Source organism: Coregonus clupeaformis, chromosome 9, assembly GCF_020615455.1.
Source record: "Coregonus clupeaformis isolate EN_2021a chromosome 9, ASM2061545v1, whole genome shotgun sequence".
NCBI lineage: Eukaryota > Metazoa > Chordata > Actinopteri > Salmoniformes > Salmonidae > Coregonus > Coregonus clupeaformis.
Window position 1 is genome coordinate 20257550 of NC_059200.1, and position 62074 is coordinate 20319623.

Sequence of the window (62074 nt, forward strand, 5' to 3'; positions counted from 1 at the left end):
GTAGGTGACCAAATACTTATTTTCCACCATAATTTGCAAATAAATTCATAAAAAATCCTACAATGTGATTTTCAGGATTTTTTTTTCTCATTTTGTCTGTCATAGTTGACGTGTACTTATGATGAAAATTACAGGCCTCTCTCATCTTTTTAAGTGGGATAACTTGCACAATTGGTGGCTGACTAAATACTTTTTTTCCCCACTGTATACAGGCCCGTCTGAAATTTGCCAATGAACATATGAATGATTCAGAGGAGAACTGGGTGAAAGTGTTGTGGTCAGATGAGACCAAAATGGAGCAATAGGTAAGCATACCCATTGAGACTGTGTCTGTGCCTCGACCTAGGTTGGGCAAAACTAAACATGGCGGTGTTCGCCTTAGCAATCTTATTAGGATAAAGACCTCCTCCATTCCTGCCATTATTGAAAGAGATCGTGATACCTCACATCTCAAAATAGGGTTACTTAATGTTAGATCCCTTACTTCAAAGGCAGTCATAGTCAATGAACTAATCACTGATCATAATCTTGATGTGATTGGCCTGACTGAAACATGGCTTAAGCCTGATGAATTTACTGTGTTAAATGAGGCCTCACCTCCTGGTTACACTAGTGACCATATTCCCCGTGCATCCCGCAAAGGCGGAGGTGTTGCTAACATTTACGATAGCAAATTTCAATTTACAAAAAAAAAATGGCGTTTTCGTCTTTTGAGCTTCTAGTCATGAAATCTATGCAGCCTACTCAATCACTTTTTATAGCTACTGTTTACAGGCCTCCTGGGCCATATACAGCGTTCCTCTCTGAGTTTCCTGAATTCCTATCAGACCTTGTAGTCATAGCAGATCATATTCTAATTTTTGGTGATTTTAATATTCACATGGAGAAGTCCACAGACCCACTCCAAAAGTATTTCGGAGCCATCATCGACTCAGTGGGTTTTGTCCAACATGTCTCTGGACCTACTCACTGCCACAGTCATACTCTGGACCTAGTTTTGTCCCATGGAATAAATGTTGTAGATCTTAATGTTTTTCCACAAAATCCTGGACTATCGGACCACCATTTTATTACGTTTGCAATCGCAACAAATAATCTGCTCAGACCCCAACCAAGGAGCATCAAAAGTCGTGCTATAAATTCTCAGACAACACAAAAATTCCTTGATGCCCTTCCAGACTCCTTCTGCCTACCCAAGGACGTCAGAGGACAAAAATCAGTTAACCACTTAACTGAGGAACTCAATTTAACCTTGCGCAATACCCTAGATGCAGTTGCACCCCTAAAAACGAAAAACATTTGTCATAAGAAACTAGCTCCCTGGTATACAGAAAATACCCGAGCTTTGAAGCAAGCTTCCAGGAAATTGGAACGGAAATGGCGCCACACCAAACTGGAAGTCTTCCGACTAGCTTGGAAAGACAGTACCGTGCAGTACCGAAGAGCCCTCACTGCTGCTCGATCATCCTACTTTTCCAACTTAATCGAGGAAAATAAGAACAATCCAAAATTTCTTTTTGATACTGTTGCAAAGCTAACTAAAAAGCAGCATTCCCCAAGAGAGGATGGCTTTCACTTCAGCAGTAATAAATTCATGAACTTCTTTGAGGAAAAGATCATGACCATTAGAAAGCAAATTACGGACTCCTCTTTGAATCTGCGTATTCCTCCAGGGCTTAGCTGTCCTGGATCTGCACAGCTCTGCGAGGGCCTGGGATCGGGAGAGACACTTAAGTGTTTTAGTACTATATCTCTTGACACAATGATGAAAATAATCATGGCCTCTAAACCTTCAAGCTGCATACTGGATCCTATTCCTACTAAACTGCTGAAGGAGCTGCTTCCTGTGCTTGGCCCTCCTATGTTGAACATAATAAACAGCTCTCTATCCACCGGATGTGTACCAAACTCACTAAAAGTGGCAGTGATAAAGCCTCTCTTGAAAAAGCCAAACCTTGACCCGGAAAATATAAAAACTATCGGCCTATATCGAATCTTCCATTCCTCTCAAAAATTTTAGAAAAAGCTGTTGCGCAGCAACTCACTGCCTTTCTGAAGACAAACAATGTATACGAAATGCTTCAGTCTGGTTTTAGACCCCATCATAGCACTGAGACTGCACTTGTGAAGGTGGTAAATGACCTTTTAATGGCGTCAGACCGAGGCTCTGCATCTGTCCTCGTGCTACTAGACCTTAGTGCTGCCTTTGACACCATCGATCACCACATTCTTTTGGAGAGACTGGAAACCCAAATTGGTCTACACGGACAAGTTCTGGCCTGGTTTAGATCTTACCTGTCGGAAAGATATCAGTTTGTCTCTGTGAATGGTCTGTCCTCCGACAAATCAACTGTACATTTCGGTGTTCCTCAAGGTTCCGTTTTAGGACCACTATTGTTTTCACTATATATTTTACCTCTTGGGGATGTTATTCGAAAACATAATGTTAACTTTCACTGCTATGCGGATGACACACAGCTGTACATTTCAATGAAACATGGTGAAGCCTCAAAATTGCCCTCGCTAGAAGCCTGTGTTTCAGACATAAGGAAGTGGATGGCTGAAAACTTTCTACTTTTAAACTCGGACAAAACAGAGATGCTTGTTCTAGGTCCCAAGAAACAAAGAGATCTTCTGTTAAATCTGACAATTCATCTTGATGGTTGTAAAGTCGTCTCAAATAAAACTGTGAAGGACCTCGGCGTTACTCTTGACCCTGATCTCTCTTTTGACGAACATATCAAGACTGTTTCAAGGACAGCTTTTTTCCATCTACGTAACATTGCAAAAATCAGAAATTTTCTGTCCAAAAATGATGCAGAAAAATTAATCCATGCATTTGTTACTTCTAGGTTAGACTACTGCAATGCTCTACTTTCCGGCTACCCGGATAAAGCACTAAATAAACTTCAGTTAGTGCTAAATACGGCTGCTAGAATCCTGACTAGAACCAAGAAATTTGATCATATTACTCCAGTGCTAGCTTCCCTACACTGGCTTCCTGTTAAGGCAAGGGCTGATTTCAAGGTTTTACTGTTAACCTATAAAGCGTTACATGGGCTTGCTCCTACCTATCTTTCCGAGTTGGTCCTGCCGTACATACCAATACGTACGCTACGGTCACAAGACGCAGGCCTCCTAATTGTCCCTAGAATTTCTAAGCAAACAGCGGGAGGCAGGGCTTTCTCCTATAGATCTCCATTTTTATGGAACAGTCTGCCTACCCATGTGAGAGACGCAGACTCGGTCTCAACCTTTAAGTCTTTACTGAAGACTTATCTCTTCAGTAGGTCATATGATTGAGTGTAGTCTGGCCCAGGAGTGTGAAGGTGAACGGAAAGGCTCTGGAGCAACGAACAGCCCTTGCTGTCTCTGCCAGGCCGGTTCCCCTCTCTCCACTGGGGTTCTCTGCCTCTAACCCTGTTACAGGGGCTGAGTCACTGGCTTGCTGGTGCTCTTTCATGCCGTCCCTAGGAGGGGTGCGTCACTTGAGTGGGTTGAGTTACTGACGTGATCTTCCTGTCTGGGTTGGCGCCCCCCTTGGTTTGTGCTGTGGTGGAGACCTCTGTGGGCTATACTCGGCCTTGTCTCAGGATTGTAAGTTGGTGGTTGAGGATATCCCTCTAGTGGTGCGGGGGCTGTGCTTTGGCAGAGTGGGTGGGGTTATATCCTTCCTGTTTGGCCCTGTCCGGGGTTTCTTCGGATGGGGCCACAGTGTCTCCGGACCGCTCCTGTCTCAGCCTCCAGTATTTATGCTGCAGTAGTTTATGTGTCGGGGGGCTGGGGTTAGTTGGTTATACCTGGAGTACTTCTCCTGTCTTATCCAGTGTCCTGTGTGAATTTAAGTATGCTCTCTCTAATTCTCTCGTTCTCTCTTTCTCTCTGAGAACCTGAGCCCTAGGACCATACGTCAGGACTACCGGGCATGCTGACACCTTGCTGTCCCCAGTCCGCCTGGCCTTGCTGCTATTCCAGTTTCAACTGTTCTGCCTGCGGTTACGAAACCCCTACCTGTCCCAGACCTGCTGTTTTCAACTCTTAATGATCGGCTATGAAAAGCCAACTGAGAGACCTGAGCCCTAGGACCATACGTCGGGACTACCGGCCGTGGTGACTCCTTGCTGTCCCCAGTCCGCCTGGCCTTGCTGCTATTCCAGTTTCAACTGTTCTGCCTGCGGTTATGGAACCCCTACCTGTCCCAGACCTGCTGTTTTCAACTCTTAATGATCGGCTATGAAAAGCCAACTGAGATTTATTCCTGATTATTATTTGACCATGCTTGTCACTTATGAACATTTTTGAACATCTTGGCATGGTTCTGTTATAATCTCCACCCGGCACAGCCAGAAGAGGACTGGCCACCCCTCATAGCCTGGTTCCTCTCTAGGTTTCTTCCTAGGTTTTGGCCTTTCTAGGGAGTTTTTCCTAGCCACCGTGCTTCTACACCTGCATTACTAGCTGTTTGGGGTTTTAGGCTGGGTTTCTGTACAGCACTTCGAGATATTAGCTGATGTACGAAGGGCTATATAAAATAAAATTGATTGAAAAAATTGATTTGGCATCAACTCAACTCGCCGTGTTTGGAGGAGGAGGAATGCTGCCTATGACTCCAAGAACACCATCCCCCACCGTCAAACATGGAGGTGGAAACATTATGCTTTGGGGGTGTTTTTCTGCTAAGGGGACAGGACAACTTCATCGCATCAAAGGGACGATGGATGGGGCCATGTACCATCAAATCTTAGGTGAGAACCTCCTTCCCTCAGCCAGGGCATTGAAAATGGGTCGTGGATGGGTATTCCAACATGACAATGACCCAAAACACACAGCCAAGGCAACAAAGGAGTGGCTCAAGAAGAAGCACATTAAGGTCCTGGAGTGGTCTAGCCAGTCTCTAGACCTTAATCCCATAGAAAATCTGTGGAGAGAGCTGAAGGTTCGAGTTGCCAAATGTCAGCCTCGAAACCTTAACGACTTGGAGAAGATCTGCAAAGAGGAGTGGGACAAAATCCCTCCTGAGATGTGTGCAAACCTGGTGGCCAACTACAAGAAACATCTGACCTCTGTGATTGCCAACAAGGGTTTTGCCACCAAGTACTAAGTCATGTTTTGCAGAGGGGTCAAATACTTATTTCCCTAATTAAAATGCAAATCAATTTATAACATTTTTGACATGCGTTTTTCTGGATTGTTTTGTTGTTATTCTGTCTCTCACTGTTCAAATAAACCTACAATTAAAATTATAGACTGATCATGTCTTTGTCAGTGGGCAAATGTACAAAATCAACAGGGGATCAAATACTTTTTTCCTTCACTGTAGATAGATAGATAGATAGATAGATAGATAGATAGATAGATAGATAGATAGATAGATAGATAGATAGATAGATAGATAGATAGATAGATAGATAGATAGATAGATAGATAGATAGATAGATAGATAGATAGATAGATAGATAGATAGATAGATAGATAGATAGATAGATAGATAGATAGATAGATAGATAGATAGATAGATAGATAGATAGATAGATGAGATAGATAGATAGATAGATAGAGATAGATAGATAGATAGATAGATAGATAGATAGATAGATAGATAGATAGATAGATAGATAGATAGATAGATAGATAGATAGATAGATAGATAGATAGATAGATAGATAGATAGATAGATAGATAGATAGATAGATAGATAGATAGATAGATAGATAGATAGATAGATTAGACCCAACCAAATCATGAGAAAACAAAAAGAGAATTACTTGACATATTGGAAATAATTCACAAAAAAACAGCGCCATACCTGACCACTGTGACTGACCCAAAATTAAGGAAAGCTTTGACTATGTACAGACTCACTGAGCATAGCCTTGCTATTGAGAAAGGCCGCCGTAGGCAGACCTGGCTCTCAAGAGAAGACAGGCTATGTGCACACTGCCCAAAAAATGAGGTGGAAACTGAACTGCACTTCCTAACCTCCTGCCAAATGTATGACCCTATTAGAGACACATATTTCCCTCAGATTACACAGACCCACAAAGAATTAAAAAACAAATCCAATTTGGATAAATTCCCATATGTATTGGGTGAAATATCACAGTGTGCCATCACAGCAGCAAGATTTGTGACCTGTTGCCACAAGAAAAGGGCAACCAGTGAAGAACAAACACCATTGTAAATACATCCCATATTTATGTTTATTTATTTTTCCTTTGGTACTTTAACTATTTGCACATAATATGACATTTGAAATGTCTTTATTCTTTTGGAACTTTTGTGAGTGTAATGTGTACTGTAAAACATTTTTATTGTTTATTTCACTTTTGTTGATGATCTATTTCACTTGCTTTGGCAATGTAAACATACACTGCTCAAAAAAATAAAGGGAACACTTAAACAACACAATGTAACTCCAAGTCAATCACACTTCTGTGAAATCAAACTGTCCACTTAGGAAGCAACACTGATTGACAATACATTTCACATGCTGTTGTGCAAATGGAATAGACAACAGGTGGAAATTATAGGCAATTAGCAAGACACCCCCAATAAAGGACTGGTTTTGCAGGTGGTGACCACAGAACACTTCTCAGTTCCTATGCTTCCTGGCTGATGTTTTGGTCATTTTTGAATGCTGGTGGTGCTTTCACTCTAGTGGTAGCATGAGACGGAGTCTACAACCCACACAAGTGGCTCAGGTAGTGCAGCTCATCCAGGATGGCACATCAATGCGAGCTGTGGCAAGAAGGTTTGCTGTGTCTGTCAGCGTAGTGTCCAGTGCATGGAGGCGCTACCAGGAGACAGGCCAGTACATCAGGAGACGTGGAGGAGGCCGTAGGAGGGCAACAACCCAGCAGCAGGACTGCTACCTCCGCCTTTGTGCAAGGAGGAGCAGGAGGAGCACTGCCAGAGCCCTGCAAAATGACCTCCAGCAGGCCACAAATGTGCATGTGTCTGCTCAAACGGTCAGAAACAGACTCCATGAGGGTGGTATGAGGGCCCGACGTCCACAGGTGGGGGTTGTGCTTACAGCCCAACACCGTGCAGGACGTTTGGCATTTGCCAGAGAACACCAAGATTGGCAAATTCGCCACTGGCGCACTGTGCTCTTCACAGATGAAAGCAGGTTCACACTGAGCACATGTGACAGACGTGACAGAGTCTGGAGACGCCGTGGAGAACGTTCTGCTGCCTGCAACATCCTCCAGCATGACCGGTTTGGCGGTGGGTCAGTCATGGTGTGGGGTGGCATTTATTTGGGGGGCCGCACAGCCCTCCATGTGCTCGCCAGAGGTACCCTGACTGCCATTAGGTACCGAGATGAGATTCTCAGACCCCTTGTGAGACCATATGCTGGTGCGGTTGGCCCTGGGTTCCTCCTAATGCAAGACAATGCTAGACCTCATGTGGCTGGAGTGTGTCAGCAGTTCCTGCAAGACGAAGGCATTGATGCTATGGACTGGCCCGCCCGTTCCCCAGACCTGAATCCAATTGAGCACATCTGGGACATCATGTCTCGCTCCATCCACCAACGCCACGTTGCACCACAGACTGTCCAGGAGTTGGCGGATGCTTTAGTCCAGGTCTGGGAGGAGATCCCTCAGGAGACCATCCGCCACCTCATCAGCAGCATGCCCAGGCGTTGTAGGGAGGTCATACAGGCACGTGGAGGCCACACACACTACTGAGCCTCATTTTGACTTGTTTTAAGGACATTACATCAAAGTTGGATCAGCCTGTAGTGTGGTTTTCCACTTTAATTTTGAGGGTGCAGACCTCCATGGGTTGATAAATTTGATTTCCATTGATAATTTTTGTGTGATTTTGTTGTCAGCACATTCAACTATGTAAAGAAAAAAGTATTTAATAAGATTATTTCATTCATTCAGATCTAGGGTGTGTTCTTTTAGTGTTCCCTTAATTTTTTTGAGCAGTGTATGTTTTCCATGCCAATAAAGCCCTTAAATTGAATTGAAATTGAATTGAATTGAGCGAGCGAGAGTGAGAGACGGAGTGAGAGACGGAGAGATAGAGAGAGAGAGAAAGAGAGAGAAAGAGAGAGAAACACAGAGGCACATAATCCCTGCCTGTAAATGTTACTTTAAACTTCCCAAGGCTCAGAGTTCACCCTGAGAATCATTACACACACACACACACACACACACACACAAGAGGTAGATGGCACTCTAATTGACATGCGGAGGTGGTGGCACCTCTGTGGACTTTGATCATTACAGACAGACAGATATCTGCTGCTACAACACTCATTTACTCCTAGTCTTTGAACGCCACCTCTGTTCTTAATTTGTATTCCTGTGGGACTCTTTTCCAAACTCAAAAGGTAATCTTGTGAATTTGAAGGATTTCTGGATTTCTGGATTTTATTTTCCTACGCTGGTGAAAGTGGATGAAGTATCAATCACGTTCTGATGCTACAATGATGCAATGTTTCACTCTCTTTTCATCTTAAAGGATGAAAGGTTACGTCTGTCAGCTCCCATTGGTTTCTATTCCAAATCAATGATTTAAGACATCATTAGGGCAATTACAAGCCATAGACAGAGACATAATTAAAATAATTACACCTCTTTTCCATTTAAAGGCTCCCGAGTGGCGCAGCGGTCTAAGGCACTGCATCTCAGTGCTTGAGGTGTCACTACAGACCCCCTGGTTCAATTCCAGGCTGTATCACAACCGACCGTGATTGGGAGTCCCATAGGGCGGCGCACAATTGGCCCAGCGTCGTCCGGGTTTGGCTGGTGTAGGCCGTCATTGTAAATAAGAATTTGTTCTTAACTGACTTGCCTAGTTAAATAAAGGTAAAATAAATAAAAAAGGTAAAGCAGACTGAGATATTGATACAGCTAAATCTGACCTTTCCTTTGCCTTGTTAAATGTGTCTTGCCCTGGACATGAGAGAGAGAGAGAGAGAGACACTTGCCCTGGACATGACCACAGCTAACAATAATAACAGATATAGAAGAATATGTCGAATATAATTCATAACAACTGACTCCACAGAACATGGAGGCCGTGTATCTAAAAATATGATTAATATCTGATCATACAGTATTTGTATGAATTAAAAGGTTCATCATACAAATGTCCAAGTTTTTGTATTTCGGTTGCTATAAGAACGACAACAACTCAGATTAAAGTGCATGTGAACATTTAATTTTCAATACAATTAAAAGCATTCACAAAAGAGGCAGCGTTTGCAGCAAAGTGCAGCAAAAAGCATTCGATTTAGAAATGCGTACATTCAAGGGCATTTCCTTGAATATAAATATAATAGAAGATCGGAGTAATAATTATATAAATTCTCATGTAAAATCTTAAAACATTTCATAGTAGGAAATGTACAGGTACATAAAACTGAATATATTATTATTTATATACAGATACAAAGTGGCTGACAGATAGAGATTCGTGGATGAGCACCAAGGACCGTATTTTTCACCAAAACTCTTTAGAAAACAGGATGTATTATCGCAGAATTAGAAAAGGATTATAAAGCTTCAGTATAAATAGTCAAATAGAGCTACATTACTGTATAATATATTAAAATCAGAACAGATTCTATTTGCTTTCATTCTAAAGAGAGACAGCCAGACCCAATTTTCTCCCTACTCCTCCCGCTTGGCTATAACCCTTCGATGTTTGAAGATCTGAAGGGTCTGGACAGGTATATAAGGAACATAAGCAGTGTAATGGTGAAGCTTCCATCATATTGCTTTCACCTTACAGATCTACAAACATCAAAGGGTAAAATAAGGTGTGGTAGCAAATTGAGATATATCACAGGACGACAGGACAACAGGACGACACAGGACGACAGGACGACACAGGACGACAGGATGACACAGGACGACAGGACAACAGGATGACATGACGACAGGATGACACAGGACGACAGGACGACAGGACGACAGGATGACAGGATGACAGGATGACACAGGACAACAGGACGACACAGGACGACAGGACAACACAGGACAACAGGACGACAGGATGACACAGGACGACACAGGACCACAGGACCACAGGACGACAGGATGACAGGACGATAGGACGACAGGAAGACAGGATGATACAGGACGACAGGACGACAGGATGACACAGGATGACACAGGACGACACAGAACGACAGGATGACACAGGATGACACAGGACGACAGGACGACAGGACGACACAGGATGACAGAGGACGACAGGACGACACAGGACGACAGGATGACACAGGACGACACAGGACGACAGGACGACAGGACGACACAGGACGACACAGGACGACAGAGGATGACAGGACGACAGGACGACAGGATGACACAGGACGACAGAGGACGACACAGGACGACAGGATGACACAGGACGACAGGACGACACAGGACGACAGGACGACACAGGACGACACAGGACGACACAGGACGACAGGACGACAGGACGACACAGGACGACACAGGATGACAGGACGACACAGGACGACAGGACGACACAGGACGACAGGATGACAGGACGACACAGGACGACACAGGACGACAGGATGACAGGACGACACAGGACGACAGGACGACACAGGACGACAGGATGACAGGACGACACAGGACGACACAGGACGACAGGACGACACAGGACGACACAGGACGACAGGACGACACAGGACCACAGGACCACAGGACCACAGGACGACAGGACCACAGGACGACACAGGACGACAGGATGACACAGGACGACAGGACGACACAGGACGACAGGATGACACAGGACGACAGGACAACAGGACGACAGGACGACAGGACGACAGGATGACACAGGACGACAGGACGACAGGACACAGAGAATAGATTGTCCTAGCCAGGATAAGGAGGGCAGTACAGCATATACATATAATTTATAGAATGGACAGCCCCATTAAGTGTACCCATGGCTTTACCAGTCAAATTGCAGTGTGCTAAACAACTGTCCGTTCTATAGATTATATTCATATTCAGTACAATGCAGTATAAGGGCTCTAGTCACTCTTCTTGCAGCTCTCCGTCTCAGTGTTCTCTGGCTGCTCTTTGGCCTTCTTCTGTGAGGCCTTCCCCCTGTTGTGTGCTGCAGTCTTGGACGGGGACCATGGGGTCTTGGAGGTCTCGGGGACCGCTGCGCCGCTCAAGCTCTCACCGGTGCCCTTCTTAGTGGTCAAGGAGCTATCTGTGGACGGTTTCTTCACTACAGGGGTCTTGGTCTCAGAGGTGAAAATGGTACATGTGGATGGTGATGGCCAGGCAAAGAACGTGCGGTGCACCACAGACTCGATGGGAGCGAAGGGTGAAGAGGAGGAGCCGGTCAGCATCATATTTGTCTGGGGAAAAAAGAAATAGATGGAAGGGTTTTAAGAGAAGGAGAGATAGGGTGGAGTGATGAGAATACACTGATTACAGAATGACTCATAAGGAAGTAGACAGAAGACTTATCAGATGACTTATCAAATGACTTATCAAATGACTTATCAGATTAAATGTAACTTTATTGAGGTGATGGGTGAACTCTAATCTAACAGTTGGGAGCGTTCTGAAAACCTGTGGTTAGATTTATAAGATGTCAAGAGCAGAAGACCTCTCTCAGAGTGAGAGGATTGAGGAGGAATGATGAGATGAATTATGCAAAATTCTACTGCTAGGGGCAATACTAAGTCTAAAGTTGAGTCATATCTAAATATAAGTAAGGTAGGTCATTCAAATAACATGGACTGGATGCTGTGAGACAGTCAACATGGAGAAAGAATGTTGTTTGATTGCCATAAACATTATGTATCGGGAGGTTTCCCAGATCGAGATTGAAGCCATTTCTGGACTAAAAAGTATTTTCAGAGATTCTCCATTGAGCATGCTTTTTGGTCCAGGTGTAGGCCCTATCTATCTTGATCTGGGTCCAGGAAACTGGCCCTATGTCTTTGTAGACGCCCTGCCCTGTGAGTGTTAGGGTTAGGGTTCAGGCTAGGGATAGGGTCAGGGTCAGGGGTTAGGATCAGGGTCAGGTTAGTGACTAACTTTGTTGACAACGGTGAAGACGGTGTACAGCAGCATGAGGTGGTGCTTCTGGATGGGCAGGTACTGGGTCTGCTGCAGGGCAAACAGCACCGCTCCTATCAGGGTGACCTTAGTAGGGCTGCACACAGAGTCAGAGGTTAGAGGTAAGAGGTCAACTCAGAGGTCAGCCAGGACAGTAACCTCATCTTTATGGCTATGAACAGATCACAGCAGGTAGGCACTCAGGATCTCCTCTCTCTCTCTCTCTCTCTCTCTCTCTCTCTCTCTCTCTCTCTCTCTCTCTCTCTCTCTCTCTCTCTCTCTCTCTCTCTCTCTCTCTCTCTCTCTCTCTCTCTCTCTCTCTCTCTCTCTCTCTCTCTCTCTCTCTATAGAGAATAAGGAGACACTACCAGACATGCATCATCACTCATCACAGGGGTTTTAGAGATCAAAGTCAAAAGTCTACATACTCAGCCAGCCAGTAACCGACGTGTCACTCAGTGAATCTCCAATTCCATCATTGGGTTTCTGTGTACAACATCACACAGACCTAGCCTGGTCTCAGATCTGTTTGTGCTGTAAAGCCTACTGCAGGGGTGTAAACTCATTCCAAGGGGGGCCGAGTGTCTGCAGGTTTTTGGTTTTTCCTTTCAATTACGACCTAGACAACCAGGTGAGGGGAGTTCCTTACTAATTAGTGACCTTAATTCATCAATCAAGTACAAGGGTGGATCGAAAACCTGCAGACACTCAGCCCTCCATGGAATGAGTTTGACACGTCATTGTAGCAACAGTCATTGTAGCAACGGTCATCAAAATTGTCAATTTGTTTTTGAAAAAATTCTAATAAACGCAACAGTTGGACAATGGATGAAGATGAAGATGAAGATCCTCCAAACCTTATAACAATTAATGAGTCCAGGGATTTTGGTGGGAATTCAGATATTCAATTTATTGTCAAATGTTTATTTTATAATTTTTTTTATCTTAGATTGCACTCATATCTACATTTTCTAATGGTATCAGGTATTTTGTGTTAAAATAAAGAAAATTATAATGTGCCTAATTTGCATAAATACACTGGGTGTATTTGCATATATTAATACATTAACGTAAAGGGGTGGAATGGGGCTGCAACCACCAAAACCTTGCTCTATCTAGGGGCCTAGGTCTACATGGACTCACCTGTGCTGTCTAGACTGCCTCATTAATTACTGTTGTTGTCACGTTCTGTTGCATAATTACACACGTGTGTCAAATGCGGATTAAAAATCAACATGCTTGGCTCTAGATTTCACCCATTTACATGTAAACATACTTTACATTGTTTGCGAGATCAGACATAATATCACTATAATCCGAGTGTTCATTTTCGGAAGTTGCTTTCATTTCAGGGAATTTCATTTGTAATCATTTCAACTGTATTAAACTATTACTTTTTTCAATTCCACAAAAATTAACACCCATAAAAATAAAGTTATCTTTCTTCTCTTTCTTGTGACGTGTTGAGACCGCATCAAAGGGACGATGGACGGGGCCATGTACCGTCAAATCTTGGGTGAGTTCCCTCATTAAAATTCAAATTAATTTATAACATTTTTGATATGCGTTTCTCTGGATGATTTTGTTGTTATTCTGTCTCTCACTGTTCAAATAAACCTACCATTAAAATTATAGACTGATCATGTCTTTGTCAGTGGGCAAACGTACAAAATCAGCAGGGGATCAAATACTTTTTTCCCTCACTGTATGTACTGTACATACATATGAACAACAACGCTTTGGCCTCTACTTCCAGCTCATACATAGTATATACATTTTATGGACACAGTCAATTTTACAATAATTATATTTTGTTTGTTTTTAATCCTGAACTTCCTCTACCCTCAACCTCTCCGATCATTTTCATGATTTCCATCCGGTTTGCTTCTATATGCCATATCTTTCTAACTGTGCTCTTTCCCAAAAGCTCTCAACCTATAACCTATATACTTATTATGGACACAGTATGCTTTACATTAGTTATCTTGTTGTTATTAGTTGTTGTTAGTTGTTATTTGTCCCATCCTTCAGCTCCATTCAACACCTCCCATCTATCTCTTAACACCATCCATATTGGATTTCTATTTGCCATATATTTTTCAACTGTACTCTGATGTTTCACAAAAGTTCTGAACCCTTCTATTCTCATTGTTTCTACAGATTGTTATTTGAAAATAAACATTTTTGCTATTATATTATTGATTGATTGACTATGACTTTTCAGATCACCCAGTAGTGCTATCTGCAGGGTTAGCTCCAGGTAAACATAGGAGTTAGCTATATACAGCACAAACAGATGTGTGACCAGGTTAACACAGACACTCAACACACTGTTGTATCCTCCTTCTAACTGATCCTACAGTACGAGGCCTCTGAGAGGAGGGGACTTACTAACTGATCCTACAGTACAAGCCCTGGGAGAGCAGGGGACTTACAAACTGATAGATTAATTATTAATGACTAATTATTACACCCTGAAACTGTGTAAAATGTGTTAGAATGTGTGAGTGTAGGACCAGTAAAGACTATGACATTGAGCTACTATTTAGCAATGTGAGTAAGAGTTAGACCAGACAACAAAGGACAAGGAGAACTGTCTACAGACAACTGAGAAACCAAGATAAAGAGGCCTCCCAATTTAGGAAGGAGAGAGACTGTTAGGCTTTTTAAGGAGTATGCAGGATATTGTGAGGACGGCGATAACTAAGGAATGCATGTGTGTGTGTATGTATGTGTGTGTGTATGTATGTGTGTATGCATGTGTGTGTGTGTGTGTGTATTTGTGTGTGTGTGTGTGTGTGTATGTATGTGTGTGTGTGTGTGTATGTGTGTGTGTGTGTGTGAACTGATGGTCAGGAGAGCAGTTTTAAAGTGGAAAACTACAGCCCGCCTAAAGAGGGGAGGGATTTTTGTATGACGTGTGAGTATAAAAGATGGACTCTGAAATTGTGATGGCAGAATTCTCAATGAATAAATCTCTGACTATGCAGACCGGGACTCTGTCCGTTTCTTGATTTTGGGAGACGCACAGAGACACTGAAATAGTTTGTTAAATAATTCACATAACAGCTTGGTCCTTCTGAGCCGGAATCCAATACCTGCCTCTGTCATTCCAGGTAACTCTGAAAACCGTTGACGAGCGAATGATACATTCGTAAATAGAAAGTCCTGCCCTTTGACATTAAGGGTTAAGACAGGCCAGAGGACACCTGATTAATGACAGAGACGTTGACGGAATCCAAACCTACATTGAATCTCAGCTGTAAGGATAAGGTCAGTAGTCTTTATTCATTAATTGGGGCAGTCTGGGATTGCTCAGGGTGGGTCCGTAACGATTCACGATAATAGGCCATTACCAAAATAAACTACCCTGTATTCAGAGAACCTGTAGTAGATTATAGAACAGTAATGTTCAACAAATAATCCGGGATAACTAAATACAGGGAGGGGTGTACACCAGAAGGAATTAAAATAGCATGTGTGAGAAATAGAATATTAGTAAAGTCAAAAGTCACAAACAACTGTAGATTTTGCCGTAACTCTATCCGTTTCATGAAACTGGAGCCTTACAAACTCCGGGTTACCGATGGTGTTAACCAATAATCATGTAAGGTTGTATACATGTGAGACCTAATATTTGTTCAAAAGTCACATCTATGAATAATTCCAGGTGGTTGTATAGAGAACCCATTCCTGTTGTATGGGACTGTCAGGAATTATCAAGATTACATTGTGGGGATAGATTCCTCCGTAGAGTAGGAGATAATTCTGGGGGACTAGTCAACCTGTTGTACCTATACAGGAAGGGGTGATTCCAGGTGTGGTGTGAAACTGTTTTGAATAACTTGTTATATAGAAGAGGTGGCTAAGGGATTTTTAACAGTACCAACCATGGGAGGCAAATCCTCACAAGAGGTCCCAGAATTTACTGGGGACGAGAAACACATGGAAATTAGAGACAAACGAAATGTGTATTATTTACCTAATAAAAAAATAAAAAATAAAAATAAAAAATGGCTTTACTGGGCGACTTGATGTAAATAAACTGGAATCCATGATTAAACAAATGCATGTAAATTGTGGTAATGATCTAAAGAAACAGAAAAGAGAGGAACAGGAGGATTCAGAGCTAAGCTCATGAGGGAGTCAGTATGAGTCAGGAGATGAGAGAGTAGGAGGGGGCCAGTACCCACTGATAGCCTTACCTAATCTATTGGCGGGGAATGAAAGTGGCCCCAGCAACCTTAGATGTATACAGCAATAATAATAATAATATGCCATTTAGCAGACAGGCCATGAACACAGAGGACGTGGCCAGAGCGGTAGAAAGAATGACCCACCCCAAAACAGGAATAGTAAGGATTGGGCTGCCGTTAGAGGGCAGTGGGTTTCAGGGGATGCCCAGAGGGCACTTTTGCCATGGGCCGATCACGGAGAGTATGTTGGGAAAATAACTGAATTGTGTAATAGCCTCAGAGAACATTACCATCGTCATGCAGACTTCTCTAAAGTACATAAGTGTAAACAAGAGAATAGTGAGACTGTCAGCCAGTACTTAGAGAGGGTTAAAGGTGTGTTTAAACGCAAACAGTGGCATACCCGAGCCAGACCAGAGACAGGGGAATGATACGCCCTACCATCAGCAATTACAAATATAGCGTTCCTCAGTGGAATGAGACCAGAGATAAGCAGGACCATTAAAAATACTTTGATAGGGTGGAGAAAAGCACAGCAACACATATTGAGGTTAAAAGGTTTGCAGTTTACCAAGAGCAGATTGGGAGAGACCTTAAGGGAGTGCCAACTCTCGGAGAGATAGTGAGGCCAGAACAAAGGAGCAGTGTCCTGGAAATCACAGTCTGTTTTTTTTTTTTCAGTTCTGCTGGGAGTATATTTGATGATGGGGATTTGTGTTGAATGAGAGGCTAGAGACTTCATAAAATAATAATTGGAATAATAATTATATATTAACTTGCTCACCCAAACGTAGACATATGTCATGGGTGAGACATAATTAATATAATATTGTACAAAGCCAATTTAGGGTTTCCATTAAGGAACGTCAATCACTACATTGGATATTAATACTATGGAGATAAATTCAATATATGCTGGTCAACTACGGAATGTGTTTGGTGTTATTTGTAGCCTACTTAGAAAGGACAGTTACCTATATCTGCTGTATTCTAAACAATGACAGATTGGGGGTTTCATAAGAGGTGGCTATAATTTTAGTCGATAACAGAGGTAATTAGATTTGAGAAATGTTGAAAAGTAATGTTAGATGGAAAGTCAGCAATAGAGGATAGAGATTGTACAGGGTTTCCTGTGTGAAAAAAAAAGTAATAGAAATTGGGTGATGAGAAATGTTGAATTGCATTGTTTAAGCAAGAATGGCATTAAATTCATGCTTTCTAGTTATGTGTATGCAAATATGTTATTCGTTTTTGGTGGTGTGTGGATAGAATTGACTAATGCCAGGATTTAGTAAACGAAGCAGAGAGATGTAGTGAGAGCAGTGGAAGGGATACCCCACCCTAAAACGGGGGTACACCAGTTCAGAAGAGATATGGAAGGGCTGACCGCCAGCTTTAAGCTGAATACAGGGGAACTAGAGAGGGCAGTCAGACAGATAGTGCTAAAGGACTGGGCGGCAGTGAGAGGAAACTGGGTTCCCGGAGATGGGAATGCGCCGGTTCTAGAGTGGGCAGCAGGAGGGGCTTATGGAGATAAATTGGCACAACTCTGTGATAATCTGAGAGAATATTATCACAGACATGCCGACTTCTCCAAAGTCCACGAGTGTAAGCAGGGAGACAGTGAGACTATTAGTCAATACCTAGAGAGACTGAGAGATGTGTTCAATGCAGTGGATTTATTAAACAATAGGTTTATATTTTAAAAACATCAATGCAACAGGTTGCGATGATTAAAATAATAGAAAGGGGTTATAGGTTTATATTAGAAGGTGTAGTGAACTTAATGAAACGTGGTATTATATAGTGTCTTCCAGGATTGATGGAAGTCTCCTATAGCATTATGTTAAGGGGATGCCTGGGATAAAATATAATGTCTTACTTACACGGAGTATGTGATTGTATTGGCTAATGAATGAAATATTACATTTACAGGGGCGACAGGAACAATAGAAGGGGAGACAGATTTTCCTATAGTGTTGATCAAATAATTGATAATGGATAATTTGAGATGAGATAACATGGAGCAGATTTAGGGGTTCAATAATCATTGTGAGATTTAAAGAGGATATGATCTGAAGGGTAATCAATTAAACATAATCATTGTATACTCGAGGAATTTTGAGTGGTTTTATGGATTAGTTATGAGGAATTAGATTGATACAAACGATTATTGATGAGTTAGGACTGGGTATATCTGTATCATGTTTTGTGTGTACTTACCATCTTTAGATTACTGATGATAATTGAAGGTTAACAAAATGAATAATTTATCTTCCAGGAGAAAGAGATTCGCTTATCTAATTGGAATGTTGCCCAGGGATAGGGGGAGCAGTTTAGTGGAGTTAGGCAGTATTTAGGTCGTAAAAGTGAGCTACCAAATTAAGTGGGGCCTGGCTATTTTTGGTTGTTGTTTTTTAATTGGGGTTTTCAAATAAAAAAACAACACACCTAGTATGATGTTTATAAAGCCTTGTTATTTTGATTTTAGGGGGTTTTAAACAGGTCAAAGGTGATAAGTCTTAAAGGAGCACACACAGTGAATTTTATGGAGTTTTTCTGTTTTGACTGAGTTTAGGATATACATGATTTCTTATGAGAATAAATGTCATGAGGACTTAATGAACACTTGGGATAAGTAAAATGTATGAAATATTTAGAATGATGGTAATGTTTAGTATACGATGGGATGGAACAGTTCGTTGAATGATTTCAATTGCCTCTGAACTCTGTTTTGACTTTCTGGTGTTAATTGATCATCCACACTGGTAAATTCTAAAGGCATGAGAGGAAGACTTTAAGATAGTTTATTTTACCAAGTTGATGGTAATTTATAGTACTGTGAAAAGTGTGAAGAAATTTATAATTTGGCAAATAATATATATGATTCTAACCATAAAATAACAGAAAAGAGAGAGAGCTTTCCCTGAATGAGGGATACCTGTTGCTAGTAAATTGTACTAATCTTGGATTACTTTTACGGGATAGAAGTAAGTTGAGGTATTATCAAATGTTGTCAGCAGGGTTAAAACACTTCTCTGGTCCCAGTCAGTTGTCAAAAGAGGAAGTTTCGATAGATAGAGATCTACTGTCACGTACGTTAAGGAACGGGACGGACCAAGGTGCAGCGTGAACGGCGAACATGTTTATTAACTAATAAACACACGAAACAGTAACCAAAACAACAAACTTAACCGTGACGGTCCAAAGGCTAACACACAAGCCTAAACATGAACATAACAAAATCCCACAATGCAGGCAGGAAAACTGGCTGCCTAAGTATGATCCCCAATGAGAGACAACGAGCGACAGCTGCCTCTGATTGGGAACCACACCCGGCCAAACATAGAAATACAAAACCTAGAATATATTCACACCCTGACCAAACTAGCTAGAGTTCTATAGGCCAGGGCGTGACATCTATTTATAGAGAGCTACAGTAGGGCCCCAATTAAGGAAGTTCACAGATGGGTGAAGCAAGGCGCAGTAAATAAGGAAGGAATATGGGTCAAAGACAGCTTACCAATTGTCCCGAAATTACTGTTTAGATATGCTGCAATATTGACACACGGGCAGAGCCATGTGTCAACGGGAGGGATGGATGGTAGAGCAGATTAGACAACACTTTGTTGCATATGGGATTACTAATTATTTTTTTATTTTTTTACTTTTGTTCAAGATGTGTTATCTGTGCTCAAAATAATCACCAGGGCAGACAAAGGGCACCTCGGGGTGAGTATCCTCCGGCTAAGTAACCCTTCCAGCAATTGGAAATTGATTTTATAGAGTTATCACGGAGTGAAGGGAAGAAATTTAGAGTAACCCCAGATAAAGATGGGTTATCTCCCTTTGAGAAAGTGTTTGGAAGACCTTACAGAATGCCACAGTTGGCAGGACCAGAACAGGCAGACATAGAACTAGAGAATACACTAGCAGAACACATGAGAAAATTGTTCATTAACCGTATGTCTAAGAATTTGTGTCCTACAGGAGAATTAAAGGAGAAGGTGATTCATAGTATATAACCTGGAGACTGGGTGTGGATCCAATCGTTGAGGAAAAAGGATTGAAAGCAGTCACGCTGGGAGGGACCATAGCAAGTCCTATTGGTAACTGCCTTCGCTATAAGAATAGCTGAGAGAGCCACTTGGGTCCACGTTACCCACTGCAAAAAGGTAGGCCCACATACTAACACCGTTGAACACACACAGAGTTAAAGAGAAGAACTGAACCACTAGGGTTACCCACTGTAAAAAGGTAGGCCCACATACCAACACTGTTCAACACACACAGAGTTAAAGAGAAGAACTGAACCACTAGGGTTCAGGGGTAAACTCTGTTAACGAAGAAACCCTACCCCGACCTTTCATCACTGTGGGGTGTTTATAGAGGTGTGGGTATGGGGAAGTACCAGGCAGGTGGGTCAGGGACAGGAATGGGATGGCGGTTTTGGGGATTTTGGGGGACTCGGAGCTGCATCATCATGTTAACCATATTATGGATTAATCCAGGTCAACCTAAACAGGGAAATTATGAACAAAATAATACCAAGGCACTGATTCGATCTCGTAGAAATACTGAAACCAAGAAAGACTATTGGGGGAATGATTATTTTAATAGTTAAAGTCAGTTTAGGACAAGATGGGGGATTCAAGATACCATTCGACTTCTCCCATGAAGAGATAGGAGGTTTTGGGGGTTTTGGTAAGAAGGGGGCGTGTACAAGAAAGTTAGGTCCTAGAAGGTATGGTAAATACATTTGCACTGGGGAACGCTCATGTCCTTGGGCAAGGGTGTTTAAACATACCTGGGGAACATACTATGAGAATGGGATGGACGCAGTACACCGATGGGGAATTAAACAAACCCATGATAAATGTAAAACGGAACTGGTGATAACGGTAAAGTCAATTATGCAAGATGACATAGCAAGGAACTATTGGGCCTGTGTTGATGATTTCGGGGCAGATATATGTTTGAGGTTCATTTTTCAGGAGAAATGAATCTTCCACCCCCGAGACAGAACAGCAGGTCGATCTAATGTTATCACCAGAGGTACCAAAAAACTAGTCTAATACCCCTTGGAAGGCCCTCAGAAGGAATCCTAAATAGCACTAAACCACCAAGGGTAGAATATTTCCTCTTGCAGGAAATGAACCAAGGAGAAGTAGAAGGAATTTCAAATGAGAACTTCTGGGTAAGGTGGATGAACTACACAGCTAGGGCGTTGGGTCAAACTAATTGTTATGCCTGTTCAACAGGTAGGTCAACCCTTGTAACTGCACCTATGCCTCAGACCATGTTCTCTTGTGTGATAGATTTGGGATCAAACCAAACCTCACCTAATTGTTCTGATATTAAAATAACCACTCTTAAAAAGGATAATACTAAGGCACCCCAATTCACCATGAACCCCGGAGATTATCGATGTTATAGACACCAAAGTAATGTGAATCACTGATCAAATTGGAGAAGGGTTTACAACAACGTTTTTCTGGTGGGTTACAATTGATAAAAATGTTGACTGGATTAATTACATCTACAAAGGTTTGTTAATTAGACAAGGGATGCAGTGAAGAGAATCTCAGGCCAACTATCCGCCACCTCACTCATGACCTGCAGAATAGTTTGGTTCTCGAAATGCTTTTAGCAGAGAAGGGCGGATTTACAAGATGGTGGGAGGTCATTGTTGTATGTTTATCCCCAACAATACAGCCCCATATGGTACAGTAACTAGAGCACTGGCAGGTCTCACTGCATAAGGTAAAGAATGGGCTGAGAACTGGGGGGTGAATACATCAATGACTGGTTGGTTTGATCAAATGTTTGGTAAATGGAAAACTATTGTTGTAACTATTTTAGGCGCGGCAATCGCGTCTATGGGTATGCTTGTTCTTTGTGGATGTTGTCTTATTCCCTGTGTCCAAGGGTTGGTGAGCAAGGCGTTGGAGCATGCAGTTTCCCAACAGATGGTGAGATACGGCCCAATCCCGGACTCCGACCTAAGGAATGAAGAATATGACCCACCAGGCTTGGTGGTTCAGATAGTTTGAGACTTGATGTTTTCCTAGAAGTATAAATCTCTAGTTTAAAAGTTATTGTAATGATATTTTGTGTATTAAAGTCTTGTTTTAAGTATGATGTACTAGTTAACCGATGTTGCAGGATGTGATGAAGCAAATGTTCTTCACTATAGGCTTAGACTGTTGTTTCCAGATAGTGGGTAAACAGGTTAGGTACCATTGCTAAAGAGTAACGTTACGCTTTTAATCATGGGGTAACCCTGATGAACCTGTATTGAATGAGACAATTTTTAATGTTTTTATATGCAAATCAACTTATATGCTTCAATGTGTGTGATTCATTTCTATAACAACATATATTTTGTGAGTATGTGTGTAATATTTAGTCAAAGGGTGGATTGATAGATTCATTATTAATGACTAATTATTACACCCTGAAACTGTGTGAAATGTGTTAGAATGTGTGAGTGTAGGACCAGTAAAGACTATGACATTGAGCTACTATTTAGCAATGTGAGCAAGAGTTAGACCAGACAACAAAGGACAAGGAGAACTGTCTACAGACAACTGAGAAACCAAGATAAAGGGGCCTCCCAATTTAGGGAGGAGAGAAACTGTTAGGCTTTTTAAGGAGTATACAGGATATTGTGAGGACGGCGATAACTAAGGAATGCATGTGTGTGTGTATGTATGTGTGTGAGTATGTATGTGTGTATGCATGTGTGTGTGTGTGTGTGTATTTGTGTGTGTGTGTATGTATGTGTGTGTGTGTGTGTGTGTGTGTGTATGTGTGTGTGTGTGTGAACTGATGGTCAGGAGAGCAGTTTTAAAGTGGAAAACTACAGCCCGCCTAAAGAGGGGAGGGATTTTTGTATGACGTGTGAGTATAAAAGATGGACTCTGAAATTGTGATGGCAGAATTCTCAATGAATAAATCTCTGACTATGCAGACCGGGACTCTGTCCGTTTCTTGATTTTGGTGGACGCACAGAGACACTTAAATAGTTTGTTAAATAATTCACATAATACAAACTGATCCTACAGTATGAGCTCTGGGAGAGGAGGGGACTTACTAACTGATCCTACAGTATGAGCTCTGGGAGAGGAGGGGACTTACTAACTGATCCTACAGTACGAGCTCTGGGAGAGGAGGGGACTTACTAACTGATCCTACAGTACGAGCTCTGGGAGAGGAGGGGACTTACTAATTGATCATACAGTACGAGCTCTGGGAGAGGAGGGGACTTACTAACTGATCCTACAGTACGAGCTCTGGGAGAGGAGGGGACTTACTAACTGATCATACAGTATGAGCTCTGGGAGAGGAGGGGACTTACTAACTGATCCTACAGTATGAGCTCTGGGAGAGGAGGGGACTTACTAGGTCATCTTGAGAAGCTCATTAGTCTCTGGCTTCCAGACTCCTCTGACCAGCTGTTCAAAATTACTGATCAAACCTCCTCCAGCACCTGAAGAGAAAGAGAGATAGGACTCTGTGTCAATATCCTAGACTGGGATACAGTGCCTTCGGAAAGTATTCAGACACCTAGACTTTTGTTAGGTTACAGCCTTATTCTAAAATTGATAAATCTACACACAATACCCCATAATGACAAAGCAAAAACAGGTTTTTAGACATTCTTGTTAATTTATTTTTATTTTTATAATATCACGGCGATTACAGCCTCGAGGCTTCTTGGGTATGACACTACAAGCTTGGCACACCTGTATTTGGGGAGTTTCTCCCATTCTTCTCTGCAGATCCTCTCAAGCTCTGTCAGGTTGGATGGGGAGTGTTGCTGCACAGCTATTTTCAGGTCTCTCCAGAGATGTTTGATCGGGTTCAAGTCCGGGCTCTGGCTGGGCCACTTAAGGACATTCAGAGACTTGTCCCGAAGCCACTCCTGTGTTGTCTTGGCTGTGTACTTAGGGTTGTTGTCCTGTTGGAAGGTGAAACTTTGCCCAGTCTGAGGTCCTGAGTGCTTTGGAGCAGGTTTTCATTAAGGAGCTCTGCACTTTGCTCCATTCATCTTTGCCTCGATCCTGACTAGTCTCCCAGTCCCTGCCGCTGAAAAACATCCCCACAGCATGATGCTGCCACAACCATGCTTCACCGTAGGGATGGTGCCAGGTTTCCTCCAGATGTGACGCTTGGCATTCAGGCCAGAAAGTTCAATCTTGGTTTCATCAGACCAGAGAATCGTGTTTCTCATGGTCTGAGAGTCTTTAGGTGCCTTTTGGCAAACTCCAAGCAGGCTGTCATGTGCCTTTTACTGAGGAGTGGCTTCCGTCTGGCCACTCTACCATAAAGGCCTGATTGTGGAGTGCTGCAGAGATGGTTGTCCTTCTGGAAGGTTCTCCCATCTCCACAGAGGAACTCTAGAGCTCTGTCAGAGTGACCATCAGGTTCTTGGTCACCTCCCTGCCTCGACACAATCCTGTCTCGGAGCTCTATGAACAATTCCTTCGACCTCATGGCTTGGTTTTTGCTCTGACATGCACTGTCAACTGTGGGACCTTATATAGACAGGTCCCACAACAACACATCTGCCACGCTGATCCGCAACACGGGGGCCCCTCAGGGGTGCGTGCTCAGTCCCCTCCTGTACTCCCAGTTCACCCATGACTGCATGGCCAAGCACGACTCCAACACCATCATTAAGTTTGCCGATGACACAACAGTGGTAGGCCTGATCACTGACAACGATGAGACAGCCTATAGGGAGGAGGTCAGAGACCTGGCCGTGTGGTGCCAGGATAACAACCTCTCCCTCAATGTGATCAAGACAAAGGGGATGATTGTGGACTACAGGAAAAGGAGGACTGAGCACGCCCCCATTCTCATCGACAGGGCTGTAGTGGAGCAGGTTGAGAGCTTCAAGTTCCTTGGTGTCCACATCGCCAACAAACTTTCACGGTCCAAACACACCAAGACAGTCGTGAAGAGGGCACGACAAAGCCTATTCCCCCTCAGGAGCCTGAAAAGATTTGGCATGGGTCCTCAGATCCTCAAAAAGTTCTACAGCTGCACCATCCTGACTGGTTGCATCACCGCCTGGCAACTGCTCGGCCTCCGACCGCAAGGCACTACAGAGGGTAGTGCAAACGGCCCAGTACATAACTGGGGCCAAGCTTCCTGCCATCCAGGACCTCTATATCAGGCGGTGTCAGAGGAAGGCCCTAAAAATGTCCAAAGATTCCAGCCATAGACTGTTCTCTCTGCTACCGCACGGCAAGTGGTACCGGAGTGCCAAGTCTAGGTCCAAAAGGCTTCTTAACAGCTTCTACCCCCAAGCCATAAGACTCCTGAACAGCTAATCAAACGGCTACCCGGACTATTTGCATTGTTCTTCCCAACCCCCCTCCCCCTCTTTTTACGCTGCTGCTACTCTCTGTTTATTATCTATGCATAGTCCCTTTACCTCTACCTACATGTACATATTACCTAAATTACCTAGACTAACCTGTATATAGCCTCGCTACTGTTATTTTACTGTTGCTCTTAATTATTTGTTATTTTTCTATTTTTCTTATTTTCTTATTTTTTACTTATCAATTTTTTACTTAACACTTATTTTTCTTAAAACGGCATTGTTGGTTAAGGGCTTGTAAGTAAGCATTTCATTGTAAGGTCTACACCTGTTGTATTCGGCGCATGTGACAAATACAATTTGATTTGATTTGATTTGTGTCCCTTTCCCAATCAATTTAATTTACCACAGGTGGACTCCAATCAAGTTGTAGAAACATCTCAAGGATGATCAATGGAAACAGGATGCACCTGAGCTCAATTTTGAGTCTCATAGCAAAGGGTCTGAATACTTATCTAAATAAGGTATTTCTGTTTTTTATTTTTAATAAATTTGCAAAAATGTCTAAAAACCTGTTTTCGCATTGTCATTATGGGGTATTGTGTGTAGATTGCTGAGTATTTTTTATTTATTTAATCCATTTTAGAATAAGGCTGTAACGTAACAAAATATGGAAAAACTCAAGGGGTCTGAATCCTTTCCGAATGCACTGTAGTAGCTTTATAGCCTGCTCCCAGACCTGTTTGTGCTGTCTGGCTCCTACGGTCTGTTTGGCATAACAAGGCGTTTTCTATACAGCACAAACAGATCTGGGACCAGGCTAGTAGCCTAATAGTCTTTAGGTCCAATAAATCCTCAAAGAAGTCAAATCAGAAAGCTCTATTTCTTTGTGGATGCAATGTGTAAGGGCTGCTGGGCTGCTTGCTATTCAAAGCACAGAGCTGAACAGCGAAACTATAATTTTCAGGATCACAATTAGTGTCAAACCAACCTCATGTTATTTAGAAGCATTCGTAAGGACCAAAGGTCAGGGCATTAATAACCACAATAGTAATGGGTTTAATATCCATTACATTCCTGAAACTTGTCTTACGAATGACTACCAACAGGGCTTTTATTCCAAATTGATTTATAAACAATTTATATTGAATGTGTGAGAAAGAGTTTATGTCTGTGTACCGCATCTGGGCATATTTTTCGACATGCTTGTCAGTGAGCAGCACACAAACAGTGGTACCAGTAATGTAGTGATAAGAAATAGGTGGGTAAACTCTGACCGTCGGTCGCAGTGAAAAAGGTAACGCTCCCTATGCTTTCAATGCATTTTTCCGCAAAAGGTGGGTAAACTGTTTTTACTTGTGTTTACCCTGAACTACACCACTGAGTGGTACCCTAGAGTAGCGCATTGTGGTCAGAGATTGTCAGAATCTGTATGATTGTGTGTATTGCATTCACAACACATACACTACATGGCAAAAGTATGTGGACACCTGCTCGTCGAACATCTCATTCCAAAATCATGGGCATTAATATGGAGTTGGTCCCCTCTTTGCTGGTATAACAGCCTCCACTCTTATGGGAAGGCTTTCCACTAGATGTTGGAACATTGTGGCGGGGACTTGCTTCCATTCAGCCACAAGAACATTAGTGAGGTCGGGCACTGATATTGGGCATTCCAATTAATCCCAAAGGTTTTCGATGGGGTTGAGGTCAGGGCTCTGTGCAGGCCAGTCAAGTTCTTCACACCGATCTCGAAAAACGATTTCTGTATGGATCTCGCTTTGTGCACGGGGGCATTGTCATACTGAAACAGGAAAGGGCCTTCCCCAAACTGTTGCCACAAAGCACAGAATCATATAGAATGTCATTGTATGCTGTAGCGTTAACATTTCCTTTCAATGGAACTAAGGGGCCTAGCCCGAACCATGGAAAACAGCCCCAGACCATTATTCCTCCTCCACCATTATTCCTCCTCCACCTCCTTTACAGTTGGCACTATGCATTCAGGCAGGTAGCGTTCTCCTGGCATCCGCCAAACCCAGATTCGTCCGTTGGACTGCCAGATGGTGAAGTGTGATTCATCAATCCAGAGAACATGTTTCCACTGCTCCAGAGTCCAATGGCAGTAAGCATTACACCACTCCAGCCGACGCTTGGTATTACGCATGGTGATCTTAGGCTTGTGTGCAGCTGCTCGGCCATGGAAACCCATTTCATGAAGCTCCAGAATAACCATTTTTGTGCTGACGTTGCTTCCAGAGGCAGTTTGGAACTCGGTAGTGAGTGTTGCAACCGAGGACAGGTGATTTTTACGAGCTACGCGCTTCAGCACTCGGCGGTCCCATTCTGTGAGCTTGTGTGGCCTACCACTTTGCGGCTGAGCCGTTGTTACTCCTAGACGTTTCCACTTCACAATAACAGAACTGACAGTTGACCGGGGAAGCTCTAGCAGGGCAGACATTTTACGAACTGACTTCTTGGAAAGTTGGCATCCTATGACGGTGCCACATTGAAAGTCACTGAGCTCTTCAGTACGGGCCATTCTACTGCCAATGTTTGTTTATGGAGATTGCTTGGCTGTGTGCTCGATTTTATACACCTGTCAGCAACTGGTGTGGCTGAAATAGCCGAATCGACTAACTTGAAGAGGTGTACACATACGTTTGGCCATTGTGTCAGTACACAACAAACAAAGGTACTTACCTTAAAAACAAATGATACTATACCATGAAGAGAGACTTTGTCTGTATATGTATATATACTAAACAGTGATATTCCTACCTTCAGCCCATCCTATAGCGATCATCACCAGCAGTCCATCCTTGTACTTGCTGTGTGCCTGAGCCACCCCCCCCAGGACCTTCCATGTGCGGGTCACCTCCTTCATACCCGTCAGCACCAGACGCAGAGGGAAGAGGACAATACAGGAGTACACCACATCCTGGGGGCAGTAGAACACCAGGTACCTAGAACACATTTCCCCCCCCAGTGTTTTTATGAATATTGCTAAGCAACAACAGAATAAACTGAAATTTAATTACATACATTCTAATTATATTTCTCAACTCCTAATATTGAGCAAATTACACTAATTGGAGCCAATTACACCCACTGGAGTATCTGAAATAGGCTTTGAAAAAGCACCTGCTAATAGGCTACCAGTGCAGCATGTGCCGCTGGCTGCTGGTTAGCATTCTTGACTTGGACATTCATTTTTGCCAACACATGGCTAACCTTTGTTTAACCAGCTAAACAGCTGCTCTTAGTGAAAATGTGTTTGGAGTTACCTTTCTAGCTAATAGGCTATGTTAGAGTTTACGCTTCCTCTTCCAATTACACTGAACAAAAATATAAACGCAACATGTAAAGTGTTGGTCCCATGTTTCATGAGCTGAAACAAAAAATCCCAGACATTTTCCATACGCACAAAAAGCGTATTTCTCTCAAATTTTGTGCACACATTTCTTTACATCCTTGTTAGTGAGCCTTTCTCCTTTGCCAATATAATCGATCCACCTGAGAGGCGTGGCATATCAAGAAGCTGATTAAACAGCATGATCATTACACCGGTGCACCGTCTGCTGGGAACAATAAAAGGCCACTTGAAAATGTCCAGTTTTGTCACACAACACAATGACAAAGTTTTGAGGGAGCGTGCAATTGGCATGCTGACTGCAGGAATGTCCACCAGAGCTGTTGCCAGAGAATTGCATGTTAATTTCTCTACCTTGCCAGCCCAGGAGCTCCACATCTGGCTTCTTCACCTGTGGGACCCCTTCTCAGTCATGTTATTTCTATTGACTGATTTCCTTATATGAACTGTAACTCAGTAAAATCTTTGAAATAGTTGCATGTTGCGTTTATATTTTTGTTCAGTATATAATGTGAGGAGGTAAGAATAATGAAATACTATCTACCAAATCTATTATTTTGAAAATGTTGATTACTGATGATAAGACAAGACGTGAAAGAAAAGGGTTGGCTAACATATGTTGGGACCGCCTGGGTCGCCGGTTTGCCTGGGCGGGGGACCCTGGGAAAGAATATACAGTCAGGAAGTAGTAAGCTGAATAAATATAATATCCACGTCCCACTGGAGAACAAACCAATCCTTCAGTGCCTGAGAAATACTACATGGCTGACAGAGTTACAATGTGTGCAGCATAACACTGTTCTTGTTCTTCCGTATGTCATTATCATGGGGGATTGGGAAAGCAAACACAGATTTTAGCAAACACTAATGATTCTGTGGGGTTTTGTGTTTTCTCTATGATGTACATTGACTGGCTTGATCTTGTGTGTTTCTATGATACAGTGACATGTTATGCGACCCAGTTATAATTCATCTTCACAGGCTGGAGCATGGCTAATGGCTGACTAATTGGCTAATTGTCCATTCCTCTGTGTGGTCATTTGCCCGCTCATTAGCATATTCTGTCACGCTAGCACATAGTCATAATCATCCAATGTGGGTGCTATCAAAATCAGAGGAGGCTGGTGGGAGGAGCTACAGGAGGACAGGCTCATTGTGGTCCTCTGTAGCTCAGCTGGTAGAGCACGGCGCTTGTAACGCCAAGGTAGTGGGTTCAATCCCCGGGACCACCCATACACAAAAAAAAATGTATGCACGCATGACTGTAAGTCGCTTTGGATAAAAGCGTCTGCTAAATGGCATATTATTATATTATTATTGTAATGGCTGGAATGGAATCAATGGAATGGTATCAAACACATCAAACAAATGGAAGCCACGTTTGACTCCATTCCATTGATTCCATTCCAGCCATTACAATGAGCCCATCCTCCAATAGCTCCTTCCACCAGCCTCCACTGATCAAATTATATCCCTAATATGGCTACCACTTAGTTGTATTTTATTAGAGATCCCCATTAGCTGCTCCCAAGGCAGCAGCTACTCTACCATTTATACAGTATAAAGCAAAAGGTAACCAGAACCTGACAAACACAGGTTGTTAAATATCAATCTCTCCTTTTCCAAGTCTGCTGTCCTCACTTGCTTCAAGATGTCCACCATTGTTCCTGTAGCCAAGAAAGCAAAGGTAACTGAACTAAATTACTATCGCCCCATAGCACTCACTTCTGTCATAATGAAGTGCTTTGAGACACTAGTTAAGGATCATATCACCTCTACCTTACCTGTCATCCTAGACCGACTTCAATTTGCGTACCGCCCCAATAGATCCACAGACAATGCAATCGCCATCGCACTGCACACTGCCCTGTCCTATCTGGACAAGAGGAATACCTATGTCAGAATGCTGCTCATTGACAATAGTTCAGCCTTCAACACCATAGAACCCTCCAAGCTCATCATTAAGCTCAGGGCCCTGGGTCTGAACCCCGCCCTGTGCAACTGGGTCCTGGACTTCCTAACGGGCCGCCCACCAGGGTGGTGAAGGTTTGCAGACGACACAACAGTAGTAGGCCTCATTACCAACAATGACGAGACAGCCTACAGGGAGGAGGTGAGGGCCCTGGCAGAGTGGTGCCAGGAAAATAACCTCTCCCTCATCATCAACACAACGAAGGAACTGATCGTGGACTTCAGGAGACAGCAGAGGGAGCACGCCCCATCCACATCGACGGGGCCGCAGTGGAGAAGGTGTAAAGCTTCAAGTTCCTCGGCGTACATATCACTGACAATCTGAAATGGTCCACCCACATAGACAGTGTGGTGAAAAAGGCGCAATAGCAACAGCGCCTCTTCAACCTCAGGAGCCTGAAGAAATTCAGTTTGGTCCCTCACAAACTTTTACAGATGCACCATTGAGAGCATCCTGTCGGGCTGTATCACCGCCTTGTATGGCAGCTGCACCGCCCGCAACCGCAGGGCTCTCCAGAGGGCGGTGCGGTCTGCCCAACGCATCACCGGGGGCACACTGCCTGCCCTCCAGGACATCTACAGCACCCGATGTCACAGGAAGGCCAAAAAGATCATCAAGGACATCAACCACCAGAGCCACAGCCTGGTCAGTACAAGTGCATCAAAGCTGGGACCGAGAGACTGAAAAACAGCTTCTATCTCAAGGCCATCAGACTGTTTAATAGCCATCACTAGCCGGCCTCCTCCCAGTACCCTGCCCTGAACTTAGTCACTGTCACTAGCCGGCTACCACCTGGTTACTCAACTCTGCACCTTAGAGGCTGCTGCCCTATGTACATAGCCATGGAATCACTGGTCACTTTAATAATGGAGCACTGGTCACTTTAATAGTGTTTACATACTGTTTTACTCATTTCATATGTATATAGTGTATTCTAGTCAATGCCATCCTATTCAACTATTGCTGTATATTATACTATTCTATCCTACATATTCTACAGATATACTAAATATTATATCCACATACTGTCTGTCCATAATGTCTATACATCCCATCACATATATATGTATTTATACTCCGGTCTCATTGCTCGTCCTAATATTTATATATTACTTAATTCCATTATTTTACTTTTATATCTGTGTATATTGTTAAGAATTGTTAGATATTACTGCACTGCTGGAGCTAGGAACACAAGCATTTCGCTATACCCCGCAATAACATCTGCTTAATATGTGTATGCGAACAATAACATTTGATTAGACTTGAAATACATGTTGCCTTTCAGCCCATCAGAGGGCACTAAAACACTGTGGTATTGAAGAGGAAGCATGGATGAAGGTGGATGTTTTTTAATGGGTGCTCTTTTACTCAGTCACACTCTGATACATCTGAAATACTATCTACCGAATCTATTATTATATAATCTACAGTTCCCCCAATTATTTCCCCCCAAAATATCATTTTTCAATCACCTGTTTATCCGGAGTGTGAGAGCCTCATCAGTGGTGTAAAGTACTTAAGTAAAAATACTTTAAAGTACTACTTAAGTCGTTTTTGGGGGGTATCTGTATTTTACTTTACTTTTATATATTTGCCAGCTTTTACTTTTACTTCACTATATTTAAATACACTTCACTACATTCCTGAAGAAAATAATGTACTTTTTACTCCACACATTTTCCATGACACCCAAAAGTACTCGTTACATTACCCTGACACCTAAAAGTACTTGTTACATTTCCCTGACACCCAAAAGTAATCGTTACATTTTTCCTGACACCGAAAAGTCCTCTTTACATTTCCCTGACACCCAAAAGTACTCGTTACATTTACCCTGACACCCAAAAGTAGTCATTACATTTTGACAGGAAAATTGTCAAATTCACGTATTTATGAAGAGAACATCCATGGTCGTAACTACTGCCTCTGATCTGGCGGACTCACTAAACACAAATGCTTTGTTTGTAAATTATGTCTGAGTGTTGGAGTGTGCCCCTGGCTATCTGAAGAACAAAATATATACAGTTCAAGTCGGAAGTTTACATACACCTTAGCCAAATACATCAGTTTTTCACAATTCCTGACATTTAATCTTAGTAACAATTCCCTGTCTTAGGTCAGTTAGGATCACCACTTTATTTGAAGAATGTGAAATGTCAGAATAATAGTAGAGAGAACGATTTATTTCAGCTTTTATTTATTTCATCACATTCCCAGTGGGTTAGAAGTTTACATACACTCAATTAGTATTTGGTAGCATTGCCTTTAAATTGTTTAACTTGGGTCAAACGTTTCGGGTAGCCTTCCACAAGCTTCCCACAATAAGTTGGGTGAATTTTGGCCCATTCCTCCTGACAGAGCTGGTGTAACTGAGTCAGGTTTGTAGGCCTCCTTGCTCACACACACTTTCTATCTAATCTATAGGATTGAGGTCAGGGCTTTGTGATGGCCACTCCAATACCTTGACTTTGTTGTCCTTAAGCCATTTTGCCACAACTTTGGGAAGTATGCTTGGGGTCATTGTCCATTTGGAAGACCCATTTGCGACCAAGCTTTAACTTCCTGACTGATGTCTTGAGATGTTGCTTCAATATATCCACATAATTGTCCTTCCTCATGATGCCATCAATTTTGTGAAGTGCACCAGTCCCTCCTGCAGCAAAGCACCCCCACAGCATGATGCTGCCACCTCCGTGCTTCATGGTTGGGATGGTGTTCTTCGGCTTGCAAGCAACACCCTTTTTCCTCCAAACATAATGATGGTCATTATGGCCAAACAGTTCTATTTTTGTTTCATCAGACCAGAGGACATTTCTCCAAAAAGTACGATCTTTGTCCCCATGTGCAGTTGCATACTGTAGTCTGGCTTTTTTATGGTGGTTTTGGAGCAGTGGCTTCTACCTTGCTGAGCGGCCTTTCAGGTTATGTCGATATAGGACTTGTTTTACTGTGGATATAGATACTTTTGTACCTGTTTCCTCCAGCATCTTTACAAGGTCCTTTGCTGTTGTTCTGGGATTGATTTGCACTTTTCGCACCAAAGTATGTTCATCTCTAGGAGACAGAACGCGTCTCCTTCCTGAGCGGTATTACGGCTGCGTGGTCCCATGGTGTTTATACTTGCGTACTATTGTTTGTACAGATGAACGTGGTACCTTCAGTCGTTTGGAAATTGCTCCCAAGGATGAACCAGACTTGTGGAGGTCTACAATTTTGTTTCTGAGGTCTTGGATGATTTCTTTTGATTTTCCCATGATGACAAGCAAAGAGTTTGAAGGTAGGCCTTGAAATACATCCACAGGTACACCTCCAATTGACTCAAACGATGTCAGTTAGCCTATCAAAAGCTTCTAAAGCCATGACATCATTTTCTGGAATTTTCCAAGCTGTTTAAAGGCACAGTCAATTTAGTGTATGTAAACTTCTGACCCACTGGAATTATGATACAGTGAATTATAAGTGAAATAATCTGTCTGTAAACAATTGTTGGAAAAATTACTTGTGTCATGCACAAAGTAGATGTCCTAACCGACTTGCCAAAACTATAGTTTGTTAACAAGAAATTTGTGGAGTGGTTGAAAAACAAGTTTTAATGACTCCAACCTAAGTGTATGTGAACTTCCGACTTCAACTGTATACAGTACCAGTCAAAAGTTTGGACACCTACTGATTCAAGGGGTTTTCTTTATTTTTACTATTTTCTACATTGTAGAATAATAGTGAAGACATCAAAACTATGAAATAACACACATGAAATCATGTAGTAACCAAAAAAGTGTTCACCAAATCAAAATATATTTTATATTTGAGATTCTTCAAATAGCCACCCTTTGCCTTGATGACAGCTTTGCATACTCTTGGCATTCTCTCAACCAACTTCACCTGGAATGCTTTTCCAACAGTCTTGAAGGAGTTCCCACATATGCTGAGCACTTGTTGGCTGCTTTTCCTTCACTCTGCCGTCCGACTCATGCCAAACCATATCAATTGGGTTGAGGTCGGGGGATTGTGGAGGCTAGGTCATCTGATGCAGCACTCCCATCACTCTCCTTCTTGATAAAATAGCCTTTGCATAGCCTGGAGGTGTGTTGGGTCATTGTCCTGTTGAAAAACAAATGATAGTCCCACTAAGCCCAAACCAGATGGGATGGCGTATCGCTGCAGAATGCTGTGGTAGCCATGCTGGTTAAGTGTGCCTTGAATTCTAAATAAATCACAGACAGTGTCACCAGTAAAGCACCACCACACCATAACACCTCCTCCTCCATGCTTTACGGTGGGAAATAAACATGCGGAGATCATCCGTTCACCCACACTGCGTCTCACAAAACACGGCGTTTGGAACCATAAATCTCAAATTTGGACTCCAGACCAAAGGACACATTTCCACCGGTCTAATGTCCATTGCTCGTGTTTCTTGGCCCAAGCAGGTCTCTTCTTATTGATGTCCTTTAGTTGTGGTTTCTTTGCAGCAATTCGACCATGAAGGCCTGATTCACACAGTCCCCTCTGAACAGTTGATGTTGAGATGTGTCTGTGACTTGAACTCTGTGAAGCATTTATTTGGGCTGCAATTTCTGAGGCTGGTAAATCTAATGAACTTATCCTCTGCAGCAGAGGTAACTCTGGGTCTTCCATTCCAGTGGCGGTCCTCATGAGAGCCAGTTTCATCATAGCGCTTGATGGTGTTTGCGACTGCGCTTGAAGAAACTTTCAAAGTTCTTAAAATGTTCCGTATTGACTGACCTTCATGTCTTAAAGTAATGATGGACTGTCATTTCTCTTTGCTTATTTGAGCTGTTCTTGCCATAATATGGACTTGGTCTTTTACCAAATAGGGCTATCTTCTGTATACACCCCTACCTTGTCACAACACAACTGATTGTCTCAAACGCATTAAGAAGGAAATCAATTCCACAAAGAAGGCACACCTGTTAATTGAAATGCATTCCAGATGACTACCCCATGAAGCTGGTTGAGAGAATGACAAGAGTGTGCAAAGCTGTCATCAAAGCAAAGGGTGGCTATTTGAAGAATCTCAAATATAAAATATATTTTGATTTGTTTGTCACGGTTTCGGCCGAGGCTGCTCCTTCTCCTTGTTCGGGCAGGCTTCGGCGGTCGTCGTCTCCGGAGTACTAGCTGCCACCGTTCTATGTTTCTATGTTTGATTGGTTTTGTCTGTTTTGTTACACCTGTTCCTTGTTAGTGTTCATTATGCGTCCTATTTAGTTCTCTTGAGTTTGGTCAGGTGTTGTGTGTAATTGTTCGATGTCACGTGTTGTGTTAGTTCGTTGTTCTGTTCTCTCTATATTGTGTTGTTAGAGAGAGTCGCGCACTTTGTGCGCATTTATTTTGTACTTACCATTGTGCGTAAAGTTCGCCTGTGGCCTGTTGCCGTGGTTGGCTTGTTCCTTGGACTTAACTAAAGACATCTGTTCGAACCTCTGTGTGTCCTGCGTGTGAATCTACGTTACCTCTACACTCAACCCTGACATTGTTTAACATGTCTTTGGTTACTACATGATTCCATATGTGTTATTTCATAGTGTTGATGTCTTCACTATTATTCTACAATGTAAAAAATAGTAAAAATAAAGAAAAATCCTTGAATGAGTAGGTGTGTCCAAACTTTTGACTGGTAATGTATATATATATATATATATGTAATTGTGCCGTCTGGTTTGCTTAATATAAGGAATTTGAAATGATTTATACTTTGACTTTTGATACTTAAGTATATTTTAGCAATTCCATTTACTTTTGATACTTACAGTGAGGGAAAAAAGTATTTGATCCCCTGCTGATTTTGTACGTTTAAATGTTATAAATTAATTTGCATTTTAATGAGGGAAATAAGTATTTGACCCCCTCTCAATCAGAAAGATTTCTGGCTCCCAGGTGTCTTTTATACAGGTAACGAGCTGAGATTAGGAGTACACTCTTAAAGGGAGTGCTCCTAATCTCAGCTTGTTACCTGTATAAAAGACACCTGTCCACAGAAGCAATCAATCAATCAGATTCCAAACTCTCCACCATGGCCAAGAACAAAGAGCTCTCCAAGGATGTCAGGGACAAGATTGTAGACCTACAAGGCTGGAATGGGCTACAAGACCATCGCCAAGCAGCTTGGTGAGAAGGTGACAACAGTTGGTGCGATTATTCGCAAATGGAAGAAACACAAAATAACTGTCAATCTCCCTCGGCCTGGGGCTCCATGCAAGATCTCACCTCGTGGAGTTGCAATGATCATGAGAACGGTGAGGAATCAGCCCAGAATAACACGGGTGGATGTTGTCAATGATCTCAAGGCAGCTGGGACCATAGTCACCAAGAAAACAATTGGTAACACACTACGCCGTGAAGGACTGAAATCCTGCAGCGCCCGCAAGGTCCCCCTGCTCAAGAAAGCACATATACAGGCCCGTCTGAAGTTTGCAATTGAACATCTGAATGATTCAGAGGAGAACTGGGTGAAAGTGTTGTTGTCAGATGAGACCAAAATCGAGCTCTTTGGCATCAACTCAACTCCCTCCTTCCACCCCTCTCTCTTTCCCTCCTTCCGCCCCTCTCTCTCTCTCTCTCTCTCTCTCTCTCTCCCTCCCCCCATCTCTGTCTCCCTCCCTCCCTCTCTCCTCTCCACTCACCAGATGACCGAGGCCATGAGGACGTTGATGTTCTTGGACAGAGGGGCTATGGGGGCCTCAGCCATCATGAGGGCAGAGAGAATGCCCCCTCCGAAGCAGTACAGCATAGAACTGAACCAGCAGGCAAACGGGCTCCTCCTCGCCACCTCCAGGACTCCTGTAACCCAGTCACCAGCGGAGGTTAGTGTAGTTAATCGAAAACTAAGTCAAATAACGAAAAAGTACAACATTTACATTTACATTTGAGTCATTTAGCAGACGCTCTTATCCAGAGCGACTTACAGTTAGTGAGTGCATACATTTTCATAACATCAAACACAATGTGCAGGATAATGAGAAACCCTGGAGGGGCTTAGAAAAAAGCCTGACTGTAAATCTATTAGCAGAAACTTCATCCTCATCCTCCTAATCATCATCATCATCATCATCATCATCATCAATTTTGAAGTCATCAGCTATTGATAGACTTTCTCTAACATCAACATCCTAACCTTATTTTGGAACAATGTGACAGCTACTGATCTGATGGAAAAGGCTGCACTGGGTCTCTGTAAAGCACTTTGTGACAACTGCTGATGTAAAAAGGGCTCTATAAAATACATTTGATTAATTGATTAATTAGAATAAGTCAACAATTATATGGAACAAGGAGTGTATTGTGTATTCTTGTTTAATGCTCTCTACTTGTCAGTTCTAGCAAATATGTTGTTATAAATCTGCAGAGGAGCTAAAAGCATAGCAGAACAATATGTTCATAGCGAGAGGAGAGATTACAGTGGAGGAGTTTCACATTACAGGAGTGTCACTGTTTGAGGAAGGTCCTTTCAGACTTCCATGGCTGTTAAACATTCACGAACAGTAGATATACAAATGAGAACCAGGTCAATTCCAGAGACACGATATGTCCTCATCTCGCCTGATTGTTGATTAGTGATGGTATCTGCTCAGTGTCCGTACTGTCTCCCCATATGCAAAGCCTTTCAGGATTGTGTTCATTCATTTTCAGTCAGACTATGGACACTGCCTCAAAGAAAGACATTCTAGATAAACTAGGATCCAGGATCAAGCGGTTTACAGTTCTAACTATGAAGCCATGCAGTTTACAGTTCTAACTATGAAGCCATGTAGTTTACAGTTCTAACTATGAAGCCATGTAGTTTACAGTTCTAACTATGAAGCCATGTAGTTTACAGTTCTAACTATGAAGCCATGTAGTTTACAGTTCTAACTATGAAGCCATGTAGTTTACAGTTCTAACTATGAAGCCATGTAGTTTACAGTTCTAACTATGAAGCCATGTAGTTTACAGTTCTAACTATGAAGCCATGTAGTTTACAGTTCTAACTATGAAGCCATGTAGTTTACAGTTCTAACTATGAAGCCATGTAGTTTACAGTTCTAACTGTGAAGACATGAGTTCTAACTATGAAGCCATGTAGTTTACAGTTCTAACTATGAAGCCATGCAGTTTACAGTTCTAACTATGAAGCAATGTAGTTTACAGTTCTAACTATGAAGCCATGTAGTTTACAGTTCTAACTATGAAGCCATGTAGTTTACAGTTCTAACTATGAAGCCATGTAGTTTACAGTTCTAACTATGAAGCCATGCAGTTTACAGTTCTAACTATGAAGCCATGTAGTTTACAGTTCTAACTATGAAGCCATGAGTTCTAACTATGAAGCCATGTAGTTTACAGATCTAACTATGAAGCCATGTAGTTTACAGATCTAACTATGAAGCCATGTAGTTTACAGTTCTAACTGTGAAGCCATGAGTTCTAACTATGAAGCCATGCAGTTTACAGTTCTAACTATGAAGCCATGTAGTTTACAGTTCTAACTATGAAGCCATGCAGTTTACAGTTCTAACTATGAACCCATGTAGTTTACAGTTCTAACTATGAAGCCATGTAGTTTACAGTTCTAACTATGAAGCCATGTAGTTTACAGTTCTAACTATGAAGCCATGTAGTTTACAGTTCTAACTATGAAGCCATGTAGTTTACAGTTCTAACTATGAAGCCATGCAGTTTACAGTTCTAACTATGAAGCCATGTAGTTTACAGATCTAACTATGAAGCCATGTAGTTTACAGTTCTAACTGTGAAGCCATGAGTTCTAACTATGAAGCCATGTAGTTTACAGTTCTAACTGTGAAGCCATGAGTTCTAACTATGAAGCCATGCAGTTTACAGTTCTAACTATGAAGCCATGTAGTTTACAGTTCTAACTATGAAGCCATGCAGTTTACAGTTCTAACTATGAAGCCATGTAGCTTACAGTTCTAACTATGAAGCCATGTAGTTTACAGTTCTAACTATGAAGCCATGCAGTTTACAGTTCTAACTATGAAGCCATGTAGTTTACAGTTCTAACTATGAAGCCATGTAGTTTACAGATCTAACTATGAAGCCATGTAGTTTACAGTTCTAACTGTGAAGCCATGAGTTCTAACTATGAAGCCATGCAGTTTACAGTTCTAACTATGAAGCCATGCAGTTTACAGTTCTAACTATGAAGCCATGCAGTTTACAGATCTAACTATGAAGCCATGTAGTTTACATATCTAACTATGAAGCCATGTAGTTTACAGTTCTAACTGTGAAGCCATGAGTTCTAACTATGAAGCAATGCAGTTTACAGTTCTAACTATGAAGCCATGCAGTTTACAGTTCTAACTATGAAGCCATAAAGTTTACAGTTCTAACTATGAAGCCATGCAGTTTACAGTTCTAACTATGAAGCCATGTAGTTTACAGTTCTAACTATGAAGCCATGTAGTTTACAGTTCTAACTATGAAGCCATGCAGTTTACAGTTCTAACTATGAAGCCATGCAGTTTACAGTTCTAACTATGAAGCCATGTAGTTTACAGTTCTAACTATGAAGCCATGCAGTTTACAGTTCTAACTATGAAGCCATGTAGTTTACAGTTCTAACTGAAGCCATGTAGTTTACAGTTCTAACTATGAAGCCATGCAGTTTACAGTTCTAACTATGAAGCCATGTAGTTTACAGTTCTAACTATGAAGCCATGTAGTTTACAGTTCTAACTATGAAGCCATGCAGTTTACAGTTCTAACTATGAAGCCATGCAGTTTACAGTTCTAACTATGAAGCAATGTAGTTTACAGTTCTAACTATGAAGCGATGTAGTTTACAGTTCTAACTATGAAGCCATGCAGTTTACAGTTCTAACTATGAAGCAATGTAGTTTACAGTTCTAACTATGAAGCCATGTAGTTTACAGTTCTAACTATGAAGCCATGTAGTTTACAGTTCTAACTATGAAGCCATGTAGTTTACAGTTCTAACTATGAAGCCATGCAGTTTACAGTTCTAACTATGAAGCCATGCAGTTTACAGTTCTAACTATGAAGCCATGCAGTTTACAGTTCTAACTATGAAGCCATGCAGTTTACAGTTCTAACTATGAAGCCATGTAGTTTACAGTTCTAACTATGAAGCCATGCAGTTTACAGTTCTAACTATGAAGCCATGCAGTTTACAGTTCTAACTATGAAGCCATGTAGTTTACAGTTCTAACTATGAAGCCATGTAGTTTACAGTTCTAACTGTGAAGCCATGAGTTCTAACTATGAAGCCATGCAGTTTACAGTTCTAACTATGAAGCCATGTAGTTTACAGTTCTAACTATGAAGCCATGCAGTTTACAGTTCTAACTATGAAGCCATGTAGTTTACAGTTCTAACTATGAAGCCATGTAGTTTACAGTTCTAACTCCTGACCACTGTAGGGCCCTTCATAACACTGCAGACGCTTACTTATTTATTTTTGTTTCAATAATTCAACAACAGCAGGGTCAAGCATGTTGTGTTTTGTAAAATACATGTACAGAACCTTACTTACCGTATTTTTCGCACTATAAGGCGCACCGGATTATAAGGCGCACCTTCAATGAATGGCCTATTTTAGAACTGTTTTCATATATAGGGCGCACCGGATTATAAGGCGCATAGAATAGAAGATACTGCAGTCAAACGTTTGACTGGGGTTGCGTTATGCATCCACTAGATGGAGCTGTGCTAAAGGGAATGTCAACAAAACAGTCAGATAAAGTCAAACTTTATTAAGCGTTCTGACAACAATTTTGGGGTCGTTATACACACACAAGTGGTGTGGGACTGTGAGTAAGCACATTACCGGTGTTTACTGACTACGGTAGCCGTAATGCTGCAAGCGGTGCGGCTTTGTAGTTTACCAGTCGTACTGAAACATTTCATTATTATTAAATTGTTTTTATCGGTTTTTCATACTGAAACATTTTGACAGAGCGCCTTGAGCGCCGTGTACAACCAGTATGGATCAACCAATTAACCAATTGATCCATATATAAGGTGCTCCGGATTATAAGGCGCACTGTCGTTTTTTGAGAAAATTAAAGGCTTTTAAGTGCGCCTTATAGTGCGGAAAATACGGTACTTGTCCCGATTTGTTGTATTTAAAACGGAACATTAGAAATGAGAAAATTAGAACAGGATTATAAATGGAAAGAGTGGGGAGAGAGATCGAACCCCTGCAGGTCTCCTGGGATAATGAGTGGTCTGGAGTTGGCAGAGTCAATGGTACCGCTAGACTAAACTCCAAAAACAGCCAGCATCAACATATCAAAGGGGAGAGAGGTTAAGAGATATTTAACAGGAGGAACTAACAGCAGTGGGACATTCATTATCACTGGGCATCTTGCACACTCTGTTTAATATCAACAAACATCACATGAAATGGCTACAACAATACGGATTAGTGATTACCCGGGTACACAGTTATAACACACCCATATGCGCGCGTACACACACACACACACACACACACACACACACACACACACACACAGAAATACACACAAATGAACAACACACAAAATATGCACAAAGGTTCCTCACAACTACAAATCGCAGGCGTCACCGAACCAACAACCAGCGTTTGCACAACCATTGAATATCTGATGAAATCTCATTTTGTGCATCGCTGTTCACCACAGATGGACAGCCAGCTTTGCGCAGCAGTACCCATCTGAACACACACATACGTCAGAACTGACAGCCTCCATGGTCGCCAGCATTTGGCGTTGGAGCATAGTAGTTCATGTTGCAACTGAAGTAGTGGTTAGTTACAGCATATCAATACCACAACAACGTCACTAATCAAAATAACTGTCATCATGCAAATCATCAATTGAAAGCAGGTTGTAGTCAATTGAAAGCAGGTTGTAGTCAATTGAAAGCAGGTTGTAGTCAATTGAAAGCAGGTTGTAGTCAATTGAAAGCAGGTTGTAGTCAATTGAAAGCAGGTTGTAGTCAATTGAAATCAGGTTGTAGTCAATTGAAAGCAGGTTGTAGTCAATTGAAAGCAGGTTGTAGTCAATTGAAAGCAGGTTGTAGTCAATTGAAAGCAGGTTGTAGTCAATTGAAAGCAGGTTATAACAGCCTTAATAACCTCTTAATAAGCCTAAAAAACAGTTATATAATTGTGGTTGCAGGATTAGGAGAGAAGCCATGGCTCCTTCTCCATAACACAGACGCAACAAAGCTTAAATACAGCCTGGTCCCAGATCTGTTTGTGCTCTCTTGCCAACTCCTCAGGCAAACAGTTGTAAAGTCCAAACAAACAGATCTGGGACCAGGCTAGGTTAAATAAAGGTTATTAAAAAAAATAAGCATGGAGCGGTAGCCATGCATGCATCAGATCCGGGAAAAAGCCTTCTGGGAAAAAGATTTGTGTCAACAGTGGATCCCTGAAGCTGGGTTTACTCAGAGACATACAATATACATAGTGTATGGCTCAGTCTTAACTATAGCAGTAGTACTGTGGTAGTACTGTAGCAGGTGGATGGGATGGTTACAATAATGACTGGTGAAACAGTTACATACCTGTCTACTGGGACACATAACCTGCAACATCCACAAAGGAACAACATTAATGACTATGTACATTATTTAATACCTACCTATGCAAATAAGTAAAAACTATTCATTTAATGACTTTTTACTATGTAAATGCTACCGTAGGTGTTATCAAAATATGTATAGATAACTAATGCAATTTTCTTGGGATCTTATCAACAACTTTGAAGCTGATATTTACAGACAATCATTTACAGTAGGCCTAGTCCCTAGTGGGTTGAGAAATGTAGCTGTTTTAATTTCTTCTCTTCATATGTACTGATGAGACAGATTATTACACAGCACCAGAACAACAGAGGAGCGCATGGAGTGGGTTATTTTGACACATAGGTCTACAACAGCGTGTTTTGTCACATAGGCCTACAACAGTGTGTTTTGCCACATAGGCCTACAACAGTGTGTTTTGCCACATAGGCCTACAGCAGTGTGTTTTGTCACATAGGCCTACAACAGTGTGTTTTGCCATATAAGCCTACAACAGTGTGTTTTGCCACATAGGCCTACAACAGTGTGTTTTGTCACATAGGCCTACAACAGTGTGTTTTGTCACATAGGCCTACAACAGTGTGTTTTGTCACATAGGCCTACAACAGTGTGTTTTGCCATATACAGCAGCAGCGGTGATGAGCTTCCTGCAGTTGAAAAGCAGTTAATGCCTTGAGGCTTTTAAAACAGCCAGCCAAGCAACAGGAACTAAGGAAGGTCGCTGCACCTGTTCAGCATAAGTAAACAGGAGAGGTTTTGTCAACGAATGCTTTTAGTTCCACTGCTAGTTCCACTGCATGCAGCTTCAGTACATTTTTAATTAGTAAAGCTTGTGCTTTGTCTATTAGCCTGGTCCCAGATCAGTTTGTGCTGTCTTGCCAAAGTTCCCAACAGTTTGCAAGAGGCACAAGCATATCTGGGACCAGGCTAATTTGGCAAAACAGCAGAAGCGGACCTGGGACCAGGCTAATAGTCTATTCCTTGCTACAGAGATGCCATTAGGAATGGGTGAACAAGTTATGCTGCCAGCTAGGGGCTGTTATTCATTGAGTGGGTTGTTGCTACTTTGCATATAGAAGAGGTTGTTCGTCGATACAGAAAATCCCTAACGAATGGCTAAACAAGCTTTTCTTCCAGTAAATGGGACTTAAAGAGTGAGTCCAAGAGATGTTTGTGTCCCAAGAGTCCCATAAAGAGCCTAAAAGATTGAATCTACAGTACGTCATGGAAAGGACTGCATGTCCCATAACGTCCCCTTTTGTGAATGACAGTATTTACCCGGTGGATATACAGTACTGAGAGAAGATAGGCAGTGTTTACACTGTGAAGGTTTGGTGAGCACTTTAATTCTGCATTCTGACAGGGACTGTAGGTAAATTATTATGAATGACACCCAAAAAATGAATGCTTGCTGGAGTACAATCTCTCACCGGGAACTCACTTAGGCACAGAGAGTCCCAAACACCAGCAGAGAGAGACACCCTGTAGAGACAGCTTGTTTAGTTGACCAGTATAGAAGGCATTGTACAGCAGAGGAGGCTGGTGGGAGGAGCTATAGGAGGACGGGCTCATTGTAATGGCTGGAATAGAAAGAAATAGAATGGAGTCAAACGTGTTGTTTACATGTGTTTGATGTGTTAGGTACCATTCCATTATTCCATCCCAGTCAATTCAATGAGTCTGTCCTCCTATAGCACCTCCCACCAGCCTCCTCTGATGTCCACTATCGCTAAGCAGACTGTGTAGATTACACCATGACCAGCAGGCCTCAAGATACCTTGTGGTAACCAGCTAGATTTGCATTCAGAGGGCATTTACAAGTCAAATCTGACCTGTTGGTGAAGTGAGAAAAAGACCAGATGCAATGACAAACTGAACACAGCTCTGAGCTCTGCCTGCACTTCTGGTGTCGTCCTGGGGACTTGTAGGCTGGTCCCAGATCTGTTTGTGCTGTCTTGTCACATTCAATAACAACAACCACATAGGAGTTGGTTATACAGCACAAACAGATCTGGAACCAGGCTAGAAGAGTTGGCCCCAGTCTGTGATAATTTCACATGCTCTCCAAACAGAAGGGACAGAATGTACTGTAACCTGTCTCACTGTCTTTCTGTAGTTCCGGTCTACAGGGTACATTCATTATGTTGCAAGCAGCAGCTTGTTTCTATAGAGGCCTGTATATAAAACACTTTGATGTGTCTTTAGATGTCGCCCTGAGAGAACAGTCTTATATCACAGAGTCCATTAGAGTTTGGGAGAGACTGGGGAGAGTCTCTCTCTTTCTCTCTCTCTCTCTGCTAGGTCTCCTCTGAGTGCCCTGCTAGAGGATGGAACACTTATTTTTAGGTTACCGATTGTTCACAGTAGAATGACTTATAACTAATGCTCTGTTTTCCATGTTAGACCTCACTCAGTGTAGTTTGGACAGTGCTTGAGATAACTCTTCTGTATAAAGACAAGTAAAAGTGGCCCTGTGAAAAATAATTACAATGTTACTATATATAAGTCTGTAATAAACAGTAAAAGGCAAACTAATGTTCAGTAAAGCTTTTCATTGAGCCTCTAGTCTAGAATGTGGCAGCTATTTTAAGTGAAAATGTAAAGTCCAAGTGCTTTGTGGGAATCATGACAAAATCCAGCGCTGTCTAAAAGTAGAGAGCAGCACTGGTGTTCTAATAAGCTCTGGTGTTCTTTGTGTCTTAAGTTCTACAATCTATCTCTGATATGGCTCTAGACTCCATTCTTATGGCTCTAGACTCCATTCTTATGGCTCTAGACTCAATTATTATGGCTCTAGACTCCATTCTTATTGTTTGTCTTGACGTGTTGTAGAATCCATCAAAATGAAGGCCACAAACATATTGTGTTACACACACACAAATACACACACACACAAATACACACACACACATACACACACACACACGTACCCAGAGGAGGGGTGATTTGAGGACACAAGTAAGTGAAGTACACACAAGTAAGTGAAGCCACTCTGCTCTAAAATAGACAGATGTTACACTGTGGTAGCCAGGGACAACAATGGGAGGTTTGTTTTAGACCTAGGCTCAAACACTATTTAAAATAATTTTAAATACTTTATCTGGGCTTGATTGAACTTGCCTGCTGCAATGGAACCAATAGAATAGTTGCAAAAGTGCAAACCTGGTGTATCTGGCACTCCAAGGAGACTAGAGCAAATGCTAAAAGTGTTTGAATCATTTCAAATAGTACTTGGGACTTGAACCCATGTGTGGTTTGTTTGGAGAAAAGGTCAATGTTGAGGCAGTAAAAGTCCACCTGTCTTCAGACTGAGCCACTACCAGAGTTACATATAAACATAACAGATTGGGCATAGTGTCAGGCAACTCAAGGTACAGTAGTCCTGTCCTGTACCTACTAGAATTACACATTCTGTGTTATAATCCAGTTTTGTTTATCATTTTATTTGGGCCATGTTTTTCCTCAGTGAGTCTTGAGGCAACCTTGATGCCAGAAAATAACCAGAAAGGAGGACCATTATTGATGGGCCTCGCCTCCCATCCCTGGCACTGAGTATCAAAAGGAATATAATATGTCTGCATAGCTTCAGCAGTACAGTCTGGATCTAAGTTACAGTAGTATGTGTATGATGAGTCTAATCTCTATGGTTGTTGGAGTGGGAGTACTCAATAAGGGTGTGTGTGTGTGTGTGTGTGTGTGTGTGTGTGTGTGTGTGTGTGTGTGTGTGTGTGTGTGTGTGAAGATCACTGGGACAACACATTTATTTTGTTCACAAATATGTACTTCAAGCGTGATGTTTAAATACTTCAAGAGTGCAAAAGTGGTGTGACTTGCCCTTATTCATTTCACCTGGGCAAATAGATCAACCATAAATACATTTGGAAAGTGGACTAAAGCATAAATATGTCACTCTTAAAGATTGAGGGATCTCAAAATGTCCATGCAACAATAATCCATTGCATAATATTATTATGCCATCCAGTTGTGGGGATTTAGAAAATGAAAACATGACGGTAAACGATCTCAATATCAACGTGGCCAAATCGGGAGAATTGTGTAGAATGTTCTGTCGTAGTAAATATATTATGTTATAGCTTGGTCTGGCTAAAATTTTGTGCATGACCCATCTTGTGTTGGGCCTTCGGATTTAATACAATGGACAAAGACTTCTATCTTGTCGGCCTTGTCAGCAGGTGGCTAAGAACAACACCCACGCCATAGGTCTCTCAGTCCTTCCAACTCACGAGTTCTCCCATGACACACACAAACACAAACACACACACACACACACACATTATTACTGATAACACACGCACACACAAAATCCCCTCTTTCGGCTGAACATTTTCCCAAAACACACACACACACACACACACACATTATTACACACACACACATTATTACTGATAACACACGCACACACAAAATCCCTTCTTTTAGGCTGAACATCTGAAGACAGACAACCCGACTCAGAGCCAATGCAATGGAAGTGACCTCGACCAACTCATCAGGACCAATCAGAAGATCAGAACTCCTAGAATCAACCTACTTTATTTTATTGTATAAAATGTCAGCACACAATGTTTAGGGGCGCTCTCAGATATCTCCCTACGAGATTGACGAACGGGTCCGTGCACGCTATTTACAGATATCTTTACCTCTGAATAAACTGCCTCATATTATACAATTATCCACCGTGTCCGAAAGTCTCTACTTGGTCTCCGTTCTCCAGTAAACTTGTTTTATCAACAAAACTTGGTAGCAGAGGAGGGTTTTCTAACTCTGAATTCGGTCCATAAAAGTTGATAGAGACAGGAGACAAGTAAGAGACGGATCTGAAAGGACGGGTGACCTGTCCGCAGGAGCAGCCGGGAATCCAGCTCGCCTCAGGAAACTGATCTAGACGGCCGTCAATACAAAGGTAAGCAGAACCTGTTAAAACAAAATCTGCATATTGTATTGTAGGATAAACCCAAATTATGATCAGTAGTACTGGGCGTGAGTATGGATTACTGATAAATTTATAACATATCTATTATGACTCAAAAGGCACATATGTAAAGATATCTGAATTCTTTAGGTTTTTACTGTTGAAATGTGACTCTCTAGAGAGGAGTCTAGTTACAGTGGTTCACAAGAGAAGGACCGACTTTTATTTTCTGTTGAAATGTGATTCTCTAGTGAGGAGTCTATTTACAGAGGTTTGGTTCACTAGAAATGGACCCTTTTATTTTTACTGTTGAAATGTGACTCTCTAGGGGAGGAGTCTAGTTACAGAGGTTGAGGTTCACGAGAGACGGACCCTTTTATTTTTTGCTGTTGATATCTGAAATCTTAGGTTTTTACTGTTGAAATGTGACTCTAAGAGAAGAAGTCTAGTTACAGTGGTTTTATTTCCTGTTGAAATGCGGCTTTCTAGTGAGAAGCCTATTACAGTTTTTGGTTCAAGCGATGGACCCTTTTATTTGATCCACAAGAGAAGGATCTGGTGACTTGATAAAAAGATTCAGATAGTCGGGTTGAGTTAATTCCGTGAGAATCCAAGTCCAGAAAAGGTTCTCCCGACTAGACGCCAGTTGAATGGTTTAAACGACTGGGAGTCTCCTTGAGGAGAATCAAAAAAATATATAATAAAAAATACAAGTTCAGATAGTCGGGCAATTTGGTTGACGTGGCACTCAACTATATGTACTGTGAGGAACTTAAACTGAATTCGTGTGTTGATGCTGATATGTAATGAAAAATGTAATTGTTGAAATGATAACCTGAATGTTGTGTAAGATTGGCCGTTTCATGAGACTAACTAGTTGATAACTTTTAAGAGGACCACCGAGTCCTATTTTGCCTGTTATGTAGCCGCTGCGCTAAAAGCTGACTTGAACTTTTTCCCTCTTGCGGTGTTGGTATTTAAATAATTCCTAAAATTAAATTGATAATTATTTTGGAAGCGCTCGAGTTTGTTAATATATTGTTCCAAAAGGGCGATTCTGATACCTTTTGGGAAAATATATAATAACTCGAATACCTGAAAAACAATAATAACTTTTGCAAAATAATTCCCAAAATTAAATTGATAATTATTTTGGGAGCGCTCGAGTTTGCTAATATATTGTTCCAAAAGGGCGATTCTGATACCTTTTGGGAAAATATATAATAACTCGAATACCTGAAAAACAATAATAACTTTTGCTAAATAAATCCCTAGAATTAGATTGATAATTATTTTAGGAGCGCTTGGGTTTGTTAATGTATTCTTCCAAAAGGGCGATTCTGATACCTTTTGGGAAAGTATATAATAGCTCGAGTACCTGAAAGACAATAATAACTTTTGCAAAATAATTCATGGGATTAAATTGATGATTGTTTTGGGAGCGCTCGGGTTTGTTAATATATTGTTCCAAAAGGGCGGTTCTGATACCTTTTGGGAAAATATATAATAATTCGAATAATTGAAAAACAATAATACCTTTTGTAAAATAATTCCTAATAATAAAGCATTGAACATTTTTTGTGTACGAGGGTGGGACATCAGAGATAAATCTCAGTCAGCGCCAAGAATACATTGCTGGATTCGGCCAGTGACGGGCTAAGAGCACCAAGATAGTCTAATAAACTGTATAACCATGGCAACCACTACCGTCCCAAAACTCAAATTTAATGAATATCTAGATCAAAGAATACAGGATAGAGCGGGAGGGAAAGAACAGTATAAGACAGTAAAGAAAGTGTGGGAGGGAGTGAGACTCAAATGGACACAGGCAGGTTACTTTAGCGGGGGTGCCCCGTCTAAAGGGCAACTCATCTCTATGGAGATAGAGCTAGGGGAGGCAGTGAGGGAAGGAACAGAAAGTGAAGTGAAAAGGAATAAGTCTCACTTATTCAAGAAGGAAGGGACTAAACACAGAGAGAGAGCAGAGGCTGAGCTAAGGATAGGTACGTGGGCAATTGAGGAAACACGACGAGCACACCCATACAAGAAACCAGACATGATGGGTGTGGTGATTGAACCCACAACTGAGACAACACCAATAGTGGGGACACAGTCCATGAGTGACATACCAGCGCCCTCAGCACCACTGTATCCGACCCTGCCACAGGAAGCGAAGAGCACACCACCCGCATACACACCCACTCCTCCAACTAACCCTTATAACCCATTCCTAAGTCCTGCAGTGGTACAAGCGCCTGTGTTCGTGGTGCAAGGAGGACACCTAGTGGGGAACATGGCACTAAGACCATACCATTGCTCTTCCAATGGGGCCCTTCCAATTTGAAGCATCAATTCCTATATTGTCCCAACTGTCCAATCAACCTATTAGGAAGGGACCTATTGTGCAAACTGAAATGTTCAATCTACCTTACCGAAAAAGGGTGTGGAGGTTTCCATTGATCCCATTACCTCCACACCAGTTCATCCAGTTAGGGTGCTGATGCTACCCATCATCCCAACTCCAGTGCTCTCCCTGACCCAAGAAATATACTGGTTGAAGTGCATCGAATCCGGCCAAGGAACCCCTGAGGTTCAATTCAAGTTCAACCAGCTGAGACAACTCATTTACACATTTCACCCATACAAGACTCCTCAAGCTGAAATCCACTGTACACTTAATGTGACTGATAATGATGTCAACCCATATACCGATGACTGGGATGAAAACATGATGCACCTGACACCAACAATCAGATGTTGTACCATAGTGTGTGGACAGGAAGGAGTGGCTGCTCCGGTTATCCTACCTTCCCATTTGAAATCCTGGTACCTACTGGGCGAAGAATCTGCTCCCCATGTTACACTGGCAGTTGGAGACGGTTTTGAAGCAAGGAGCCTTGGGCCTATGATCAGAAGAGCATCCAAACTCCAGTGGGAACTCACCCAAACTCCAGGAATAACCAAAGCCACCACTGAGAACATGTGGAGGTTTATGACAGTTGACACAGAGGAACATTGCCTTCCTGAACGTTTGACTCTCCCAAGACACCATGGTAAACCTTACACAGACCACCCCTCATCACAAGCACTGCTTTCCACCATTGATGAAGGCATATGGACACACACCCCATTTGATGTTGGACAACTACAGGTGGCACCAGTCACCATCACCTTACTCAACCCTGATCAAATTCCTATCTACCGAACACAGTACCGTCTGAAACCTGAACAGACCAGGGGGGATCAAACCAACCATAGATGGGTTGTTGGGAGCTCGTGTCATATATCGCACTGTGTCTCCATGGAACACACCAATCTTACCAGTCTTGAAAACAGGAGGTGAAACATACCGGATGGTACAAGACTTCCGAGCAGTGAACGACGTCACTGCACCCATTGACCTACCTGTCCCTGACCCTCACATTACACTGAGTAATCTCTCACCAAAACACCAATACTTCACCGTTGTGGATCTGGCTAATGCCTTCTTCAGCATTCCACTGGATGAGGCTTCACAGCCTCTCTTTGCCTTCACATATGAACATCAACAGTATACGTATTCGGTTCTTCCACAGGGTTACAGGTGTTCTCCCGGAATCTTCAATCATATCCTAAAGACACACCTGGCTGAATTGAAAATCCCTGAAGGAGTGATACTCATCCAATATGTAGATGACCTTTTGCTGGGGGGCTCCCACATCTGATCTCTGTCTACAAATGACAAAAACCCTACTTGACTTCTTGGCTGTCAAAGGCTACAAGGTCAAAATGAGCAAAGTCCAGTCCTGTCGCAGAACTGTCCTTTTCCTTGGCAGAGAAATCTCAGGAGAAGGTGCTGGTCTCTCGAAATCCCACCGAGATTCCATACTCCATCATCCACGTCCCACCACAGTGTCAGGCATGTTGTCCTTCCTGGGGTTGACAGGGTACAGCCGTACCCACATCCCTGACTACACATCCAGGACTGAACCACTGAGAGAAATAGTGAGAGAAGCAGGACCAAGAAACTTACACTCCTCACTTACCTGGACACCTGAAGCATCAACAGCGTTTGCTCTCCTAAAAACCGATCTCTCGGTGGCAGCAGCTCTGACAGCACCCGACTACAAAAACAAATTTCATCTTGATGTTTCTGAAAAGGAGGGGTTCACTTCTTCCATCCTTTTTCAGAAACAAGAGGGGGAGAGAAGAGTACTGATGTATCATTCCTCTAAGTTGGACCATATTGAAGCAGGTCAGACAACATGTTCCAGGTACGTGGCTGCAGTGGCAAAAGCTATTGAAAAAAACCGCCCACCTGGTAATGTGCCACAAATTGGAAATCCATACGCACCATGGGGTTGCAGCATATCTGATGAGCAAGGAATTCACGTTCAGCGCTGAAAGAAAGAACAAAATCCAGAATAAATGCACCCAATCACACATTACTTTTGTCAACACCGACAAAAACATGGCAGACGCACTCAATGCAGAAGAAGGGTTGGCACACTCCTGCGAAGAGAGGGCGGCACAGGAACTGAAACTGCGACCAGACTTGGGAAACGAACCCCTTACCAATCCTGATCTATGGTTGTACACCGATGGATGCTGCTATAGAGGAGAAGAAGGGAACATAGCAGCATATGCAGTGGTACAGCAGCTTCCAGACGGGTCACACGTGACCCTGGAATCAGACATCATCCCACAACCTGCCTCAGCCCAACTAGCTGAGATCATTGGTTTGACTCAAGCCCTGGAAAAGGCTGAAGGAAAGACTGTGAACATCTACACTGACTCAGCATATGCTCATGGAGCAGTCCATACAGATGGACCACAATGGGTCAGACGTAACTTCACCACAACAGGAAACCTTCCGATCAAACACAAGGCACAAATGGAGAGACTGATAAAAGCAGTCTCACTACCTGAGCAGGTGGCCATCATGAAGTGCAAAGGACATCAGCAACTCAAGAACAAAGTCAGCGAGGGAAATGACGCAGCTGACAAAGCAGCCAAGAAAGCTGGGGGCTACACTCCAAGACAGATGGTGCTGCAGACTCAACCAGCTAGAACAGAACTCACAGACCAACACATAAAGGAACTACAATTCACAGCGGGCCCGTATGAGCACTCGGTATGGGGACAGATGGGAGCCACCAAAGGACCTGATGAACTTTGGAGATGCCATGACGGCAGGTTGGTGGCCCCAGCTAATCTCTGCCCCGAGCTGATACGTGAGGCTCATGGGCCCACCCATGAAGGGAAACTCAAAACTTTACAGAAGGTTTCCCATATTTGGTGGCACCCACACATTAAGGACATGACAGACTTGTTTTGTGATGAGTGCAGCATTTGTGGCAGCCACAACCCAAAGAAACCTTTCCAAACACCCATGGGTTCATACCCAGTACCTAATGCATGTTTTCAGGACATTAGCATAGATTACACTGACATGGGGGCTGATAATGTAACTAATGGGAAAAGGTACTTATTGGTAATGGTAGATCGATTCTCCAAATGGGTTGAGGCAATACCAACAGCACGTGAGGATGCTAGGTCAGTTATTAAGTGGCTGCAGACTGAACTCATACCAAGGTATGGGGTTCCAAGACAAATTCGATCCGACAACGGGTCCCATTTCAGTAACCAACACCTGAGACAGGTGGAGGAGAGGTTCGGCATTGTGCACAAGTTTGGGTCTGTGTACCGGCCGCAATCTCAGGGCCTCGTGGAACGCGCCAATCAAACTTTGAAGGCTAAGATAGCCAAGGTATGTGCAGGTTCAAAGTTGACGTGGGTTGAAGCTCTGCCCCTGGCGTTGATGGCCATGAGAGCCTCTCCAGGAGCAGGCACCCATCTCTCTCCACATGAGATTATGACTGGTAGAGTCATGCCTGGTCCACCAAGGAGGGAGGTCATATGCCCGCCCTTGATGTACAACAAATTGTAATGTCTGAATATGTGAGAAAACTAACGGAACTCTCTGCAGCTCTCTCCAAACAGATTCACAAGGTCCAAGAGGGGGAGCTGACGGGAGATCCGGCGCTGCTGAAGGTAAAAGTTGGCGACTGGGTAAGGATCAAGGTTCACAAGAGAAAGTGGCAAGATCCCAGGTGGACTGGACCGTACGAAGTGAAGGAGGTTACTTCACACTCAGTCCAGGTCAAAGGTAAATCAGGCGCACCTTGGCACCACTTGACACATTGTACACCAGCACCAACTCCTTCCAGAACCCTGACTGAAGTCAGAAGTGATTTAATCACATTAAATTCGGATCAAATTCTTGACACCAACACTATCTGAATATGTGGAGGAGACTCCCATCTTCAGATACTGGAGGGGAAAGACAGAGGAGGGACAGACCACCATGGGAGAGACTGGGGTGCTCTGCTCCACTCCTTGTTTTGTTGATTGTAACTATTGGGGTTACTCTAGGAATCATACTCTGGTCAGTACAGCACATGACACAGACACCCATTACACCCACTAGTAAACCTAACGACACATTCAATGCCACAACCATACGTCCGACCAACCTGCACTCCGACACATTGAGCCCAGATCAGAATGTAAGCCACAGCCACCACGTAAATAAACGACAAGTTGTCTCTAACACCCCTTTCCTGTGGGCCCAGACAATTGTATAGAAGCACCACATTATGTATACCCTTTAATGTTACCACTACTGCGACAGTGCCGTGGGTAGACTTCAGAGACCTTTCCTACTACCGTGACTGGGACTGGTATATGACAGTGGGGGACACCCATAGCGATTGGACTTGGACAAACTTGGTATGTGAGACTAATTATGACTGGTCCAGTTGCACCTCTACTACATTAGGAAAACAATGGAGGAAACTCTTGACTTTGACAAAAAACTCTAAAGGACTCAAATTTACTATCTATCCTGGTATTGCATTAGGCTGCCAGGACTTTAGACTTGCTCCTTATGTAAGCTGTACCACTGCACCAGTCCATTGGAATGTTCGAATTTGTCATATTAATAACACAAAAGCACAGGCTATTAATGAAAATGGTAATAAGAATAATTCTATTATTTTACTTACCACTCCACCTACTTTGGATGATGCAATCCTGACCGCTACAGGTGTCTCCGGCCTTTCTAACAACTGGCTCTTGTTGACTGAGGAAGCGGCAAAGGTGACTCATCAGAGTTGTGTGGTTTGTATGGGGGCACGGCCATTGCTTCGCATTATCCCTGCCGCCATTACGCCAGAATGCTTCCTGTCTGTCATGAAACATGACAACCCTTCCGCCAATTGTACACTATGGGACGTAGTTCATCCCTTGGTTACTAAAGCAACTAAGAAACCAATTTTTTTCCTATCAGGTGGCTAGAGCTAACTTTACCTGTGTTAATCTCACGAAAGGTCTACCATTGTTGGGTATGGTACCTGTTGGATGGTGTCAGTTTATCTATACGCCTAATGCTGAGTTTAAACCTGTTTCCAGGGCTGATGTCTGGTGGTGGTGTGGAGGCGTTCATCTGTTTGATGGACTGCCTGGAAATGCCACAGGCACCTGTGCACTAGTCTCTCTTTTGCTACCAATTTCTGTGTATCCAACAGGTGTTCAGGAGCTGGTGACCCATGTGTCTGACTTAATTCCTACCAGGACCAGGCGCGCTGTGGGCCCTACTCATGGGGACCCAACCTACATTGATGCAATTGGGGTCCCTAGGGGGTACCAGATGAGTATAAATTGATTGACCAAGTAGCCGCAGGTTTTGAATCTTCATTTTGCTGGTGGTGCACAATTAATAAAAATGTTGACAGAATCAATTATGTCCATTTTAATGTTCAAAAATTAGGCAATTGGACACAACAAGGTTTTGAGGCGGTGCATGGCCAGTTGGCTGCGACCTCTCTCATGGCTTTCCAAAATCGTATTGCTGTCGACATGCTCCTGGCTGAAAAAGGAGGAGTATGTGCTATGTTTGGTGAACAATGTTGTACCTTTATTCCCAACAATACAGCCACAGATGGCAGCTTGACTGTCGCCCTGGAAGGGTTACGAACTCTTAATGGCAAAATGAAGAGCCACTCAGGGGTGGATACTTCAATGTGGGACTCTTGGATGGATGCGTTTGGTAAATATAAAACGCTTGTTTCTTCTATACTTGTATCCATCTCTGTTTTTGCTGCAATTCTAGTGCTTTGTGGATGCTGTTGCATTCCATGCATACGGACGCTGACAACCAGGATTATAACCACCGCTATTGATCCGCATCCTGCAGATAACGGTCAGATGTTTCCTTTGCTTGCTATTGACGATGCTGACCAAGGATATCTGGATGATGAATAGCATCTAAGCTTTTGTCACGTCTCTTGTGAGACGTGAAGAGGGGGAATGTAAAACTTTATCTTCTGATAAAGTTTTCCCTATTTTGCCAAATTGCAGCATTTAAGCTTTATGTCACGTCTCTTGTGAGACGTGAAGAGGGGGAATGTAAAACTTTATCTTCTGATAAAGTTTTCCCTATTTTGCCAATTACACTGTTAGCTTGTGTCACGTCTTAAGTTTTCCTTCTTTACTGTTACTTGGTCACGTCTCTGGGGAGACGTGAAGAGAGGGATTTGTCGTAGTAAATATATTATGTTATAGCTTGGTCTGGCTAAAATTTTGTGCATGACCCATCTTGTGTTGGGCCTTCGGATTTAATACAATGGACAAAGACTTCTATCTTGTCGGCCTTGTCAGCAGGTGGCTAAGAACAACACCCACGCCATAGGTCTCTCAGTCCTTCCAACTCACGAGTTCTCCCATGACACACACAAACACAAACACACACACACACACACACATTATTACTGATAACACACGCACACACAAAATCCCCTCTTTCGGCTGAACATTTTCCCAAAACACACACACACACACACACACATTATTACACACACACACATTATTACTGATAACACACGCACACACAAAATCCCTTCTTTTAGGCTGAACATCTGAAGACAGACAACCCGACTCAGAGCCAATGCAATGGAAGTGACCTCGACCAACTCATCAGGACCAATCAGAAGATCAGAACTCCTAGAATCAACCTACTTTATTTTATTGTATAAAATGTCAGCACACAATGTTTAGGGGCGCGCTCTCAGATATCTCCCTACGAGATTGACGAACGGGTCCGTGCACGCTATTTACAGATATCTTTACCTCTGAATAAACTGCCTCATATTATACAATTATCCACCGTGTCCGAAAGTCTCTACTTGGTCTCCGTTCTCCAGTAAACTTGTTTTATCAACAGTTCTCTTAAGTTTCATGTTCTGTCAAACGCTAGAGGCTGAATTATGTCATTCTGGAGCACAAAGTGTAGTAGCCTTGCCTAACATTCAACAAATTGTCATTAAAATATGAAAAGTAAAGAACCAAAACATTCAATAGGCTAGTATATTAGGCTATATTAAAAAGTTATAACAATTGTAGTGAGCTAGACCTGTCCAATTCAACCCGTTGTTGAATGTTCTTTGCTTACCTGGCTGTTCTCGAAGTGCCATCACTGACACAATATAGTGCGCCGTGTCAAAGTATGGAAACATGGACAGACCAGCCAGTCCATGGGACAGTTGGTCCAAATTCACAACCCCAAACAAATCCATATTTCTGTTACTGTGGAACCCTTCACTTGGACTGTTCTCTAGTTCTAATCCTCGAGGTGTCAATACGCGGCAGCCGTCCAACTCCGAGCATCAAAGCAGTACGTTTGGTTTATCCCAGGTCTGTCCCTGTCTGTCTTGTCTTCACACCAAAACAGCTGGATCTGACGAAAGTGCAAAAAAGCCGCCAACAGCTGGTTAGCGGATTTATGGGGACCTCCCCTGGTCGCTTAGCAACGGCTCCCTATGGGCACCGGATAGGAAATGCAATGCCATTGAACACTAGGATGCGGAATTCCTGCTACTTCGGTCCGCCATTGCTATGATGTAGCAGATCAAGCAAGCCGAGCTCTCTGATTGGCAAATAGTGGGAGGATTAGCCAATCAGAGGTGTGTGCGTCTAAATGAGTAATGCTACAGGTATTGGACCATATACAGTCACAGTCATAGGACAGGTTCTCGCAATACACGTCTGCACGCACGTGGACACACACACACACACACACACACACACACACACACATGCATAGGCATATGCAGAGAGTTGCAACTATTTACATCATGGACCCAATTTGTAAGTCGCTCTGGATAAGAGCGTCTGCTAAATGACGTAAATGTAAATGTAAATGTAAATGTAAATGATAATTACCTGAGCAGAAGGCTACAGTTATGCACAGGTTATTATCATTGCAACCGTTTACATGGTAATTGGGTCATTATTGGGCTGCTGTAATATATATATATATATATATATATTTTAATAGACTTCTTTTTTTTTACTAGAATAAATGCATTTTCTGAACACCCCACAACATTAAGTACATATTAAACCTTCAAGAAAACATATTTTCCCACCTCAGACATTAAAGGCCTTTTATTATTGTCAATGTTTGTCTGATATGGACACCATTTATCTTCAACCACGATACAGACAATATGGAAGTTGTCTGAATATGATTATAAAAGATATTTGTTATAAAATCAACATTTACCTAATGCTCACGTGTCCCCCAAACCAATTCAATTATTATAAATATAGAATGTGTCACGGATTCTGCCGAGGCTGCTCCTCCTCCTTGCTCGGGCAGGCTTCGGCATTCGCCGTCCCCGGAGTACTAGCTACTACCGTTAGATGTTTCGATGTTAGATTGGTTTTGTCTGTCTATTGCACCTGTGTCCGTTTGTGTCTGATTATGTGTCCTATAAATTGCCTGCTTTGTGTTGGTTAGTTTGTGTGTTATTGTTACGCCTGTCCGTTAGTGCTGCGTGTTTCTCTATGTTTGTTGTTTTGTTGTTTACGCACAGTTTGCGTAATCGCGCGCCTCTGTTTTGTGTTGAGGCCGTTTATTGTATTTTGCCTAGTGTTTCACTAGTAAAGTCTGTTGGACTAAGCTTCGGTGTCCTGCGCCTGACTCCCACACCACATTTACATCAGCCCTTGACAAATGTATGTAAAATCTCAGAATTTTGCTATATTTAACCCTGAAGTAGACACGTTATGTGTCAGCGGGCTCATCATTTAAATAAAAAAATGCTTTCAATTCTGAATTTTAACATTAATCTAATCTTCTTGGGATTGTCCTTTTAACATTTCAGACCTAGCTCAGAAAACATAAAATTCATATTTATTCATCTTGCCATTTTATTTAACAAATATTGTCATGTGACGGGGTTGAGGCTAGGGTGACAGTGTTGAATACTGTAACGGGGTTAAAGAGACACATCGGTTTCCGTGTAAACTAGTTTAGTTAATTATCAAAATGGTCCTCTGTAGCTCAATTGGTAGAGCATGGCGCTTGTAACGCCAGGGTAGTGGGTTCGATCCCCGGGACCACCCATACGTAAAAATGTATGCACACATGACTGTAAGTCGCTTTGGATAAAAGCGTCTGCTAAATGGCACATTATTATTATATTATTAAAATCCCTCCAAGATTTACCCCAAAACCCCATTTCATTGTGTGCAACCATGTAATAAGGACGTTAGATATATTTAGAATAATCTGGGTTTTATTAACTGAACTGCAGTAAATATCGAAACAAATAAAAACATCAGGCATTAGGGTAATTCAAAACATTTAACAGTAGGAACATTTTCCAAAGGCATTTAGAATGTTAGAACAGCTAAAACTACAGCACTAATGTCAGCATGGCTATCCTTCTTCTCAGGAGCACCATATTCATTCATTCATTCATGGTTTTCTTCCTGAGAGTCTGGCCCACACCGCTCTCAACCTCTACATGGCGGGATGTCACACGCTGTGGGGGTGGAATCACCCTCTCAAGGACTTCATCAAACTGATACCAGTGGATGTTGTCCAGAAAAATATGTTTGGTCCTACACAATGCATACATTTCACTTGTATGAAAAGAAAAAAATGTATGCATTCACTAACTGTAAGTCGCTCTGGATAAGAGCGTCTGCTAAATGACTGAAATGTAAATGTAAAATGTACACTCAGTTCATCCGTGCCGAGGATGACTGGATAAAGGTCATTATCATATTCCACTACACACTACTGCCCAAGAAGACCTGGATTTCCCCACTGGATTTCGTCCACAGGTTGTGGATTTTCCTCATTGGCTGGCTGTTCTGGAGCAGCCAGGACCTTCTCGCTGAAACTGAAGTGCTGTGTGTTAAAGCATGTACAGTTTAGGTCCTTCTTTGTTGAACAAAGGCAGCTGACATCACGAGACATCAGCTCTCCAGGAGCAAAGGTGATGACCTGGTGTATTCTCATGGTGGAGGGCACCGCTTTTATCGGGCTTGGCATCATCTCCATCTCACGTTCAACATTGGCACTCTTCACAAAGAACAGCTTCACTGACGTGTTTGTCTCACAGAGGGCTTTGTAAAGCTCCTGTGCATCACTGATATCACGGCCCTTAGCCACCAACCTGTCCGCCGTTCTCGTCAACATTCCTCCCACACCATCAGGAGCCCCTTTTCCATGGCTTGACTCAAAAAAGTTCCATGTACCAGCTTTGAATCGACGTTTGTGTAATTCTGTTGTGAAAAGCAGGAAGCCTCTCTGCTTATACTGTGTGCAAGGCCCATCACTAAAACAGTGCAATACAGACACTTGTGGATGTGTGGCCTGAAGGTAGTCTAGCACTGGATTGAGGTGTTTCCATATAGCAGGAGGGCCTTTGTGCCTAGAGGGGGAGATCGTTGTGAAGCATATTGGCTCCTGTTGGCCAACATACAGCACCCCAGTATGTAGAGTGGCCTGCTGGTGAGAGGGCCCAAAGTGAACAGCTTAGATCTCCGATGTGTATTTGCAGACATAGTTCTCTGAAAAGTCCACATGGATCAAGGCCTCCTTGATATTCATAAATAAAGTAAATAGCTCAACCCTGTCACAGGTTTACAACCCCATTACAATGAAACGTGACGGGGTTGAGTGTGACGGGGTTGACTTTTTTTTTCGCTCAAAATGGACTCTGCTCCTCATGTGGTGAAGGACAGGAGACCACATGGTGTGCATGATATTAATAGATTGTATATTTTTATGGGTTAAAGTATAATTTTGATAAGTACTAGTTTTCCATCTTTCATGTAACAGGGTTGTTGGTAAGCTCGACGATCCCCACCTGACTTGAAAAAATAAATAAAATACAGATATAAAAGTATGTGATTACTTGCCTGTTTCTGTAACATGCAGTTGAAAATTGTTGAATGATGTCACTTCCTGTTAATGATGGCACATAAGGGTGGACTGACCATTTTTATTGGCAGTTTGGTTGGCGTGACGGGGTTTAGTGTAGACTGAGGGACAGAGCTAAATCACGTGATTTTAATCAATAATCATGCATTTATTTGATAAAAAGACTTTCTCAACAAAATAACACATATATGTTTGCATTAATGGCAAGAGTGATTAATTATGTGCACATTTTAAAATTAATTTCCCAACTAAAAATTAAGTGAAACGCCTGGGGGACATGACACAATTCTTAGTGTCAGTTAAAAAATAAGATTTTTTAAAAATAAAGTTGAAGTTAATGCTATATTTATTTTAATTAATTATACCGGAT

At 42.4% G+C, this 62074-nt stretch overlaps 1 protein-coding gene across 1 annotated transcript; it reads right to left on the bottom strand.

The window, feature by feature from the left end:
* Window positions 1-10775: 10775 nt before the first annotated feature.
* Window positions 10776-58266, bottom strand: LOC121573437 (trimeric intracellular cation channel type B). Its single transcript, XM_041885440.2, has 6 exons — window positions 57916-58266; window positions 37585-37741; window positions 28371-28555; window positions 23660-23747; window positions 12039-12156; window positions 10776-11350 (listed from the first exon to the last, which is right to left on the bottom strand). Exons 1-6 carry the CDS (start codon window positions 58037-58039, stop codon window positions 11015-11017), a joined length of 1008 nt encoding a protein of 335 aa, XP_041741374.1. The 5' UTR covers window positions 58040-58266; the 3' UTR covers window positions 10776-11014.
* Between the last annotated feature and the right edge of the window lie 3808 nt (window positions 58267-62074).

Coding starts and splice junctions, on each gene's coding strand:
- LOC121573437 (XM_041885440.2), bottom strand. CDS start 58,039: ATGGATTTGTTTGGGGTTGTGAATTTGGACCAACTGTCCCATGGACTG. Junction 28,556..37,584: donor CTCATGGCCTCGGTCATCTG/GTGAGTGGAGAG, acceptor AATGTGTTCTAG/GTACCTGGTGTTCTACTGCC. Junction 12,157..23,659: donor GAGCTTCTCAAGATGACCTA/GTAAGTCCCCTC, acceptor CTCTGTGTGCAG/CCCTACTAAGGTCACCCTGA.